The sequence below is a fragment of the Mustela nigripes genome, chromosome 5 (genome assembly GCF_022355385.1).
Source record: "Mustela nigripes isolate SB6536 chromosome 5, MUSNIG.SB6536, whole genome shotgun sequence".
NCBI classification, from domain to species: domain Eukaryota; kingdom Metazoa; phylum Chordata; class Mammalia; order Carnivora; family Mustelidae; genus Mustela; species Mustela nigripes.
The window spans coordinates 123,655,532-123,727,620 of record NC_081561.1 but is presented as its reverse complement, the minus strand read 5'-3'; the positions used below and the strand labels follow the sequence as shown (position 1 = coordinate 123,727,620).

General features: G+C 41.7%; 2 protein-coding genes across 2 annotated transcripts in view; both read left to right on the top strand.

Annotated features, from left to right (window-relative positions):
* POPDC3 (popeye domain containing 3) overlaps positions 1–18,042 on the top strand; it is an 18,620-nt gene extending 578 nt beyond the window's left edge. Inside the window, exons 2-4 of the mRNA XM_059399263.1 lie at positions 14,365–15,104; positions 16,053–16,161; positions 17,164–18,042. Of these exons, the coding sequence (XP_059255246.1) occupies positions 14,620–15,104; positions 16,053–16,161; positions 17,164–17,445 (876 nt within the window). The 5' untranslated portion in view covers positions 14,365–14,619 and the 3' untranslated portion in view covers positions 17,446–18,042. The remainder of the gene's footprint in view (positions 1–14,364; positions 15,105–16,052; positions 16,162–17,163) is intronic.
* A 16,896-nt stretch (positions 18,043–34,938) lies between these two features.
* On the top strand, positions 34,939–69,212 carry BVES (blood vessel epicardial substance). The gene is made up of 8 exons (XM_059399262.1): positions 34,939–35,097; positions 38,898–39,134; positions 42,731–42,855; positions 45,667–45,854; positions 46,591–46,699; positions 52,890–53,057; positions 53,979–54,120; positions 68,817–69,212. Exons 2-8 carry the CDS (start codon positions 38,909–38,911, stop codon positions 68,939–68,941), a joined length of 1,083 nt encoding a protein of 360 aa, XP_059255245.1. The 5' UTR covers positions 34,939–35,097; positions 38,898–38,908; the 3' UTR covers positions 68,942–69,212.
* Positions 69,213–72,089: the final 2,877 nt, after the last annotated feature.

Here is a 72,089-nt window from a genome sequence, read left to right as displayed (position 1 = left end):
GGCTGGGAGTTCCTTTCCCTGTCTGCTAAGGGCCTGACTAGGGTCAGTGTTTTCACACTGAGTTGGGGACACGGGAAAGCTGCCTCATCAAAGGTCAAGCTGACCTGTTTTCTCTACTTGGGGATCCACCTTGGGAAAAAAAGGAAGGAAGGAAGGAAACAAAACCACCAAATTACCTAATCACCAAGGTCAGTTACAGAGGTATAATACATTGTGAGGGTCTGTATTTTAGGAAAAGATTAAAGGCACAGAATCAAAATACAGTAATAGGGCTATCCCCCCCCCCCCAAAAATGTTTTAGCCAGGAAACATTTTTAAAATATGAAAAAGTTCTACATGTGACTTATAAATGGAAAAGCACAATTAGAAGCCCACTTTTGAACGTAATTTAACTTGATTTAGTAAACATTTAGAATGGGACAATCTTCCTTCCTGACTTTTTATTCTAATTCTTGTACTTGGGTTTGAATTTGCAAGCTTGGACATAAAAATTGAATTTTATGGAGCCTTAAAAAATTATTGGTCCCTGTTCATAGTAAGGTTTGGTGGTGGCTATTTTCTGTTCTTTTTAATATTAGGGAGTATTGCGTGGTCATATTCCTTGCATGACAGGACAGTAACCTGGCATTGTTCTTTGAGCCAAAAGTAAACTAAACAAGAACTACATGAAACTAAATACAAACAAAACAAAAATTAGATCTCCTTCCACATTACAGAATGAAGAGGTCTAGCTGATCTCAGATGATTTTAAGGCTCTTTTCCTTCCCCGAAGACCAGAGAGTTTAGGATAGAAATACAAACTGAAATGTAGAGTAAGATATTTTCTGTTCCAAAATTTTATACTCATAAACTGGGAGACACTGGAGAAATGAGTTTCTTTCATCTCAATAGTGTCTCAAAATAGCTGAATCATCGTGCATCCTGTGCTTCTAAATGGTGACATTCTTTGCTTATTAAATCAAAACATGTGCTGGAAAACCAAACTCCCAGGCTTCTTAACCACAAGACTGACTAAGCATTGACACATTGGAGCATTCACGTCTGCTTATTTTCAAACAGTCAAGATCAAGAATGGTTATGAAGTATTGGCTGTAGTATATGAGTGTAAGAACACATCAGCAACATGGCAGGCAAGAAGTTTCAAAACTGCTTTGGAAAATATCCAAATGATGGATCGATCTGCAAGCCTGCAAATTGCAGTTGAAATTGGTTTTTATAATTATGGTTGTTGGCCAACTGAGATTGGGAACTATAGAGAGTAAGTCAGAATTGACAAGAGTATATTGAATCATTAATTAGATTTTTTTTTTTTTGAGGAAAAGGGAAAATGTTTCTGTTACCCAAGTAGTTACAAGAGAATGTCTTAAAGTGCAAGTTATAACAAGCATTTTTATTTAAGATTTTATTTATTTATTGGTTAGAGAGAGAGAGAGAGACAAAGAGCACAAGCAGGGGGAGGGGCAGACAGAGAGAGAAGCAGGCTCTCTGTTAAGCAAGGAGCCAGATTCGGAACTCGATTCCAGGACCTGGGAATCATGGCCAGAGCAGAAGGCAGACACTTAAACGGACTGAGCCACCTAGGCATCCTATTATAGGCATTTTCTAAAAAATTAAATAAATTACCGAAAGTTGTTGACCTAGAGCAATGCTGGATCACCCTCTGACCCAAAGAATACAAAGACTGATTCACACAGACCCAACATGAGACCTTCTCATTTTGTTCTTCTTCACTTGTATTCTTCAACAGAATAATAAACTCTGGTGACTCTTACACACACTATGAAATTGGTTCTAGAAAGATAATCAACTGGCTGAGCCTAGACTAGAATCTTCATTGCTCTGGGCCTCATTTTTCACTCCAGACCATGCTGATAAAACCACTGAGGTTGCGGAGGTGTTGTGACTCCTGAACAGGTCAGTAAATGGAAGACCTGGTGACTGGCACGTTGTCAGAACACAACTAGTCATAATTTTCCCTGTCTCCCTAAGTAGGTGTTTGTTGATTGACTGAACAAACTATAGGATGAACAGTAGGTACAGTTTTTGCTTTTATTTATTTTTTTTAAAGATTTTATTTATTTATTTGACAGAGATCACAAGCAGGCAGAGAGGCAGGCAGAGAGAGAGGAGGAAGCAGGCTCCCCGCTGAGCAGAGAGCCCGATGCGGGGCTCGATCCCAGGACCCTGAGATCATGACCCGAGCTGAAGGCAGCGGCTCAACCCACTGAGCCACCCAGGCGCCCCCAGTTTTTGCTTTTTAATTCAAAAACTCTGTGTAGCAAAATCTTGATAATAGTTGAGTCTGGATAATCAGTATATGGAGATTTACTATCTAGTATTTTATCTATCTTTGTATGTGTTTACTCATAAGAAAAAGAATTTAATCATGGACCTGGAAAAAATGCATAAGATACATTTCTAATCTTGCACTGCACTTTAAATTGCAATTTTAAAATTATTCTATATGGCTTGGAAGGATAGACACAATTATATATAAGGAGTGAGTGGGTGGAGAATGGTACTTGAGAATAATCCATGGGGATCTTCAATTTCTGAGGAATTTTTTTATTATAAAAAAGACTTTTGGGGCGCCTGGGTGGCTCAGTGGGTTAGGCCGCTGCCTTCGGCTCGGGTCGTGATCTCAGGGTCCTGGGATCCAGTCCCGCATTGGGCTTAGCGGGGAGCCTGCTTCCCTCTCTCTCTCTGCCTGCCTCTCCATCTACTTGTGATTTCTCTGTCAAATAAATACATAAAAAAAAAAAAAAATCTAAAAAAAAAAAAGACTTTCAAAATGACAATGATGTTTGTTATTGCTGGTCATTGGGTTCATGGATTTTAGTACTTTGAAATTTTTGTATTTAAAAATTTTCAAATTAATATAAAATCACCTTATTTTATAAAATTGTTATAAAGAATGCAAACAATACAGATATATACAAAGACAAAAGTAATGTATCCCCCATTCAGAAATCATCATCTTTAACATTAAGTGTAGATGGTTCCATGTCTTTCCTTGCATTTGTACAAATAGAAGGATATAGATCATGTATTTATTAATACATATGTATTAATATGTAACATATTACTCTGGGGACACAAATAATGTGTATAATCTAGGGTTGGTTTGTCTAATTGTTTGTGTTCAATCTTTGATGGACATTCTAGAAAACTAGCTTGTTTGAATTTTCATTTATGAGACTTTAGACTATCTCTTAAAATATAGTATTTATTTAAAAATTTAGTATGCAGGGACGCCTTGGTGGCTCAGTGGATTAAGCCTCTGCCTTCGGCTTGGTCATGATCTCAGGATCCTGGGATCAAGCCCCACATTGGGCTTTCTGCTCAGCAGGGAGTCTGTTTCCCTCTCTCTCTGCCTGCATCTCTGCCTATTTGTGATCTCTCTCTGTCAAATAAATAAATAAAATCTTTTTAAAAAAATTTAGTATGCAGTAACTAACTTTAAATGAGTCTTACATAACTTAGGTTTATTTGCATATAAGAGATATTTTTAGCTATTTAAAATAGATCTCATAATTTGAAAGTAAGCTTAAATTGTATCAACATTTGAATTTCACTAAAATGCAAGCTCCAGGAGGGCAGGGATTTATTGAATTATTGCATATTAATTAACAATATTTTTCTGGCCATTTGAAATTTCATGACACAGTCAATTATGTTATACTGTTTGTTTTGAAATTAAGCATCATGTCAATGCAAGGGAAATATTAGGGAACAATTTAAGCATAGCACAGATTTTTTGCTTGCTCGTGGATCATTTACTCAACCAGAATACCAGATGAATATATTAAGCTATAACCTGCTGACTTGAGCCATATAGGAATACACAACGCACAAATACCCGTACACCTGAAACATCTGCCAGCTACCTTGGTTCACCACAGGTCATCCTGCAAGAGTGGGTTCTGCTATTCTTCTGCAGTGGCACACTTTTCTGTATAAAAACACAACCTTCAGCATCCTGAGAATGTCTAAGCATCTTGATTCAACATGTCAAATAGTGCATACAAAAGGAAAGGTTCAATAATGAAGAGAAACTTGAAATAATCAAACATTTCAAAAGAATCAGGAGAATATGTATATTTCCAGAAATAAGGGATTGGCCTACATTGCTTATCCACAGGCAGTGCTGCCACAATAAAAGAAACATCTATGGTTGGAATAACTTCCAAGTGTTACAAGTCAAGAAAAACAAGACCGAAAGAAATAGAAGAAATGGAAAGATTGTAGAGCATGTGGATTGAGGACCAAACAAGAAACAGTCTCCTACAATCAAAGAGAAAGCTCCTATCTCTGTGCAAACACCTTGAAAGGAAATCTCCATACCCTGCAGAAGTGCTCCTTTTACCACTAGTGGTGGCTGGTTTGGTGGTTTCAAACATCACTGGCCCTGATGTGTGGTCCACCTGGTTTATCTGGCCAGAAAAAATGAAAAAGACTCTACCCAGTTAGCTAGATCACATGAGCTTTTAGGCATGTGAGAGAGAAACATGAGAACCTGAACTACATAAACATAGAAAGGTGAGTTCATTTGCTGCATATAGGTCACTTGGAGGAAAAGGAAGTGAAGGTGTCTACCTTTGATTCATATCAAGAGAAGACCATTTAATGGATCCATGGATCCGGCTTGTCTTGCATTTTTCATCATGAATGTCTGGTGAACTTACTGCTTGACATGATAGCAGCTGCTCGAAAGTGAATGGCCTGCTTGTGCCAGGATTACTGCTGTTTCGTCAGATTGAGAATTATAGGACACTGATTGGTCCAGCATGGGTCCACCATCCCATTCCTGTGTTGCTCAAAAAGTTGTAATTTCTTTTTTTTTTTTTAAGATTTAATTTTTTATTTCACAGAGAGAGAGAGAGAGAGCACAAGCAGGGGAAGAGGCAGAGGAGGAGGGAGAAGGCTCCTGCAGAGCAGGGGAAGCCTGATATGGGACTCCCATCCCAGGACTCTGGAATCATGACCTGAGCTGAAGGCAGTGGCTTAACCCACTGAGCCACCCAGGTGCCCCCAAAAAGTTGGGGGCAAAAAAGTTTTGGGGGCAAAAATGCCACCCAGGTGCCCCCAAAAAGTTGGGGGCAAAAAAGTAATTTCTTAAGAAGACATTTAAATTCACTGAATCTAGAACCGAAGGGAGAAAACAAGAATGTTATTGATTTGTTCCAGTAAGTCCAGATATTTAGATTCAAACTGTACATGAAGCAGTGTGTCATTATTTGCATGTCTGTCTGGGAGTGATTCTGAGCTCTATCATTTGTGTATCCTTAGGCAACCTCCTTCACGTCCCTGTACCTCAGTTTTCTCATCTGTAAAACAGGGACAACAGAACTGTATATTTCAAAAAGTTGTAAGGATTAAATGACACAATATTTTAGTATTCTTAGAAACATGCCTGGCACATAGTAAATGCTTAGTAAATGTCCAGTGCTGGTAGTAACGGTGGTAGTAGCAGTCATAGTAGTAAATGAGGTTCAAGAAGATGGCAATGAGATATTGCATTAATTCCCCATCGCTCAACTCATCTGAATGTCATGGAGTCACACAATGAGAAGAATTACAGAGCTATTTATTTGAGTTTCTGTAGTCTGTCTTTTGAGTGTTAATCTCTAGATGTGTCTGAGACATCAAGTATTTGCCCTATGCATATGGCTTGGTTTTGCAAAGAACTAAGCTGGAAGTCACCCAAGGAAACTTGGTATTCCAGGAATTTTGGAGATTGTATATGAATGACATAATTATTCTGGAAATTGCCCATGTGTCCAAATGCTTGACAGTGTTGGGTGTCTGACTCCACTAAGAAGAACCTGTAATGTATAGCTGGGAACCACTGTGAATTTACATGTAATTCCCAGGGCCGTTCTTGGTGTCTTGTTTTCCAGATACTATTCTTCAAAAGTATTACTGTTCTTACCTGATTTTCCTGATTTAAAGCTAGCAAAGATTTCATGTCTTCTTCCAACTCCATCATAAAATGCAGATTATTAGATTAATGAAAGTCTTGTATAGTAAGTACTCATAATTGGGTGTGTGTATTAGTTTCCTACTGCTTTATAACAGAGTACAACAAATAGTGGCTGAAAACACCACAGACTCATTATCGCATAGTTTTTGTGGGTCAGGAGTCCAGGCACAGCTGAACTGGCACACTGCACTCCTCGTTTGGAGTCCAAGGCCCTCTTCCAAGATTTTCAGGTGGTTGGCAGAATTCAGCTCCTTGTTGTAGGACTGATATTCCCGTTATCTTGGTCACTGTTAGTTGGGGACTACTTTCAGCTCACAGAGACAGTCCTTGGGTTGTGACCCCCATAAGCAGTTCACAGCATGGTATCTGCTTTCTTCCAGACCAGTAGGAAAATGACTCTCTAAGTTTCCCTCTCTAGTCCTACAATCTTATATAGATTAATAATCACAGGTGATTATTCTAGCACCATTTGCCATGTAATGTTAATCAAGAAAGCCTCTGTCCCATCTCATTCACAGATCTGCCACACTCAAGGAGAGAGGATTATAGCATGTGTAAACCAATGAGACAGGAATCTTGGGGGCCATCTTACAATTTTGCCTATGTGATAAAGTGAGAAATCAGACACAGCAGCAAGTAATCAAATGGACATTAGCAAAGATATGAGAATCAGAGAAGTCCGGTGCAGGCTGTAGGCACATTCTTTAATTTTCTCGAGTCTCAAGAGAAGCCAAGTTCTCATAGGTATGGAAGGTCAAAGGCATATTCCAGCCCAGAAGCCTAGTCATACATGAAGAAACTCGTATATTATATGAAAACAAAGGCTGGTATAGACCCTGTGGAATCCAGAAGACCACAATTCAATCTCCACTACAAAATTTATGAGATTATCTGTCTGGGATTTCCAATGTATTCCATGAGGTATCATCAGAAGATGAAATGAGAAAATGAAACAATGGGATATAGTTGCTTGGGAAAGTGTAATTCTCCCAAGGCAAAAGGAAAAAGTAGTGACTTCCTTGGTAGGATAAAGAGGCCAAGAGCTATAGTGAGTTTGGCCACCACCTATGTAGGCAGAAACCAGATGGCGACATCTATGCCATGGATAACATCTGATGATTGTAGCATGTGAATATTGTAGCCAATATCATTTACATTTATATCAACTCTCTGTTCTTAATCTTAGATAATTCTTCCATATTTATACACTTCTACATTATACATATGCACTGTTTGCCCAGTGTCATGCCAAGTCTTTTTCATTTCCTTTCTCTGTTAGTTGAGAGGCTCTAGACCAGCACTGTCCAAGAGAAAGATAATGCAAGTCACATACGTAATTTTAAATTTTCTAATAGCGACATTGAAAAATAAGACATGGGCAGAATTAACTTTAATGTTTTATTTAACCCAGTATTTCTAAAACATAATCATTTCAGCCTATAGTCAATATAAATGTTATAATGACATATTCTTTATCTTTATGCTAAGTCTTTGAAATCCATGTATATAACACATCTCAATTCAGGCCAGCCACATATGGCTAATGGCTACCATATTGGACAGCACAACTCTAGAGTTCTAGCTAAGGCCTCGGCTCATGGGCATTTAATTTCAACTCTCATTCTCTCTGTGCTCACTTTCTAGCTCCTCTTGCCAACCCCAGGCTTTCTTCAGTATTGCCTTGCGCAATAGGAACTATTAAATATCCCTCTGTCCTGCCTATTTTCTGCTGTGAACTCTGCAGGTATACCAAGAATATTCGGTTAATTGAGGATGAAACTGTGTTCCCCTTTCCTCTGATTTCTTCCCAAACTTTGGGGTCTCTTAAAATTCCAAAGGGTCTTCAATCCTTCTTTGATCCTCTGTCTCAAGACATTTCTTCCTTTTACTTCTCCCTCACAGTATAATATATGCTTTCCTGTCTTTCTGTGTCCAACATCTAAATCATTGATTCAGGTATTAGATCTCACTGGGGCTTCTTACTTTTTCCAAAATTATTCTGAATACTGCATTTACAGCTGGGCATTGTTATCCTTATCAGTCATTGAATGTTTATTGAAGACTCACTCTGTGCTAGACAGAGGGGAATTCCATAAGTATTTCCATACACACACACACGTAAAATAATCAACCAAGGGCACCTGGGTGGCTCAGTTGGTTAAGCAATTGCCTTCAGCTCAGGTCATGATCCTGGAGTACCAGGATCGAGTCCCACATCGGGCTCCCAGCTCCATGGGGAGTCTGCTTCTCCCTCTGACCTTCTCCCCTCTCGTGCTCTTTCTCTCTCAAATAAATAAATAAAATCTTTTTAAAAAATAAATAATCAACCAATAAAGCTGACATATGACCAGATATATATGACCAATGATCAATATATATATAAAATGGTCAGTATAACATAACATATGATGGAAGCCATGTTGACAGATAATAAAGGCCATAAAATTTCAGAGCTAGAAGGTGCAATTCAGGCCACCCTGTTAAGGAAAGCCTGCTGCAAAATATCCACAAGGCTTGCGCCCTCTTGGAATCATGAGTGGCAAGGAAGGAAAATGCTTCCCCACCTGAGCAAAGCATGGGAATGAGAACACACAAGGCAAAATGTGCCTTTCCAGCTCCTTCAAAATAGGAATTAAAATCAGATCCTTTACCGTACAGGCTGTTCTGGTGTCTCTCAACCTCACCATCCCCCAACAGTTCTTAACCCTGGTTGCTCATCAGAAAATGCCAGTGCCTGGGCCTCACCACAGTCAGTAAGTAATTAAGTGAGCAGTCTCTAGAGTGGGGCCCCAATCATAAACGCAGTGTTAAGACCTGCAGTCTGAATTCTGTTCCACTACTCGGCTCTATATTTGAAGCCATGCTAGGAAAAGTCTTCTATTCCTTACCACATAGAGTCATGTTATTTTAGAGCCAAAAGGGACCTCACATTATTTTGTCCACCTTCCATTTTACCAATGAGGAAACAGGTCTAGTAAGATTAAAATCACACAGCTCTTTAGGGGCACGGCTAAAACTAGAACTTTGCTTTTAAGTAACACTGTCAGCCGAACCGAGCAGACGCAGAATGGAGCACTAACACCAGCACTACTGGCCCCGGCAGACAGTGACGATCAAAAGCACAAGAATAACCAGTGCAGAAGGACAGCCAGTGGTCAGCCAGGAAGGAACAAAGCAAAGGTCCGGCAAACAAACAAGGATAATTCAGAAACCATGCAGGAACAACGTAAAACAATGACCTTCAAACTTGAATGTGCATCAGAATCAACTGGGAACTAATTGGAAGGGCATCTTCTTGGGTCCCTTCCAGGCTCAGCAATTCTAGGGTGGGGCCAGGGAAGGGACAGTCTAACAAGCCACCCGGGTGACACTTAACATCAGTGACTTGAGGATACCTGCTGGGAAGCACTAAATACTAATCTGAGGTACAAGAGTAACATTGTCCTCCAGGGATGGCTTCTTGGCCATTGGAAAGTAAAGACTCAAGGGTGGGTTGGTTATGAGGGTACCCCTACCAGCCGTAGGAGATCAGGACCTGGATAGGGAAGAACAACTGAGATCACCCCTGCAGGAATAAGTATATTTAGAATTTGAAATTTAAAGTTGGGTAGCCACCGACAGTAACATTTGTATTTGCGTATTGAACTGTAATCCTCTGGGTGAAAGAAAGCTTTTAAAAAACTGAATTCTCGGGTGCCTGGGTGGCTCAGTGGGTTAAGCCACTGCCTTCGGCTCAGGTCATGATCTCAGGGTCCTGGGATCGAGTCCCGCATCGGGCTCTCTGCTCGGCAGGGAGCCTGTTTCCTCCTCCTCTCTCTCTCTGACTGCCTCTCTACCTACTTGTGATCTCCCTCTGTCAAATAAATAAAAAAAAAAAAAAAAAAAAAAAAATTTAAAAAAAAAAACTGAATTCTCCAAAAGGCTCAGCTTTGTAAAAGACAAGCCACAAGTACGGCGACACCATCTCTCTATTATTTTTAAATTTGCCAAGAAGTTTTAATAGAGATTTCCTCATCTGAATCTTTGAGCCCCCTTTAGAGTGGACCGAATAAGTGATACTACCTCTGCTTGACTGATGCATAAACATGCCTGAATTTATCTAAGCAACAAGGAGGGAATGAATGCTTACATTCTCTAAACCCGGCTACTGTGGAAGCAGAATAATAAATGTGGTGTAGTCTGTGAGCTTCGGAATCAGGCAGGACTGTGTGGAATGTTAGTCCCCGTATGAGCAGGAGGCCTGAAACAATTTGCTTACCTTCTCTGGGTTTCGATTTTTCTCATCTGTAAGATGGAGATGTAGTACCTTCCCCAGAGGGTTGTTGTGAAGGTTAGGTGAGGTAATTTCTAAATACTTCTGGCAAGTAGGTCCTGAGTAAGTATACCTCCTTGAGAATAAGTAGAGAAAACCAGCTTTAAGCAAATGATTATTTTTGCATATGGAACACATACCAAAGTTGGGATCTATTCCAATTAATGAGTAGAATATTGATGGCATTTTTATCTTCTGGGTTGCCTAGCAACCAAAACTAACGCAATACCACAAGCTACGAGAGTTGTTGTTTTTAATCAGATTAAAATTCCACTGCTCTTAAGGAACTCAATTTCTATGAAGACAAAAGGATTCCCCTATGAGTTTGGAGCTGTGCCAGACGTTTAAATAAGCAGTGTCCCACCTCCTCAGTGATTTTGTACCAAACTTCCTTGGATGTTGGAATAGTCCCTACTTCTTTTCCCCTGGGTGACAGAAGATTTTAGATCATCCATTAAATCGGAGAGAAAATAGGCATGGAGAAGGCAGCCTGCTTGCCCCTGGATAGCAGGGTACTCAATCAACGCTCCCCGAGGGCCAGAAATACAAAAACATTTGTCTTTGCCCCTTAAGCGTTTCAGAAGCTAGGAGAGGAAGTCCGCCAGTGTTGAATAATAATACAGCAAATTATTTCACGAGTGCCTTTGTAGGTCTATCTCCCTGGCTCCGCGGTGAGCATTACGGATGGAGCCGTACATGTGGATATGGGAGGTCTTAAATATTTGGTGTTAGGATTATTATTTTCCTGGCAAACCAATCCGGACAGAATATCCCACTGTGTCCCAACACGTTCATATCCGATTCCCAGCCTTGAAAGGTGACCCTGCGTGCTGGTGAGGGCATGGCATTGAGCGGACTGGGACTCCTACCTCGCCACTGGGACTTCCTGCCTCTCTTACCTCAAGCCCGTGACTTGGCCAATCTTGTGCCCTGCTTTTCTCATTTGCAAGCAGGGCAACGAGCCTCCCTCACGGCAACGAGTCTAACGCAATGAGATATTAAACGTACAAGTTTTAAATAGATAAACCCAATTTCAGAGCTAGTCTTAATCCGTTGGTCCCAATTCTCCATCATATTTCATGGATCATGCTCATACCTGCCTTTAAGGTTCCTCTCTAACTTATTCCTCTATAACTCAGGGTCTTACAATCTAAGGAGTAGAAAGGGGGGAGCTGGGAATTATTGTGTTTATTTGCACTTAATTTGTGTCTCCATCATTTGTCCATGTGCTCATTTCTCTTGCGGGGAAGGTGGGCTTTGTTGCTGGAGAATCTATTGTGCTACTTCAGCATCTCAACGTTTATTTACCCAAAAACAGGACTTAAGGCCTCCAGACCTTCTAAGCAGGCAGCTGGCTGATGAATCACGTACAGTCAGAGAGTGCTGCTGGCACACATCAGAGGAACACTCACGCCCGTCACCTGCCCCTGTCAGTTCATTCTCTTCTAATAAAATACATCTGTTTTGGTGACTGAATAAAAACACACCAAGTGGAGAAAGGCTGGGTGTGGAGTAATTTAATCAGGGCAAGTCAGCACTCCGTGTTGCTGTGTGGAGTGATACAGGATCAAGGATAGGAAGATGATTTGGTAGCAGCTTCTTGAAACAGAAGCCGCTGGAAAGGACCGGAAGCACAGTTCCTCTGATGAGCACAATGGGTCACCCTCCTGGAATGCAGGTGGCCCAGTCTGTCCCCCAAGTCCCGATCGTCAGGGGACAAGATTCCCAGAAGCTCCCTTCTGCATTGCCGCATAGGTTTTACATGGCCCTTCTCTGTTAGCATCATTTTAACATTTTGTTGAGGATTATAAATTTTTAAGGAAGTTCAAACCGAAGTTCAGAGCTCTGCCAGCAGTGCTTTTTAATATTGGCTTTCGCGGCTGTGTTAGGTATCCTGAGGAACTGATTAATTTAAAATACCCTAGTTTTAAAAGTGAAACAGCAGGGAGACTGACATTTGCAGTCTGGTATTCTGCAGTTCTCACTACTCATTGTGTTTTTTAAAAAATTTTCTTTGTTGTGAATATCCAGTAGTGTATAATTCTGTGTTGCGCTTAAAGAGGAGAAAGTAAACACTTTGAGGGTGCTGTTCTGCCCCGACTCCCATCATCTCACAGAGTGAGGGGGGAGGCACGAACTAGGGGGCATGGGGGGGGTTAAAGTACATTTGAAAGTAGCTTTAGTACAAATAACAATGCAAGTTCTAGGTCTGTGTTATTTACTTTTTCTTTTTTTTAATGATTCAACTGGTGATGCTGTTAAAGGCATAGTTACTTGCTGAGGAAAGGATCCGCTATCCAGGATGAAGAGCCAGAACTCCAACAGCGGCTCCTTTACTTCCATTTCTAGTTCTGTTGGTGATTATACTGTTCCCTTTTTTACTTCAGCCAAGTCATTTTCACCTCTCCATGTGTATTTTTTTTTTCTATGAGACAAGATCTGTGATATTTGATATTTTATTAACAGGTGCTCTGGAAATGATCTATCTCAAAAATAAAGGCACTAAATATAGCACTTAAGTTCAAGGCTTCTGAATGTTGTTATGGTTTAAAAATCCAGTCTACTGAAATCTTCACAGTGAAACTACTTATTGTTAAGAAATCTGGGGTAAATGATACATATCCTACAGCTCTATCATCCCGGGTGAATCTCTCCTGACTCAGATCACACATTAGCATTTTTACCATATGGCTCAAAGGGTAGAGAATATATGTGCAGAGGAACAAGTCAGTAACATTTTTTGACCATCTGGTAAATAAATGTGTAAGCAGCAGGAATTTTAATATTATTTATTTAGTTATATGGGTGCAGACTTTAACTTGAAATAACCTCTAATACAGTAAGGTAGATCTGAATTTATATGTCTCAAATAATTTTGATCTAATTCATGAAACAGAATCCTGGTCTACTCGGTGTTCTTAAAATCAGACTCCTGACAAGGATAGAACTAGAAGGTACTATGCTGAGCGAAATAAGTCAATCAGAGAAAGACAATTATATGATCTCTCTGATATGAAGAATTTGAGAGGCAGGGCGGGGGATTGTGGTGGGGGTTAGGGAAGGAATGAAACAAAATGAAACAAGATGGGATCGGGAGGGAGACAAACCATAAGAGACTCTTAACTTCAGGAAACAAACTGAGGGTTGCTGGTGGTGGGGGGTATGGATAGGGTGGTTGGGTTTTGGACATTGGGGAGGGTATGTGCTATGGTGAGTGTTGTGAAATGGGTAAGCCTGATGGTTCACAGACCTGAACCCCTGAGGCAAATAATACATTATATGTTAATTTAAAAAATCAGACTCCTAATTACGTGTTTCTCGTGTTTTTTGTTTTAGTAGGGCCCCTTACAGTGCCTCATTTAAAGTCTTTTTCATGAGAGGCCCCATGATTGGATCCAGCCTCCAGGCTTACGGGCAAAAGTTCTGCTCTATCCTGACCCCTGGGTGACCTGAGATAAATTATTTGGCTCTCGAAGCCTTGAATTTTTCATCTGTAGAGAGTGAATACCATTGTCCAACAGTTCTTTCTCGGAGGGTGGGCCACGAAAGGCCATGGATTGGTGCATCAGAATCATGTGTGGGGGGGGTGCTGTCAAGATACTAACACAGGCCCTACCTGTAGCATAGGCCTTACCCTCAGACAGTCTGACTCAGTATGCCTGCACAGCCTATGAATCTGCATTTTTAGTCATTGTCCCAAGAGATTCTGAGGTACACTGAGCTATTATTATGAAGACGAGTTGATGAAAACACCTAGCTTTCTAGCAAAATATGTAGTTAGCTAGGTCTAACAAATATTAAAATTTTGGGAAATAATTTTTTATTATTACTAAACATAACCCTAAAACTATACATGTTCTATCCTAGAAACTTAACAGCCTTTGTGCTCTCTCTGTATTATTCTTTTTAACTAGAGCAAATATATAATTATGTCAAAATAAAATGTTAAAATACATTCTAACTTCATAGAAAATAGGATACCAACTTGAATAGTAATGCTGGGGATTCAGTTAAATATACCCCTCAATTTTCCTTGTCTAATTAGATCCTTCTTTTTTTTCTTGTCCAGGAAACTGTAAAATATCTGTGGACTAGATCTTATGAACTTAAAGTCTAGTCTGTGGACTAGACCAGATGAACTTAAAGAAGCTAGCCTGGGAGTTTTAGTGTTTCAAGATCTAATCACTCCAACCCCAGGGTCCAGGCTGTCTCCGGTTTTATAAGGACGTAGGGAAACTCTGATGATGGAAGAACAAAGGACTTAACTACTCGCTTCCGTATCATCTAATGTCAGCTGAAGAGTGAACCAGACAGAAGGACAGCCATGGAGAGAAACTCAAGTCTGTGGACGAACCTGATAGATGAGCACCCAGTCTGCATCACCTGGAAACAGGAGGCCGAAGGAGCCATTTATCATCTTGCCAGTATTTTATTCGTCGTAGGTTTCATGGGCGGCAGTGGATTCTTCGGGCTCCTTTACGTCTTCAGTTTGCTGGGCTTGGGTTTTCTCTGCTCTGCCATCTGGGCTTGGGTCGATGTCTGCGCGGCCGACATATATTCCTGGAATTTCGTGCTGTTCGTCGTCTGTTTCATGCAGTTCGTTCACATTGCGTATCAAGTGCGCAGCATAACTTTTTCCCGAGAATTCCAGCTGTTGTACAGCTCCCTTTTCCAGCCCCTGGGGACCTCGTTGCCCGTCTTCAGAACAATCGCTCTGAGCTCTGAAGTGGTGACTTTGGAAAAGGAACACTGTTACGCCATGCAGGGGAAGACCTCCATTGATAAACTCTCCCTGCTAGTTTCGGGGAGGTTCGTACTCTTGGTCCTTCCTCTATAGTAGTGATTTCCGCTGTACAAGCTACTAGCTGGTGTTTCTTTTTGCTACGCTTTTCTATCTTAACGTAACACAGTCCTGGGTGGTTTTTAGCACTGTGAGGCATGAGAAACCCCTCGAAACGTACGTGAGTCACGGACATAGGCATTTAGAGTATGTGCTGTTATTTACTCGAAGCAGGATATAATCTAGAGCCTTAATATTTCTTCTTATAAATTTGTCTGGATGTGCTATTTGTTTCCAAGCTAGTCATTGAGCATCAAGAACAGGATGGTGCCAGCTTCAATTAACAGTATACTCAATGTGGGCATCCAAAGTACTTTAAGTAAAAGACTCTGATGGGGTGTTCTTTCAAGTAATAGAGAACATTTAAGTTCTATAATGATCAATTTTTTCAGTATATTCTAGAATTGCCCACTTGCTAGAAGCGGGGGCATATATTTGTAGGTAGATAAATTTTGAAAACACAAGGTTTGGGGGAAGAAACAATAATGTTTAAATGTCTTTAAAAGCTTAAATATTTAGTCAACAGAGGTATCTACAGTGATATTCCTTTATATTCTGCAGTGTTTCCCTACTTAATTTAAAATCTGACTGAGTGCATTGAAACTTTGTCTTGAAGTATCTTGAAATATAATAAATCCACACAAAAGGGCACATACCATCCATGTACACTTTGATGCGCTATCTGATAAATTTTACCTAATATTCTAGAATCCCAACTGTGAGGAACATCTGTACATGTTCAATCTTACAGGAGATTTTGTCACTTACTGTAATGTATGAATTTAATATTTTAGCCTACAAAATTTTAAAAGCATAACGGCCACCAGAGATCTAAGATACTGCTCCCTCCCCTTTGCCTCCAGTTATGGGCTTGCTTTCTCTTTCTCTCAAAAATGATGTTCTTTGTGTTTGGGTAGGATCAGAGTGACCGTTGATGGCGAATTTCTGCATTACATTTTCCCCTTCCAGTTCCTGGATTCGCCTGAATGGGACTCACTGAGACCCACAGAGGAAGGCATCTTTCAGGTAAGGGATAACTGGACTGCAGAGTGAGCACTGTCTCTTCCAAACAGATGTTTGGTTTAAAAACAGGCAAACAAGTAAAGCAGAACAATGATTTATATTCAACTTTGGAATGTACTTTGCAGCATGCATTGACTTCCCAGTTCTCTTGCTGATTACCGTGTCTGTGGAGGGCCAGTGACAAGAAAAAGAACGGGTTTTGTATATGGCAGAAAGAGTCCACAAAAGATGCTCTTCAATTTTCCATTGCTTAGCTGCATATATGGAGATTAAAATATAATTAATTGAGATTTGACTATAAACAAAACACTGCCACTGACACAGTGTAGAGAAACACCAAGAATTTAAAAGTTTGCCCTTATTGCAAAAATGAGTGATTCTCAAGATTTAAAATGCTAATAGATTTCAGTTGTTTTCTAGAAAAAAAAGTAAAAGTGCTAAACTTAACCATCACTACTCTGCTGCTGTGTCTGCTAATTTCAAAAGATACTTACTTCAGTGGATTCTACTATGGTATATTGTTTTCCTACAATGAATACATGTAACATACGTGTGTGTATGCAACTATAAATTCATATACATACGCAGAATAGGTAAATAAGTTCCATTTTGTGCTACAGAAATGATTAGAATTAAATATTTGTCTGCAGTCTTTGGGACTGACTTGGAAATACTTCTCTAACATTCGCCAACTTCATTATTTTTTAGTATCAAGTAGCTCTCGCTTCAGTAAAAGACAAAAATACATCTACCCAGATTTTGAAAAGAGATGGATTGGGAATGGGCACAACGTTGTGATTGTTCATGTTATAAATTATGTATGTGCCAAGACATTTTGTAGTTTCTCCCCATTTTTACCCTATATTGTGAGTCAGTTTTTTTAACCCAAGAAATCAGCAAGTGAAAGTCATTTAAAATAAGGGCAAAAAAAAGGGGGAGGGGGAGGCAGAACTTTAGTGGCTTCCTAATCTTTGTTTTTTATGTGGCCTTACACTTTTTTTTTAGGTAACCCTCACAGCAGAAACTGATTGTCGATATGTGTCTTGGAGGAGAAAGAAATTGTATTTGCTCTTCGCTCAGCATCGTTACATCTCCCGCCTGTTTTCAGTTTTAATTGGCAGTGACATTGCAGATAAACTCTATGCCTTGAATGACAGGGTATATACAGGAAAAACATACCACTACGATATTCGGTTACCCAACTTCTATCAAATGTCAAGTCCAAAAATACGCAAATCACCCCTGACAGAACATTTCCGGAATTCCAAACGGGGTTGTGATAAGTGATATCAGAGTCGGAAGTTTTATAATCATAGAAAAGACCCTCTTTGTCATTCCCCAAATGAAATACAGAAAATTGCACTCACTATTATTTTTATAAATCAAACTCCGAGGCAAGATGCCACTGCCAGCTGTTTGACTCATCTCAGTTTCTGCATTGTGAATCAAGTTTACAAATTTCTCTGTATTTCTTATTGGAATAAATGGGGAGGGGGAAATGAATAACTGTGCGCAGTTTCTCCTTTTCTGTGTCAGAACTGGAAGAATGGAATATTGTGTTCTCAAATACTTCCTCAGATCTATTCAAATCTGATGTCCTGCCCTATTGAGTTGGACACTGCTTCTCAAGCAGCAGCCAGAAAGTGCTCTCAGCATGAGAGTGGGCTGTGACTGTCCACATCAGTGTTTCCAGAACTGACTTTTGGCCACAACCTCTGACAAAAGCAAGGTGGATTACTGTGGTAGGCAGCAATTATTTATTTTAAATGTGAAGTTGTTTACTATGACTAGAAAGTAGAATAAATGCAAGAGATGATCTGTCCATCTTGAAGGCTATTTTATTGCAACAAATACTTTATCAGCTCAATCTTTAACATTTTAAAAGAGGCATTTCATGGAAGACAAAGATGTATATTAATTACGTATATTAATTATGGAGTAAAAAGAATATTAATTACGGAGTAAAAATACCCTGGAACAAATAGTAAAAACGTTGCACAGTGTTTCAGTCTCACACGGTTATAGCTGAAAGAGCAAGTGTGAATGGTCTGACTGGACAGCAAGGGACCCGTAGCGAAAGCTCTACCCACCACACAAAGACAGGAGACCCTTTGACATCGTAAAGAAGAGCTGCCAGACAGATGAGCAATCTGATCCGTATCTTCAGAAAACTGGTTCTCTAGAGATCGTGAGCAGGCCACGTTCTTTGGTAGAAAGATAAATCATCAGACATTTAACCAATATGTATTGAGCACCTGCTTTGGCTCCTCGTGCTGTCCTGAGTACTAGTAATACCTCAGGTAACAGATCCCATGCCTCAAAGAACTTACATCCCGGGGAGAGAGAGACCAATAATAAAATCAAATAGAAAAACCTGGGGTTATAAAGAGTGTCACCAAGGAGGGAGAGAGATTAATTAGGGACGGTGGGTAGAATGGGGCATTGTCATTTTAATAGGATGGTCAAAGAAGGCCTGAATGAGAGGGTAACCTTTGAATAGAGACCTGAGGGAAGTCAAGGAGCAATCCATGCAGACACCTGGGGAATGGGCAATCTGGGCGAGCAGAGAGAAAGCAAATGGGTGGGCCTTTAGATCTGAGCAGGACCAGCCAGAAGACAGCATGGCTACAACGGAATGAGCACTAGGGAGAGATGACAAAGAGAATTTGGGGCAGATTGGGTGGGGCCCAATAACTCACTGTAAGGACTTTGGCTTTTATTCGGAGAGTGACCAGAAACCACTGGGGAGTTTTAAATAGAAGGTGGTATGATTGACCCTATTCAATAAATTCAACTATCACATTGGTCAGCCTAGTGAGAACACACTAGGGGGGAAGGGGAACAAGAAGAGTGGACTTGGAAGGGGAGATGAGGGTTAAGTGTGAGATGCCTGTTGGGTCGGAGGCTCCGGGAATGCAAGAGGAACAACAGAAATGACCACTGGGCCACCATCGTCCAGGACCTCCCCCTCCTTAACCCTTGACTCTCCCACCAAAAGGATGTATGCCCAGGACACCTCTCTAGAAGTAACCGGATACCTATGCAGGAAACAGGAGCATCAGGACTCCCCCATACCTTCCAATCACCAAATACCCTGCCTTATATGGCTGTAAACCTATGCCCTGTCTTAACCCAGATAAAAGACTCCCCCAACCCACTCCCGGCGCCACTTCCCCGACTCCTCTCGCCCAAGGGCACCTTTAATAAATCTTGCCTGGTGTTGTGTTTATCTCACCTGTAAAACCTTACAAGACACTACTAGACACTGAAATAGAATAAACAGTTGGATAAGTCGAGAGTTCAAGAGAAAAGTCTGGGCTAGAGATAAAAATCTGAGCGCATGTCACCTACAAATGATACTTTAAAGCCATAAGACTAGATGAGATGGCCAAGGCAGTAAGTGTAGTTTCAGAAGAAAACCTATTGGGAGGACTTTCCCTTGGAGCCCTCCATTGTTAAGAGGACAGGGAGATGCGGAAGAGTCAGCAAAGGACAAGAGAAGGGGCAGCTAGTGAGGTAGGAAGAAAACCAGAAGCGTCAGGTCCTGGAAGTCAAGTGAAGAAAGTGCTCAAGGAGAAGGGAGCGATGAACCGTCTCAAACAGGGCTGACAGGTCAGGTGCTGTAATGTCTGAGAAGAAACCACGGGGTTAAGCAGCATGGAGGTCCGCAGTGAACTTGACAGGAACAGTTTTAGTGCACTGATTGGGAACGAACACTTGACTAAAGCAGGTTGAGGGGAAAGGAAAGGCAAGAAATTAGAAAAGCAAGTGCAAGTAAGGTTTTCGAGGCATGTTGATATGAAGTTTAATAGAAAGGAACGGTAGCCTGAGCAGGAAGTGGGGTCAAGAGAGAAGAGGCTTTTCTTGGTTGGTTGTAAGATAAGGGAAATAATGGTGTATTTGTATGCTGATGGGAATGATCCAGGAGAGAGCAGGTGAATTGCTTGAGGGATGACCTTGAGCAGGTGAGTGATGATGGGATCCAGTGAACTTAAACAGGGACAGGGACAATCAATCATTAGGAAGAAGAGTAGGCAGAAAGTATGGGGGAGCGCAGTTGCTGGCAAATGAGAGATATACTAGCTTGTGGAAGTTTCCTCATGATTCTCTTTTCTCAGTGACCCAGGAAGCAAAGTCAGCAAGAAGGGTGGGGGAAGAAGTATTGGGGTTATGTAACATACATTATCGTTCTGTACATTAGCATCTGCTGCAAGTGGGACAGTGTGACAAGGTCTGAATCCTTAGTCTGGATGAGCTCCTGAACTCAGCCAGTTCAGCACGAACTAAAGGAGTAGTTGGAGGGGTTGGCTCCCAGCCCCACATGGCCATCATGGGCAGCTATTACGCAAGCAGACACAATGGCAGCTCTCTGCTGGGTACAACAGAAGGCCTTCAGCTCTTAAAGTACAGAGAATCCTAAGGAGAAGCCACACCTTAAGTTAGTACCAGCTAATAATTTCACAGGTGTTCCTGACAGGAGAGCTTTCTAACCAGGAAAAACAACTGAGAACAAACCACAGAGAATATGGGATGTAGACTTTTGGTTCAAATCATGTTGGCAGAGGGAGCAGAAGAATTTTCCAGAAATTTTCCAGAAATCTAACCATTTTTAGGATGACGACGAAAGAGTACCAACAGAACAGGCTAAAGGGATGTTGAAAGAGGAGGTACGGACATGAACCTGACCTTCCTCCCACTTGTGCGTAGGGCCAGCAGCAGCCCTCCTCTGTAGAACGGACACACGACCATCCAACACCTGGTTTGCACCCAGGTGTTCTCACTTCCACAACAATACCAAAGTATCAAATCCCTCTACTAACCTCCATGTACACACACTGTATGTGTGGTTTGAAATGTCTAGCAAACCACAGTTTGCTCTCTCAAAATACTCTGATCACTTGAGACAGAAAGAAAAAAAAAACCACAGACACCAAAAAAAAGTACCCCTGAAGCACAATATCACAGTGCCCTTAAAATTTAATTTCTATTAGAAATTGGGCTCATTTCCATCTCAGCCTAATTGTCTTCAGCCCTAAATCCCTTTGATTTCTTTATCACTGGCGAAAGTACAGTAAGGTGAGGAACGGGTTGTTTCCTTGTGTTAAAACGGCTTTCTGGCTTTGTACACAAGCTCTGTACACGCATAAATAAATAAAGCACCTTGTTCAAAAGTATGAAGAATTTTAAACGGGGAAAGTAGAGCACTGAACCGAATGCAGAGCTTTTTGTAAGCCTGAGGCCCTTTGCATGCCCACGAAGCTGATCCTGGTCAAGAGTTGTCCTTATGACTTAAAGAACTGGGGTGACTGTAATTTTCTGTCCTAAATTTTGTGGTCGGAAATAACCCTAAGAAGGAGCCTGGGGCGGGGGGTGGTGGGAAGGAAGAAGTGGCTTAAAGTGAGCCCATGAACACTCCCCCCAGTTACCTAGGCAAGTTGCCAGAGGCTGCAGGCCCCGGTTGCTTAACCTTCACTGCAGTTGGATATTTGAAGGCTTCTCGTTCCCCTCAAGAGCTTGTCCTTTGAACTTGACTTCACCTCCACACAAAGCACCAGGAAGATTTGCCCTGGACTCTGCACCTCAAGGAACTCATGGTGCTAAAATTAATCCACCATAAAGAATACCGTGAGGCTCTCTCAGCACTTACGGGCTGAGGAATTTTCTCTCCCCTTCAACAAAGGAGCAGAAGGCAATTCAGTTGCTCTCAGCTCATCTGGATAAGCTTTGGATGTCATTTTGTTACACTGCACAGAAGCAGAAGGACAGAATTGATTTGACAGAGCAGTTACTAAGTGAAATCCCCCAACCTAGCTGGCAAGAGCCAGAAGAAAAACATACTAAGCAGACAATACAAATTATAACAGCGATACATTATACACCATGTACTTGAGACTGCTGGTTTAACCAAGGACATAAATACACATGTGGCATTGGATTGCACTGACTGGGTTCCACATCGTGATAGGACACATGGTTATAGAAGAAATTAGCCTTCAAAAATGCTGCTCCCAAATTAATATTATTTTTTAGCAAATGACAGCTTACTGAAACGTGGCCATCAGTGAGCCCAGTTCCCTTATTTTTCTTCCTTCTACTAAAATTTAATACCTATGTATCAATAAAAAATAAAATGAATATTAGTATCGATAGACTTATAATAAAATACAAGTTCAAGTTGATAGAACTGTGTGTGATTTCAAGTTCAAAATCTTACAATAATGAAAAGATGTTGCAAGTCTGAAATATTACTTTAGCTCTTAGTCATCTGTGAGTGTTACCATCATTTTAATGCGGGATTGTACATTTGCATGTAACATCAGCACAGTTTCAATTTAATCTGAGGTTTTATTAATATGCTAAATTCGACTAGTTTTAAAACCTGCTAGCTATTAAAGATTGACAGGGAACTTTTTTTCCCCCCCGAAGAACTGATTATTTGTGTCTTGAACTATAGTTTTTCCCTTTACTCTATTTCAATTCATGCTTTAGTGATCCTAATAAATATAATTTTATTTTATTTATAGGATTCCAAAGCTATTTGTTTTTACATACTTTTACAGTAGGATTGTAGCCCCACTTGATATAACGTGAGATGCTTAGCATGATCTAACCTGTGATTATCACTCTTACTAAATATAAAATTATCTCCCAAATTATAGAATCACAAAGCAAAATCCTACATCGATTTAATACTTTATAGTTTACAAAGCATGTCCACATATTATTTCCTCTACTTGTTTCTTGAAAGAATCCCACTTTATGGGTAAAGATTAGAGAGGCTGGATTACAGTAAATGGTGACACTCAACTCCACTGTGTTCTTCCAAATCAGTGTGCTTGCATTTTGCACGCTACATGGACCATGGTGCTGAGTGACTTGAAGGGAACTAAGATGCCCCCAATCTGAACCAAAAGAAAAGTCAAAGCCAAAAGGCTAGTTATACATCTGCTGAATTTGTTGGTGACAGCGCAGGGACCTAAACATGAACCTTTCTTCTTCAGAACCATCAGCAACTCACTTGAGTTCAAATGAGGCTTATAAGTAACATGTGCAATTAAATGTAACCTTATTAAAATGGCTATATGAAAGAGCATGGCCCAGCTTCTCTGAAGAGTTTCTTTGTTTGTTTAATTCGAGAGGGAGAGAGAGAGCATGAGTAGGGGAAAGGGCAGAGAAAGAAGCAGGCTCTTGGCTGAGCGGCTGAGCAGACAGCCTGATGTGGGGGATCGATCCCAGGACTCTGCGATCTTGACCTGAGCCAAAGGCAGATGTTTAACTGACTGAGCCACCCAAGCACCTTCTTTGAGGTTATTTAAATAAATTCTTTAAATCTGGGATTTGTCCCCTATCATTTCAAATATTCCCATGTCTTATTTGTGATCTCTCCAGAAATTTTACTGAGAAGCCTTCCTTATCTCAGGCCACCAGGCTTTATGTGCCATCACCCCCCAACATACAAGTAAATTAATTTAGTGTCCCCCCTGTAGTGCTGTTTCTCTCTCTTTTCAAAGATGGAATAAAATTATATGCACGGTGAAACTTTGTAAACAGAAACATCTTCAAATAGTAGCCAGTGAGGTCTCCAAGATACAAAAGATATTTTTCAGTGCAGTATAAGAGGACATTTGTGAAGAACAGGGTATTACTATGGGTAGGAATCGGGTCATCTGAGATCAAAGTTTAGTAAATGTATGAGCATAATATCTATTTTTCTGAGGAAAGGAATTTTTTTTTTTTCAAACTCTCCCTCTAGTCTATATCTGTTTGGGAACAGTGCCTAGTACATGGTAGCTGCTTTGTAAATATTTATTGAGTCGAAGGAAAGTAATTGCATCTGTTCTTGAATCCATATCTGAATTTTAATACTGATTCCCCCTCCCAGTTGGACTTTGACTATGCAGTGCCACTGGCAGTTTTCTCATGAAAGAAAATTAAAGACCTGTAATAATATTTTTTCTACATATCATTTTTTCTGCATGATACAGAACTATCCTATCTTTAACGTGACTTCAAAGCCACATTCTTCTTGCTGATGTTGAACTGAGTTTCAGCAATATTTGTTCAGAATGCACAGTTATTAGTTTTCAGGTTCCAAGATCATTCTCTGGGTTGAAAATTTGCAAGCTGATTTAGCTTAGAGTCTCTTTGTATTGGACACATGTGATGGAGTATTGTGTCCCCTGAGAGTAATTCTATTTTAAATGATAAATAATATAACAGTTTTTGTATTTCATGTTTCTCAGAAATGTAGTTTGTAGAGTTTGATCTCCTCTGAGGTCAAGTACTCATTAAATTATTTTTGAAAAAAAAAATGAATAAAATGTGTAGGACATATGAAATGGGGAAACACCACTCCGATGTGTGCAAAACACACCTTTTTAAAACCTGTTAGTGATCTCATCCTGTTCTCATACCCTCTCGCCTGTGATGGCAGAAATACTTGATCCTGACACTCAAGAACAGTTTCTTCCCCTTTTAAACAATCATTTAAAATAATTCTGTCAGTCTTTCTGCTTCTCTCCTTGCTCTGGGGGCAGGGGCAAGTTTACAAGGCCTCATGGATGAGGAGAAGAGGTGTTTTGGCCTCTCTCTGTCTTCTGAGTCTTCCCTGGATGGACAGCAATGTTGCTTGGCCCCTTGGTCTCTGGGGTTCTGGGCTGATGGCCCCAAGAGTGTGGCTGTGACACTGAGGTCTCTGCATTCTTCCTCCACTGCACCCTGACCCCAGGCATTTCTCACCATCAGACCACTCCGTGTTTCTAAATGAATGAAGAATGAATGAATGAATGAATGAATGAATACATCTTAGGCTTAGATCCTCATCTCCTCCCCTTCTTCCAAACCTATCTCTTCCAGCGTGTTCCTGTTTATCACAAGTCAGCTAGATGGGAGGAGGGAAGAGAGGTCGACGGGAGGGATGAGGGTGGGCAGGGGAGTGAGGTGTCACTATTATGAAAGAGAAGCCACCATAATTCTGATAATGTGATCTAGAACATCACGTGTCATTTTGTTGTTATTTATTCCTTTTATCAGAAAAATGATGTGATCATATTATAAGTAAGCTGGACTAAAGTGAATAATAAAGGCAATAATTCCACCATTCCAACCTGACTTCTGTTAACATGTCGGTGTATATTTCTTGTTACTTTCCCCATTCATAATAACTTAAGTTGTAAAACAAATTCAAAAATATTTCGTGTTTCTTCTATTGGAGAATAACAGTACTTGAAACAAAAACACTCGATTATTCCATCCACTAATATTTACTGAGTTCCAAATATATGCAAATCATATGCTAAGTACCATGGAGATATGAAAGGTAAACCAAACACACTTCCTACCCCCAGAAACTAACCACTTAAAAGGAGAAATAGACCTGTACATAAATGTGCAAAACAGCAAGTGAAAAAAGCCATAACAGCGTTAGAGACTAACTGCTCGGGAGAATCCCATTTCTGTAATTTCACTTTGAAACGTGTGGGAATCACACACCAATACATTAACCACTGATAATATAAGTACCAAATGCCAAGGCATTTTTAATGACTTCATCTTATGATGGTCATTAATAGCAATATTTTTAAAAATATTTTATTTATTTATTTGACAGAGATCACAAGTAGGCAGAGAGGCAGGCAGAGAGAGAGGAGGAAACAGGCTCCCCGCTAAGCAGAGAACCCGATGCGGGGCTCGATCCCAGGACCCTGGGATCATGACCTGAGCCGAAGGCAGAGGCTTTAATCCACTGAGCCACCCAGGCACCCCTAATAGCAATATTTTTTACCAGATTTTTTTTTGCTATTCAACATACATCTTTTAGGTACTGAAGTATTATTTATTCATTAAAACAGTCACCTGAAGTCATCTGCAAGATTTCCCAACTCACTTTGGAATACTTTGTTGCTTTTAGATGCCATTTTCTGAGCTTATAATATATTCATTGCACTTCTCTTCAGATAACTTGAAGTATGTAGTTGATGTTACCAACAAATTCCTAAGTTGTGGCAGGCAGAGAACTGTGTACGAAGAGTTTTATACAGGGTGTTAAAGCCAAATTTGTGTTCTATCCAAACATGTGCTTCCCCAAGGTATTTCTAATTCTTCCCAGACTTTGGAGACTCAATGACTCTAAAACCCTTACCTTGTCAAAGCATGACCTTGTTCTCCCAGGAAGGTGTGTAGCACTTTTGGTGGTTTTCAAGCCGAATACCATTGTAACCATTTTGGGTTCTAGATTATACCAAATAGGTTTGGTCTTGGGCTAAAAAAATATTTCATCTTGTTTACCATTTTTTAGGCCATATGATAAAAATGCTGGAAGCAGGCTCATAAATATTTTATTCAGTTTTATATATGCATTAAGCTCAGGAGGTGTCTTATTTTCATGAATTTATTACAACAATTTAAGTAGTAGTAGTAGTAGTAGTAATAATTTGCATTTAAATAATTCTTTTCTCCCGAGAACTCTGAGTGCTTTTGCACATCAATTAATGCCGGATGGCAGTGTCATTATTCCCAACTTTATTTTATTATTCCATCTTTATAATGTGTTGCTCTGGGTTTTTGTTTCAAGCTGATGTCAATTACTGGGCTGGCTATTATCGGACCTCGCATTTACCTCCAAGACCAGCCCTTTTTGAAAATTAATTACACAAGAGAATGGCACTGCTCTGTAGAAACTCTATGAAGTTCTGCTTTCACCAGATGGAGATTCCAAGTCACCCCACAGCTTCACTATCCATCAGAATTTTATCTATACCCTAGACGACGCGTTACCAAGAATTGCCAGAAGTTATTTCTCTATCATTCACAATTTTTCCTTTATCACCACCAAATGCCTCATATAAAGAAGTTATTGACACACTAAAAAAATAAAAAATTGTACCTTTGAAATTGTCTTCCTTAGGGTTGTTGCATTTTCTCTTCTCTACAAGTAGAATTGATTAACTGGGGATTCGTAGATGGGGTTCGAGGGTCTGTGAATTTCTAGAAAGTCCCAAAAGGGAAAGAATAAAACACAAGAGAGGTCATCACAGTGATTGGAGCTAGACTTTGGAACCTGTCTTCTGGGGGTGCCTGCCTGGGGCCTAGCACGCAGTTTTGTTTTGAGGACCCAACTGGGACCCCAGTTTGAGAGGTCTGCGAGAATTGATTGTGAATTCAGTTATTTCTCTGATCATCTTTTCCCATTTTTTTCATCTTTTCCCATTTTTTAAAAAACCATAATTCTGTCATGCTTAACTCCTTATAATAGCTTCATTCTTTTTGAAACAACTTCCTAAAAGATTAAGAAAACTGATTACTCACTTTATCTAGGTCATTCGTTTGTTGTTGTCAATATTTAAAACACATAATTCACAAATGCAACTCTTCTGCTTTAGAGTGAAAGCTACATGAGGAAGAATAGACAGAAGGACTATCAGGCCTCTAAGTATTTGGTTTTTTTTAAAAGATTTTATTTATGTATTTGGCAGAGATCACAAGTAGGCAGAGATGCAGGCAGAGAGAGAAAGAGGGAAGCAGGCTCCCTGCTGAGCAGAGAGCCTGATGTGGGACTCGATCCCAGGACCCTGAGATCATGACCTCAGCTGAAGGCAGTGGCCTAACCCACTGAGCCACCCAGGCACCCCGAGGCCTCTAGTTTTTGACATAATAGTCACCGTGTACATGTTTCTGCCAACCCCAGAATGGTAAATTACCGTACCTTAGCTTTGCCAAGTACCCGGTTTCTAGAATCTATACTACTGCATATTTCATGAGTTTGCTTTTGAAGCCAATATCTCATTTCTGACTACTCCAGGGAAACCCCAAACCACTGGAAATTTTAGCATATGCCAAAGTCCTGTAATTTACAAATTTTGTTTGAAACATCAGTCTTGGGTCTGCTGGAGTCCAGTTGTTTACAAGAGGCAAATACATAAAAAATAAAACTACCTCTTAGCTATTTCATGTGTTCATAAGATATTTCAATTATTTCACCAGACTAGGGAATTTTGATGACTGAAATTCTAATAATTTTTATTCATTCTGTACCATGTGCAAAGCACTGTAAGGGGGATAGAAAAAATGTCCAATTAATGTAACAAAGACCTGATGCCAGACATTTTTTAAAAAACATGGTCTCTAAAGTCAAGATAATCCTGTCAAATATGAATTCTTATCCTGATTTTATAGACAAGTGATTGAAGCCCAGAAGAGTTTAATAAATGATTTGAATTCACCTAGCTTTTTAAATATAGAACCATGGTTCAAATCCAGCCTCTAATTCCAATCCCTCCACCCTGCTTTTGACTGCCTTCATAATTCATTGTCCTCTTAAAATCCTGAGTCACTTTTCATTTAGGAGTTTTACCCTTTGGGTAAAAACTCATTTTTATTTTTATTTTTTTAAGATTTTATTTATTTGACAGAGAGAGACACAGCGGGAGAGGGAACACAAGTAGGGGGAGTGGGAGAGGGAGAAGCAAGCTTCCTGCGGAGCAGGGAGCCCAATGAGAGGCTCAATTCCAGGACCCTGGGACAAGACCTGAGCTGAAGGCAGAGGCTTAATGACTGAGCCACCCAGGCACCCCTAAAAACTCATTTTTAAACGAATCGGTGGTAATGCAAAGTTTTTTTTGGAGCTTCTCCATGAATTTAGAAATATTTAGATAGATGCTGTTTTAATTACTTTTCTACAGACTGTGGGCTTCATATCCCTTTGCTTTGAGACAGTTCTCATTTTTTATTTAGCCAAGATACAAACACCTGTTCAATGTATAACCTGTTTCGTTATTTTAAACAAAATAACCAACTGTGTCAGTTTGAATGTCATTAAAAATTTAGTCATTAAAATGACTAAATTGAAAAAAAATTCATAATACCAAATACTAGCAAGAATGTGAAATAACAGGAACTCTCTCTCATTGGTGGTGGGAATGGAAAATGGCACAGCCACTTTGGAAGGCCGTGTGGCAGTTTCTTACCAAGCTAGCATAGTCCTACTACACAATCTAACAATTGCTGTCCATGGTATTTACCGAAATGGGTTGGAAACTTGTCCACTCAAAAACCTACACACCAATGTTTATAGCAGATTTATTCATAATCACCATAATCACCACACACTGGAAGAAACCAAGATGTTCATAAAATGGTGAATGTGTAAACGAACTGTGTATATCCATCCTACGGAATATTATTCAGTGACTTTAAAAATGAGCTATCAAGACTCAAAAAAAAAAAAAAAAAATGGAGGAAACTTCAATGTATATATCTTAGGGAAAGAAGCCAGTCTGAAAACTCAATATTCTATATGATACCAACTATGTGACATTTTGGAAAAGGCAAAGCTATGGAGACAGTAAAAAATATCCGTGATTGCCAGGGGTTAGGGAGGGCAGGAAAGAGAGGGATGAATAGATGGCGGACAGGGGATGTTTAGGGCAGTGAAACTCCTTGCGATGATACTATAATGGTGGGTACTTGACATCACTAAAAGAAAACTCTATTTCCTCTCCTCATAACACTAGGCACCAAATGGGGTGGGGGTAGGGTAGTTCCCACACTAACCAATTCTCCAACTCTCCAGACTCCAAGCGGGTGTCTTACAATGCAATTCTGACTGAGTTAGGTGCACACCCTCAGGTTGGGTCTCAGTTCCACACGAGTACCTCCTTACTGCAGAGGCCAACCACAAGTAGTGGGCCCCCAGGGTCATACTTCTGTCTGACTTGGCTATAAATTGGGGTTCCCTTGACCTTGTCCTCAGGTTTGATAATTTTCTATAACAACTCACAGAACACAGGGAAACACATCTGCTGGTATGTAAAGGATATAATAAAGGATACAAATGAACAGCCAGATAAGAAAGTACACGGGGTAAGGTCCAGAAGGCTCCTAAGTGCAGGAAATTCTGTCCCTGTGGAATTGGGTTGTGCCACCTTCCCAGTAGGTGGATGCACTCTCCCAAGCTGAATAAAACTCCTTCGTTTAGGGATTTTTGTGATACTTCATCATGTAGGCAGCATCAATTATTCATTCAGTCCCCAGCCCCTCTCCCCTCACCAGTAGATGAAAGGTGTGGCTGGAAGTTCCGTTTCCAATCATGGCTTTGGTCTTTCTGGTGATCAGGCCCCATCCAGAAACTAACCAGGAGCTCACCCAGAGTCATCTCATTAGAACAAAAAATGTTCTTCTCACCCAGGAAATTCCAAGGGAGTCTAGGAACTCTGTGTAAGATGCTCCTATCATCCCCATCACTCGGGAAATCCCAAAGGCTTCGGAGTGCCATGTCAGGAATTGAAGGTCAAACACTGAATATTAGGAAAAAAAATGTGCCCCAGCATCCCATCACTCAAGAAATTATAGAGGTTTTAGAAGCTCTGTGAGCGGAACTAGGAAAAAACACCAAATGCATAGATTTCTTACTATGTCACAGGTGGATACCCAACATGATACATTTGGCAAAACCCATAGGGCTATACAATGCTGAACCCTAATGTAAGTTTTTTCATAATAATGTATCAACAGTGGTTCTCCATTGTGACAAACGTATCACATTAATGTAAGATCTTAATAACAGGAGAAACTCTGAGCCAGGGAGAAGGGGGTATATAGAAACTTCCTAGACCACCTGCTCAATCATGTATGAACCCAAACCTGTTCTAACAAAACAAAGTCTATTAATTTTTAATTTTTTTATTAATTTTTTATTTTTTAGATTTTTAATAGATTTTATTTCTTTATTTGAGAGAGAGAGAGCATGCACGTGCCAGTGGGGAGAAGAGCAGAAGGTGAGGAAGAAGGAGGGGGAAAGAATCTTCAAGCAGACTCCATGCTTAGCGCGGAGCCCCACCCGGGGCTGGATGGCACCACCCTGAGATCAGGAGCTGAGCCAAAACCAAGTTGGATGCTTAACCAACCGAGCTACCCAGGTTCCCCTTTAATTAATTTTTTTAAAAAAAGGAGAGGTAAAGAAATTTCAAAAGTCAACAATATTGGTTGTCAAAATGGTCAATGAAAAATTTGATGAAACATTTAATGCAAGGAACTAAGGTATACAAACAATCTAATTAAATTAAATTTAATAAAACTTAAATTTAATTAAATTTAATAGTCCATGTTTGATCAGAACTGTCTACCTAGAGACCATACCAGAAGAAGCTATGGTCTCCATAAAATGAGAAAGACTGCACTGATGTCAACCATGGGCAGATATGGATATGAAAGATAACGCTACATACTTTTAAAAACAGGGACTCCCTGAGGTCTTGTTTTATTTTCCCAAAACTTACTCCATCTGAACTTTGAAATTTCATCAAGGCTTTGTCTAGATAGCAAAAGCAGTCTAGGATGCCCATGAAGAAATAAAGGTAGTTGTAATTACTTCAATTTAAGCTACATTAGCCAGAGGTTTTGCAGAGGAGACAGGCTGGCCTTTATTTTGTCATTTATCCCTTGTATGTATGTTTTTAATTTTATACTTCTGTGAAAGTTACTTCCTTGCATGATATCAGTTTCCAAATAGTGTTCAGAATCTTTCAGTCTGACTTCTCCGTGACAAGCAGGAGGACACCAGGGAGCAGAGGTCATTCCCAAAACCAAGTTTTGTGTCTAAAATTCTTATCTTAAATTTTATAGAGCTATTATTATTCATACATCTGTGATAAGAAACTTACATATTAAATTATATTTTAATCCTTAGGTGCAGAATAGTGTGATACTTTTATATTTAGTTCAGCTTCTTCTTTCTATGAAACACATACTCAGAGAAAACACAGACTCTATCAAATGCCAGTTCTCAAGTCTTGGGATTTTGAATCCACTACTCTTTTATAAAAATATACAATCTTTATATGATGTATAGGCCTTAGAGGCATCTTATTCTGCCAGGTAAGGAATGAATGTGCTCTATACCAGCTGACTGTAACCATACCTCTGGAGTCTGGCCTTCCCATCTGCAAAAGCCAGAACCTGGGATATACTATTTTAATAAACGTGTTTTTAAATTACTATAAAAGTAACATACAATCATTGTAGAAAGTTTAGCAGAAGGAGAAGCAGGAGGAGGAGTGGGAGGAGTTGGAAGAAGGGTAGAGAGGGAGGAAGGAAGGAAAGAAAGGAGAGAAAAGAAAAATCATTTACAGCCTCAGCACTTTGAGGTAAGGAAGGTACGCATTTTAGAGCTTATCATGGATGATTTCTAATATTCCACACACCCCTGTCACTTGCCTTTTTCTACTTAGCATCTCTCCATGGGAAGCAATATAGCTAGAAATAGAAGGTAGCAGAAACATGTACCTAGTGGACAAAGGCGCAAGCTCTGGAACTAGACAGCCTGGTTCGCATCCTGGACCAGCTCTTTAGCTGGGCTACCTGGAGCAGACCACTCTGCCTCTCTGTTTCCTCAGCTTCCCATTTATGAAATGGTGATAATACAGTTATCACCATTTCTTCATAGAGTTCATTGTGAGGATTCAATGGCTTAATATTTCTAAACCACTTATAACTATACCCAGGACAAAAGTATACTCTATTATCAAAGGACAATAGTAAAGAACTAGAAAGTAACTATTTTAGGCTTTACTGGGGCATATGGTTTCTTTTGGAACTCCTCCATGCTGCCTTTGGAGCACTAAAGCAGCCATAAATGAGTGAGTATAGCTGGGTTCCAATTAAACTCAATGAACAAATGGGGCACCTGGGTGGCTCAGTGGGTTGGGCTCTGCCTTAGGCTCCGGTCCTGATCTTGAGATCCTGGGATCAAGCCCCGCATTGGGCTCCCTGCTCCCAGGGGAGCCTCTCCCCCTGCTTGTCCCTCTCTTAAATAAATAAGATCTTTAAAATAAATAAATAAACTCAGTGGAAATTGAGTTTGAATTTCATATAATACTCACACATCATGACATATTATTCTTTTGATTTTTTTGACCAATAAAAAATGTAAAAGTTGTATTAGCTATGCAAAAATGGATAGTGGGCAGGACCTTTCCACCATAGATCACCAGCCTCTGCTCTATATAATTAGCTGACAGTATTAGATTTCTAATAGTTCTCCAAAATTTTTTAAGTAGACTCCAATCCCAACATAGGGCTCTAACTCTTGACTGTAAGGTCAAGAATGGCAGGTTCTACTGATTGAGCCAATCAGCTGCCTCTCTACAGCATTTTTTTTTTCTTTGCCTGCTTAGAACAAGATTGTTTGAATGTTCTATAACTTACTTAGTCGCCTAAGGTTAGAATTTAGGTTATTTCCAGTGTTCTTTATTATAAGCCATTCTCCAATGCATATCCATGAAGAATCTTTGGGCACATACACTATTGTATCTACATCTTTAAATGTACTTAGCAGTAGCTACCAAATGGCTGGCAGAGTATCTAGAAAGAAACAGACTCTGAAGAAGTAGCCTTGAAAATGAACCTTGAGTAGTTATAACAAATTTCAAACACGTTAGAGAAGGAGGTTTATCAGTATAATATATATTCATATACATAGAACTCACTACATACAACATCCCATTCTAAGCCTCTTGCATAGATTAAATCATCTAGTCCTCAAAGCACTCTAATGAGGCACAGGTGCAATCATCATAGTCGTCATCACCATCCTTAAGGTACAAAAGAGGAAACAGAAGCACAGAAAAGCTAAGTAACTTTCCAAGGTCACACAGCTAGCTGGTGCCTGAGGCCGGTTTCAAACGCAGCCTGTCCGGCCTTAGGCCCCATGTTCTTGAACACGGTGTCGTCCTGCCTCTTTCTTGGAGAGACTTGGCAAGTGTGTACTTCCGGGTACCCACCTTGTAATGCACCTGTCGTCTTTTTCACGTTGAGATCATGTTTGGCACGCACCATCAACCTCATACTCTAATAAGCGGCACAAATTGTACCCCACGATGGGACATTTCGAGTGGAAACGGAATGTCCATCTAACCTTCTTCCTCTTTTGTCCTCCAGCCCCTCCCCCCAGAGCCAACTCCTCATTAATTCGCCCTGCATTTCTTACCCCAAATAGGTGTCCTCTGTGAAAAGTAAAGATTGACTGGAGCACACTTTCATATCTCGGTTTCCAACTTAGGGTCCCAAATCTACCAAATTCACTTGGCAATTTCGGGTGGAGCTTCGCTTACAGGGAAGGGCCCTGAACGGCCACGCGAATGCAAATTTCGAATAAGTGCCCTCCTTGTTTGAAAACGAACAGGGCTTGGGTCAAAGGTCCGTCCGGCGCGGCCCCGCGGCCCCAGGGCGGGCTTCCTCCGACCCCTAGCCGGTTCCCGAGGGTGGTGTCCTGCGTCGGTGCGAGCCAGCCAGCCTCCGCGGCACGGGCTCCGAAGCGGAGCTGCGCGCTCTCCCGGCCCTTCCTGCTGGTGCTGAGAGGCGAGCGAGTGTCCCAAAGAGGAGTTACGCGAGTGGGTCCTTCGACTTCGAGGGGAATGAAATTCTAGTTCTCATTTTTATCCTGCTTTCTCTCCCTGCCGGGGTCCTACCTCTGGAGTTAGCCCCTTGGAGAGGAGCCACCAACGCCGCGGGTCCTAGAATGCTGCCCGCCCCCCCACCGATGCCCAAACAAGGACAGAATCGAGAAGTAGAGAGGAAACGGGGAAAGAAAAAAGCGGGTGTTTCAAACTGATCACCGCGGTGCAGACGCGGCGGTCGCGCCGGAGCAGCGGGGCCGCGAGGCGCGCCGAGGCCCGGGGCTCCGCCCGCCGGGGGGCGCCGGGGCGGCGGGCGCCTGCGCGGTGCGGCCCCAGCCGGGGCAGCCACCGTCGCGATGCCTATTTTAGTCAAAGCCGCTGCCGGCGCGGGGACCCGGCACGGGCCAAGGAGGCTCCGGACCCGCGATCCGGGGAGGCTTTCGCCTGGGGCGCCCGTCGAGCCGCCGCGTCGCTGTCCCCGCGCCCTGCCACTGTCGCCCCAAACTTTGGCCAGCGCCTCCCGGGTTCGGTGCCAGGGACAAGCCAGGTAAGGAGCGGGAGGCGTAGCTGCCGGCGGCTCCCCCCGCGCGCCCGGCTATTTGCAGCCTCGGGCTCCCGGGGCTAAATCGGGAAGCGAAAGTTGGATCGCCGCTCCGCTGGGAGCAACTTTGTCAGCCCCGCGGCGGCTGCGGGTTCTTCGCGCCCGGGCCGCCGGAGTCCTGCCCTCTCCTCCCTCGCCGAGCCGTCGCCCTCGCGGGCTTCCCTGTTCTTGGAAGCCGCCTTCCTCCCATGTCTGGGGTCCACGGCCACAGACCCTCAGGCGTCGGCAGCTGCAGCACCGGGTCTGGCAGCGCCAGCGTCCCCGGGCGCCCCAGCCCCACTCGGGGGCTGGTTCCCGCGCTCTGCCTGGGACAAGCCCTTGGTGGGCTCGGCATCTCTTCGTCTGGCTGGACGCCCGGGTCTCCTGGCCCCTAAACCCCTAAGGCTCCACCTTGCCCTCTGTAGGGCCGCCCGGGGCTCCTGCGGAGGCTGCGCGCAGCGCGGCGAACTGTGTGGCCTGCCCTGGGCCGGCGCTGGGATTGCCAGGAGCTGCACGGGGCTCACCGCAGACCCCTCTTGGCCCGAGTCTTCTGGTCAAGGGCAACAATAGTAGACACTGATCATCTTTTAAGGAGCGAGGTGAGCGGGCTCCCTGGGGAGAACGGATGGCTGGGGACCCCGTGAACCTCGCCGCCCGCCCGCGCCCTGGTTTCTGAGGCTTTGGGAAACGTGTTGTTGGCCAGACACGTCCCAGAAATTGCTTGCTTTGAAACAAGAATAAGTGCGAAAAGACTCTTGGCAACGTCATGCCCTTTGCCATTCCGCGGAGGAGCGAAGCTTTGGGCCGATTTACAGAATGAATCAAGTCTGCCAGCACGACTTTTGCTCATTGCTGCCTTTTGGTTTTTGTAGTTTGGTAAAGGGTTAATGTTAGTTTCACCGTGTAGCTATTTAATCCTTCAGACACCTATTTGGAAATAAATAGATAAACAGCACTTTACGAGACCAGGTAATTAAAAAAATTAGACTCTGAAGAAATAATAGAACGAAAATTTCTCTTGATTCAGTCAAAATGAACCTGAGCGTTAACCAGTTTTTTAGTCTAGCCTGCCTCCTTAGACTCACTGTCTGTATAAGGATAGTTCAGTGTAGGGGCACCTGGGTGGCTCAGTGGGTTAAGCCTCTGCCTTCGGCTCAGGTCATGATCTCAGGGTCCTGGGATCGAGCCCCGAATCGGGCTCTCTGCTCAGCGGGGAGCCTGCTTCCCCCTCTCTCTCTGCCTGCCTCTCTGCCTGCTTGTGATCTCTGTCTGTCAAATAAATAAATAAAATCTTTAAAAAAAAAAAAAAAGGATAGTTCAGTGTAAACGACTTAAATCCATTGAAAGTGATCAAAGGGAGCTGAAACTGGTAAAATCCAGTCAGGATTATTGGCGATAGGTAACTGGCATTTCAAAATTGGCATGGAGATAATACACATAGATAAATAATAGAGATACAAATAAATAATAAATTATATAATAAATGTATTATACAGTGTTAGCTATTCTACAAGCTAAATGCATATAGAAAATAAAATAGATACGTATTTAAATACTTATACCCTTAATAAGGTGTGGCTCATCAAAATATGTTGTAGGATGATCCCGCCTCTTAAAGATTCCTATTGCTATTTCCTTGGTTCTTGTGTCAGTAGATTGTGGTTTTCCCTCTCATTTCTCTTAGAGCAGATGTTGGTACCTTTAGTGCCACTTGAAGAACGTTTAATAAAAAGCCTGATATTGAGCTAGAGTGGATTAGTTGGCAATACAGGTGCCATTGGGTGGAATATATATGAACTTATTATATAAATATGTATTAGAGCCTCAAGCTATTAAAACTTGAAGGAGGTTCAAAGACCACTTAGTCCCACCACCTCTATTCCCAGGAAGAAGCAGACACAAGGAGTGGAAGTCACTTTCCTTGACTTGCCAGGCTTACCCCTGGGCTTTTGGTCTAGAAACTGACTTTCTTAGTCCCAGGAATGCTGGGCACTTTCCTGCCTTTACTACTAAGGTTTGGGGAGACTGAAAGTGACTTCTAAAAATGTTTGTCGTGTCTGTGTCCCTTCCATATGGCTTTCAACTCTAGCATTCTCTGCAGAGGCCTTGGGTATACATAGATGGCTGTGACACTGCCTGTGCCTCATAGAGAACATAGGTTAGTTAGAAAAGCAAATAGGACACATTCTAAAACGCCATAGAAATGTAGTTAGTTTAGGTAATGTTAATGAATAAGCTGACACTGACACTAGTTTATGAGTGAGAGAGGTCCTTGAACATCATTCTCCTGCAGAAATTACAGGATTAATTCTCATTTGGTCCCTGAGAGCAAACTTTGTATAAATGGAGCTATTCAAATAATGATACCTCTCACCCCAATAGGGTTATAGTTTTATTGATTTAAAAATTTGGAAAGTAGCTGAATTTATGTAGTTTTTTTCCTTGTTGTGGAAAATCAGTATCTATGTCAACTATTTATCTTATATTATGAAGTATTTCAGAATTATATGAAGAGAGCTTTAATTGCCTTGATCATTTCACTCATAGTTTGTAATGCAAGGATGTTTTATCATCTTAAGAGATGTAGAATTCTTTTGGATTTGTCTAATAATATCCTTTCAAAATGCCCAATCTGTACCAATTATTCTACCACCTAAAGCCTTTACTTTGATATGGTGGGGGGGGCAAATATAAAAGTAAGTTAATTGTGTGATCTTATTATGGAAAGACATTATTAGATTAAATTTAAAGATATTTTTCCTCCCCGTTTGGAATTCTTTTTCTGAAACAGAATAATTCATATAATCTGAAAACCTATGTGGTTTTTGTCAGGGACCAATTTGTATAATTAATAATAGAAAGAGTTTTTTAAGTACCAGAGATGGAGGACAAGTAATTTAGTTAGGAAATGGTGCCACTTTGTGTTAAGGTTTAGGTAAGCATGTGCAAAATGTGTACTCTTTGAACTGTAGTTGCTACAGATTTTAATATGAAATAGTTGAACATATATTCATTACCTCTCCTACATATAAGTAAACCACAAGTTTACTACTTTGTAATTTGTAACATTGCTACCTAGTGGAGTTTTTATGGGAACGAAAGTATAGATTTAAATTAGACAATGAAAGGAAGAGTTAATTTTATATCGTATGTATAAATGATTAGTAGTGTATTTATTATGTGTATATATGATAATATAGAATGTATATGTGTATGATGCAATGATCTAATGACAGTATATAACTAGAGCCTTCTAAATATACTAAACCTTCAAGTAGTAAACATGAGAAGGTTAATTTTTTTGACATACTTAAATAATCAGTTTTTCCTGTTATTTTTTTCTGTGTTTGGATTCAGTGTCATAGTGGGAATGTGACGAAGACTTTGTAATTGCTGTGGCTTATGAACATTGGTGGTTATCTTTTAGAGTCATTAATTTCTCATTTCTCTCTCCCCCAACATGTATGTCTATATAGATATATATATATTAGTGAATGGTTGTGTACTATGCTAAATATTTTATATATTTTACTTCATTTCATTTCATTAGAAAGTCAAATGAGGTATTACTATCATCATTTAACAGATAAAGTAGTAACACTTAATATGTGACTAGTTGGAGTCAAACGTGGTTCTAATTCTTAAGCACCAGAAAAGTCTATCTAACCAACAATTAGTTCACAGAAATCATTTTGATACAATACATATGGGTAGAAAGAGACAGCTGCCATTTTTATAATTGTCCTTTTGTGTCTTTGTTTTTACAGGGATTTTCAAGATGAATTATACCAAGTCCAGCCCATTGACAGAATCGACTGCAATAGGTTTTACACCTGAGTTAGAAAGGATCATACCCGTGCCTTCCAATGAGACCACATGCGAAAACTGGAGAGAGATACATCACCTCGTTTTTCATGTAGCAAATATTTTTTTCACGATTGGGTTGGTTATTCCAACCACCCTTCACCTTCATATGATACTCCTTAGGGGAATGTTATCTATAGGTAAGTTTCCTAATCGAGACCTTTGTAACTTCTCTGGAACTGGCAATGGATGGGCTTTCTGTTGGGGGCTTCAGGGCATCTCTTGTCAGGTCTGTCGCATACCAAAAATACAGGTCTCTGTCAGCAAATTGGCAGCACGTTAATCAAGTAACTTGTAACGTAGGCCTTTACATGCCCTTATTTATTTTAGGCAAGACCGTGTGTGTTTTGTATATTGTTTAGATTTTCTAGATATCAAAAAATCCATTTGTATGTCTGAGTGTGTGATCCAAATCCTGGTTCTGCCACTTGCCAACTGTGTAACTGGGGCAGATGATTGAAACTTTCTGCTCCTCAGTTTTCCCATGTGTCAAAGGAGCGCAAAAACAATACCCCCTCTTAGGGTTGTTGTAAGAATTAAATGAGTGTGTGTGTGTGTGTGTGTGTGTGTGTGTGTGTGTTTGTGCACATGCATGCACGTGTGTGCATGTGTACACACACATATGTGTGATATTTGACTTCTTATAGCTCCTGGCACATAGTAAGCCCTATCCAGTCTTAACCATTGTTGTTTTAATAGGTTTCTTATGGCCTATAATGTGACACTGGGAACAAAAGCAATTTCCCAGACACAGTAGTTCAAGGAAAACTTTTTGGAGGGCTCCAGTAATCCTGATGAAGCATGTCAAATTGATTCACATCAAAATGCCAGAACAATTGAATGAATTATTTTAGCCAGTGATTCTTGACCAATGACTCTCTATGTGATTGTTTCTTTGGTGATTTATGTATTCAGGTATATTTTTGAGCACCTATAAGTTCTCAGGCAAAGACTGAAGAAGGAAGGGGAGCCTGGATGACTCAGTCTGTTAAGCGTCTGCCTTCAGCTCAGGTCATGATCCCAGGGTTCAGGGATCGAGCCCTGCATTGGGCTCCTTGCTCAGCGGGGAGCCAGATTCTCCCCTGCCGGCTGTTCTCCCTCCTTGTGCTCTCTGCCCCTCCCTCCCGCTGGTTCTCTGTGTCGAATAAATAAATAAAATCTTTAAAAAAAAAAAAAAGGACTGAAGAAGGCAGGGTCCATCTTTGAAAAGGATACTTTTTTTTGGGGGGGGGGCTGGAGACAAACAGATGGGCAGTCACGTGTGAGGTACTAGATGCTATGTTGTCGGTGTACACCCAGGGCCAGGGAGAAATGGAGAGGGTGACAGGCCCAGCAGGAAGGAGGAACAAGGTCACGCTGAGGAGATGACCCTGGAGCTGGCTTTTGGAAGCTGAACAGGATTTCTCCAAGTGTGAGTGTGTACAGTATCCAGGTAAAAGGCACAGAGGAGAGGGGAATTCAGCATAATAAGGGAAGATGAAGAGTAGCTCATTATGCCTGGGATACATGAAGAATTACAAGGAATGGTCAAAGTCAAGCCTGGAAGTGAGAGACAGGCTTCCAGTTATGGAATGAATAAATTATGGGAATAAAAGGCACAGCATAGGGAATCTAGTCAGTGATAACTATAATAGCGTTGTGTGGTGACAGATGGGAGCTGCACTTGTGGGGAGCTTAGCATAATGCAGAGAGAAGTTGAATCCGTGGGTTATACACCTGAAACTAAAGTAACATTATGTTTCAATTATACTCAAAATGAATAAATAAGTAGATATAGATGGATAGATAGATAAAATAAGAAAGGGCTGGAAGGGAAGCGAGATGGTAGCTTATGGATTTCTGCGTTACCTCTGAGTAAGGCAGGGATTGCAGCAAGCATTACACAGTGTTGAATGAAAAACTAAGCAAAACCAAGCCACACCCTATGAAAAGGCAAAGGCTAATTATGAATTTTTTAAAGATTTTATTTATTTGAGAGAAAGAGAGAGAGCACACACACGTGCACAGGAGCAGGAGCAGGGGAGGGGCATTGGCAGAGGGAGAAGCAGACTCCCCATTGAGCAGGGAGCTCAAGGAGGACCCGATCCCAGGATCCCAAGATCATGACCTGAGCCGAAGGCAGACACTTCACTGACTGAGCCACCCAGGCACTCCGCTAATTATAAATTTTAAGACACAGTTTTAGAGGTAGGATAGACCAAGGAGATCATCTAATCTGACCAAGAAGAAACCTGGAGAATTTCAATGACTCATCCAAAATTAAGAATGTGAGAATGTGGCCAAACCAGGACTATAATTCAGGTCCTTGTCTTCCCAGTCCGTCAAAGCATTATTTTTCCCTATCCTCTTTAATAATTTTTAAAATTCCACAAAATTTGCTATGAAATGTTATTTTAAGAACTTAAAAAGTTTTACATTTTGGTCTACTCAGATGCCCCAGATCATTCTGATGAAATAAAAATTGCAAATGGATAAGTTTTTAATGTGGGAGGTTAGCTTTTATGTGCATATATAGTTGATATATTTGTATCATATTGATCATTTTATTATAAGTTAAAAATATATATGGACTCTCCCACCACAAATGGATCAAAGGAAACTGGGACTTTTCCTAAAGTGAGAGAATTGATTAAAGGAAAAAAAAAGGCAAGAAGTTTTCCAGAGGTGAATGGAAAATCATCAAATAAAAAATTCAAATGGGTAGAAAATCTTGGTAAAATATGCAGGCTCACCAATGATCATGGAAATGCAAAACAAAATAAAACCTCAGTATCAAATTAAGAGCTTTCAAATTTTGTAATATTAAGAACTTGATAGTGGCATTCCCAACTAGTAGGATTACAAATATCTATATACCTTTGGGAAAAAATTCTTCAGTCTCATCAAAAGCTATAAAGTTCATTTCCTTGACTTACTGTCAGGTAATCCACCCTAAAGAAATAGTCAGAAAAACATTAATTCTTAATGTATAAAGGTGTTTTGGTGATGTATCAAAACTTATACGCAAAAAATCTCATCTGTTTACCAGTTGGGAAATGGTTAGATAAATTAGGGTTTAATCAGTTACAGTCATTAAAAACTATGTATATGAAGAGTTTTAACAAAATAGGGAGATTACCACAATAAGTAAAAAAAGTAAGAAAGTGGGTTTTAAAATTTTGTATACTGTAGGTTTGCCATCAGGTAAAAATGCATCAAGACTGTAAGGAAGTATTAGGTATCAACAGTAGTAGAATTGTGGGGGGTTTTTCTCCTATAAAATATATTTTCTACATAAATTTTCTGCAACAAAACATGTTTTTCTTTTGTAGTAATAAGACAAAAAACCAAAATGGAACTTAAAGTAATGCTTGGCTTAGGTTTTTCTTTTTTTTTTTTTTTTTAAGAGCGAGAAAGAGAATGCAGACGTGTGTGTATGCACAAGCAGGATGAGGGGCAGAGGGAGAGGGAGAGAGAGAAAGATGGGCTTCCAAGCAAGGCCTGGCCCAGTGTGGATGGGAGGTGGGGGGAAGTGCAGAGGTGGGAGGGTACGGGGGTGGCTTTATCTCAGGACGGTGAGTTCATGACCTGAGCCAAAATCATACTTAACTGACTGAGCCACCCAGGTGCCCGTGGCTTAAGTATTTCTAAAATGTGTTGTTTTTTTTTTTTTAAATATGCAGAGGATATCAAATGTATTAAGCTTCATCCTGATGCTATTGAAGACATCTAACACATTGACTTTGTTACTCAACAGGATGTACCCTTTATATTGTCTGGGCCACTCTCTACCGATGTGCCTTGGATATCATGATCTGGAACTCCGTATTCCTGGGTGTCAACATTTTGCATCTGTCATATCTTTTGTACAAGAAAAGACCGGTAATTACTAAAATTAATGTGGAGGAGATTTTAAAAGAAGAGATTTTTAAAGCCAAAAAGCTTTTAAAGTGCTTTGTTAGACTTGAAAATGAACATGAACATTTAACATCTTTAATCCCCTTAGTATCATTTCTTCGATTTGTTTGTATATGTCTGAAAGGGAAATATTTGAATCCCATGAACTTTGTTCTACAAATGAGTCTTTTTAAAAAGATGCATGTATTTATTTTAGAGAGAGAGAGCAGGCGGGAGGGGCAGAGGGAGAGGGAGAAAGTCTCATGCAGACTCCGCACTCAGCAGAGGTCCCACACAGGGCTTCACCCCACAACCCCAAGGTCATGACCTGAGCCAAATCCAAGGGTTCGGGTACTCAACCAACTCTGCTACCCAGACACCCCTACAAAAGAGTTCTTTAAAATTTTTTACATCATTAAGGCAATTTACACATGAGAGAACATTTTTTGTCATATAACTCATTATTTCTTTTGTCTATTGATTTTTAAATGTCACTTAGAAATATCTTTGCCCAGCTGTAAAATTAATTACTCATGGGCAACTTCCTTGAACATACTAATGATTTACAAATAGTTCCTGCTATTTTGTAAATGTAATGACTTTATTTTTTTCATTACATTATGCCCAAAATATTCATTTAAGAAAATCATCATTTTGGGAGGGTATTGCCAAAACACTAATATTTAACCTTTTTCTCAACATCCTGTTGTGTTTCCTTGGTCATTCCAAGAACCAAAAGATGTAAATAGGATACGAAAGCAGTGTGGCTTCTAGAAATCACTCCCTGTTTACTAATGTTCAAAGTACACACTAATGGTTCAAAATACACACAATTATTAAGTAAGGTAAAAGATACAGGTCTTGTCCTCATGTTCAGTGCCAGACATGTGCACAGAAAACAAGACATTTCACAGGAAATGATCGCTTGAATGATATAGATGATACAAGTAATGGGCGTTCTACTAAAGTGTAACCTCAAACATTGCAACCCAGCCCATTTTGCTTACTATATGAGTTCTCTCTAGGTTCCCCTGTGTCATAAACAACTTGAAAGTCTCAGTGACAGGTCCTTTCTCTCACCCACCTTATACGTGGACTCTAGCAATTGTGTGTCAGCTGTGATTCTGGGCTGTGTCTTCATTCCAGGGTCTCTGCTGAAGCAGCAGCTTCTGTTGAGACATGTGTTCTCATGGCAGAGAAAAAAGTACAAGAGAACAACAGAGAAAGACCTGGCGTCTCTTAAAACTTCTCCACAGAAGGAACATAACATCAGTTTTATTCACACTCCATTGGCTAAAGCAAACAAAATGGGCAAGAGTGATAGTGTGGGAATGGGCTGGGGTCAGGGAATGAATAATCCTTTCACCAGGGATGGGAGAAGCAATTACTTGGAAATAACAGTATCATCTACCACCTTAAGGTTGTTTTTCAAATTCCTGTCAGCCATGATTGTCACATAACAAGTGCTCAGAAAAACACGTGATGAGTGATAGCTTTCACAAGAAGAATTAAGAAGGCTTCATGAAGGAATTGGGACTTGAGCTAAGACTTGCAGAATGAGCAGATTATGAATTTGAGTTTTAGATTCAGTTCCTGTGTTTATTACTAGGTCACATAGGCTAGTGTGTATCTCGAAAGTAGGACATATTTGTGAGTAAACTATCTTAAATCCTCATTACTAGAACTCTGAGGTAGAGGAGGTAGATGGTAGTGATAATGAGGATTATAATTTCTATCAGAACTTGCTGGAGCCCCAAGCTCTGATCATAGGTTTAGAAGTTGCTGATGTGGTGATGGCAGTAGCATCAGGTAAAAACACTCACACAGTATCTGTGTTTTTGTTTCTTCTTGTATTATAAGCCTACTTTCTTGAAAAGTATCAGTGCCGGTTCTTTGTTAAAATGAACATGGCAAGAGCATCGCAAAGGCTGTAGAGACATCTGAGTGGCCATCATGATGTGGATCTATAAACTTTAGAGTGTGGCTGTCGTGGATTTCATTGGGACAGATGATCTTTTGAGTCCCAAAGTTCATTCACATCTTTCCAGTTTTCCCAGACTAATGCTGGGCCCCAGTATGGCGTGTGACCTGGGTCTTATCTAACAGCAGAGGTGATTCAGCGATTTTGCTTTTCCCTCCCTCCAACAGCCAGACTTAATTCGGCGGGCTCTTGTTCTACAGAGTATTTTACTTTAAGAAGAAATTGCTACACCAAAACCTTTTACTCTCTTTGCTTGGCTTCAGAATAAATAAATCAGAAGCAATGATCGCAGCTGTGGATGTTTGTTTTCCTACTGTGATGCATTAAACAATACTTAGAATAGGCAAAATGCTTAATGCATGTATTTTCATAGATCTCTCCCAAGTTGATCCCTATTTTATGTGCTAATGTTTTGCGATAACATTGAAAAGTTCACGAAATTTCTTTCTGTGAAACAAAATTGTTATAAAGACAAAATGGTTCTGTGTTATTTTAAGGAAATGCTAAGATTGGAAAGGTCTATGTTGTGGTTAACATTCAAAACCTCCACAGCTGCTCTGCAGTGCATGGGAAGAGATGTGATCAATAGTGCAAATCTTTTCCATATGCTCTTGGAGTTAACTGCAAAAGTGCCCTTTGAGCATCTAAGCTTATGCCATTGCTTCCTGTCTGTGTATGAGTCCATTGAATGAAATGCAGAAGGGCCATGGTGCGCGTTGCAGATCTGTTTCTTCTCAAGCCTGTATCGAGACGGCAGAAGCCAGTGCTCCGCTGTGGCTGTGTTATGGCAGCATCTGGTCATTGCTGCATTTCAGGTAAAGATTGAGAAGGAACTCAGTGGCATCTACCGCCGACTGTTTGAACCACTCCGTGTGCCTCCAGATCTGTTCAGAAGATTAACCGGCCAGTTTTGTATGATCCAAACCTTAAAAAAGGGCCAGACGTATGCTGCAGAGGATAAAACCTCAGTTGATGACCGTCTGAGTATCCTTCTGAAGGGGAAGTAAGTGTGCTCTGGAAATTGAAATTCCCAGATCGCCTGGAGTCTTCTCATGTCCCCCAGAGGAGGGAATGACTAGAAGGGAACCATGCAGATCTTCAGGTCACAGAGTTTGTTGGTGGTAAAATCCCATTTTATGACTGCATTTTAGAATAGTACAGAGCAACAGGTTAGAGTTACATAGAATTGACCGCGTGGAATCTTGTGGATGTTAGGATTTCCACCTGTGAACATTTTGAATCTTTACTGACCATTTTTTCTTTTTTCCCTTTAAGTTAATGAGTCAACATTGAAGTAGGTTTAAGTTAGGCATTAAACTTCCAAGCATGTGCTTGTTTCCCAAGTGATTTGTTTATTTTTTGAATATCACAAAAATACAACTTCTAGGAACATCAGCCTTGTGAGGAGAGAGTCACTATATACTGTTTCGGCATAATTATTAATATCAACCCTTTCCTTCTCAAAAGTATCTGATTTTGAGTAATAAATTTATGGTTACTCTAGCTATATGGGTAATGACATCCATGGGAAGGCACATGTCTTCTCAGTAGTGGAACCTGTCTTTTATTTTTTTCTTGTTGATGAAATTTATATTGAAGTAAATATTTATGCTTAGAATTATTTTTTGTCTCTATGGAGTCTTTAAAACTTCAGTACAAAATGTCAACACGTAATATTAAAGACCAGAATGTTATTTGTGAAATATTATGTGTTTATTAATATTAATTTCTGTTATCAGAATGAAGGTTTCCTATCGAGGACATTTTCTGCATAACATTTACCCCTGTGCCTTTATAGATTCTCCTGAATTTAGATCAACTCAGATGCACAAAGGTGAAAAATTCCAGGTATGTTTTGTCATGATTTTCAGAAGATTGGAACTAGTTCTTGTCTCATTTGAAATCCAAAAGATACTGATAGAAAAGTGATCTATTGAAAAAAGAGATTACCATATGGTACATATACATATAGCATGACCCCATTTTCATAAAACTTAAAAAAATAGTATCGCTACGTGCATAAAAAGAGGTCTAGGAAGATATAAACTACTTTGACTGTAGTGTTCACACTGTTATTTCTGGGTTGTGAGTTTGGCTACTTTTTTATTTTCTTCCTTTTGGTCTATTGGAATTTTTATAATTTTTTTGTAGAAAACATCTAGTGCTTTGATTATGGGAAGAAAGGAAAATGCCAGTTGTAGATATTCAGTTGTTCCTAAAACATGTGATTGGTTACTTTTACTGGGAAAAAAAAAATAGAAGCCGGCTTTGCCCTAGAGATCATCTTTAATTAATCCTTCTGAAAAAACTAATGACTTTGCTCTTTTATATTTAATGACTACCTTAAGGACAAAAGATGAAGTTCTTTATGGCTAAAAATTACTCCATCATGTGGCATTTTGGTTTTATTCTGTAAGCATCCAGCCCTCCTATTTTGTTCCCCACTTACCTGATAGGAGAGTAACCAAGAAACTGGGGGAGAGTTCCCTTCAGTCTCAGCCTCCAGGGAAACAGCAATAAGGAAATATCCTGAGAAGATCCTGAGCAGGAGTATAAATGTGTGTAAGTAGGAAACGGAATAGAAGGGAGGTTATCACCGCAGGGAGGGAATGTCAGGGTTTCTTGATGACACATCATATTTCTTACCTCAATTTGGGTGACATACACTTTGGGAGGCCACATGGAGATAAAAGGGAAAACTGACAGACATACGGTTGAGTTTCATCGAGCTTATATGGTTGAGGCCCTGCCCCACTCCTCTGCCACCTGAGTAACAGGTCTGAATAATTGCACGACCTGCGCAAGTTACATGTATTTACTACAAGGTCTCATGCAAGTTCATTGACGGGGTGTAGCACTGTTCCCAAGCTGGCTGAACTTGAGATACAGAAGTGGAAAGTTCGTGCTATATCATGGCTTCTCGAAGTTACACTCTCACCTTGTGTTTGAGAGGGTCATCCGTGCACTGAGACCTATGTTCTTACTGTGTCTTTCATCACCACCATCTACAAACGAGTACAAGGCTCCTCTTCCTCTTTCCTTTCACCTGCCTTCCTTACAATTTCTTCTTCCAAAGCCCATTTATCTTTTGCATCCATTTCTCTGTGTAGAATAACAAGGAACATTACACAATAACTCAGTCTCTGGATAACCCTGAAGAGACTGGAATTTGGAGGGGGGAGTGAAAACAGACCCCTCTTTGTTTCTAGAAGCAGTGCTACCTGAGAGGTCAGGCATATGAACACGTGCTGTCTTCTCCATTGGACATCAAATTATAGTTTCATTAAGTTAACAAAAAGGAAAGCCTACCACGAGCTGGTTTCTTCTTGGGGACTAGGGATTAGGATTTGGTAGTTGAGAAATGTTCTTGATAATTGCTGTGGAGATCCCAAAATCATGACCAAGATCGAGGTATTGTAGCTAGGAAAGGATATTTATTCAGCCTTTCCAACACCAGCCATCTTTTGTTTGCACAGAGGTGGTGTGGCATCTTCTGATTGGCCAGTGGATAAATACCACTTTAGCATCACGGAACCTGTGTCCTGCACAGTTGAAACAGGCTCCCTCCAAGCAAACCCTTGGGAGAGCTTGTGTTTTGATTGTTCACAAAATGTTCCCATTGGCAGATACTCAGGAGTAAAAATAGCTGTTGCACATCTGGGTAGAAGTATGCAGTGCCTCTTTCTGAAGCAAGCTCCCCAGTGAAACACGGAGCCTGCTCTGACGTCACCACCTGTGCCCGTAGCAGGGGACATTTGACAGTGTCAGTGCCCACTCTCCTCCACGTACATGCTTGTACCTGCTACTTCGCTTTTCTTTAATTCTGAACAACTCAAAATATTCTGAAAAGGAGCTCCTACCTTTGAATTTTTATTTCTTTAAATTCCTCTTTGGTAAGGGTACTAATGAATTAAGAAATAGGGTGGAAAGAGAAAAGAAAGGCAAGTGGGCTCAGTGACTGCCTCTCAAGCTTGCGCAGCACATGTTGTCTGGGTGCACGTATGACCGTTATGAGAGGCACAGGGACAGAGCTGAGAAACAGATTCAGAGCCGGAACTCACAGGTGCCGTTTTGGTCCTTACCCACCAAAGTTGCTGCTTAGAACTCTTGAGAGCCTCTTGGGTATCTTTATTACAAAAGGCAGAAGTAGTCTCTTGTGTTTGGTTTCTTCTTCATGCAGCTGTTTTATGTCAAGTGAGCTTTGCCCTTTTCACATTTATCTTTTATATTCTGTCTCCCACTGTTGCTTTCCCCTGGTCAGTTGCATATGCTGTGCTAAGAAGCCTGAAAACCAAAGCTTTATTGGTTTTAGGGGAAGAAGAACGTCTTAGAGACCCCAGCCCTCACGAAATCAATGAACACTAAATTTTCACCTGTATTTATAAGATTTCATTTATTTATTTGACAGAGAGAAAGATCACAAGTAGGCAGAGAGGCAGGCAGAGAGAGAGAGGAAGGGAAGCAGGCTCCCTGCTGAGCAGAGAGCCCGATGCGGGGCTCGATCCCAGGACCCTGAGATCATGACCTGAGCCGAAAGCAGAGGCTTTAACCCACTGAGCCACCCAGGCACCCAAATTTTCACCTGTATTTAAGCCGGACTTTATCTTAGTGTTAAGTAAATCTTTTGGCTAAGCTGTGAAGCCTGTTGATCTACCAGCTTTGACCCTGCTATATTCTAGTGCTTAGGAGAACTCTAAGCATTGGTTGAACAGATGAGTCCTAGGACCTTTTCAAGTTCCTGATGTGCGAAATGTTATAAAATACGTGAAGAAAAATAAAAAATTCTCCCCTGAAGACTGTGAAGCAGTCATACTCTTGAACAGCTGTTTCCAATCCTGACACATGTGGCAATTCCCCGAGACACCCTTGTTCCTGTGTAATGTCTTCCCGTTCTGTGAGGGTGTAGAATCTAAAGGGAGGGACAGGCCTAATGCCTTGATGTAATCAAGGCAAACCTGAGGCAAACACTTCGTCCCCTCCTCTCCCTGAAAGAAATCCTTTTGTATCTCCCATTGCCATGCTTGCATTTATGTCCTCAATAAAACCCTTCCCCAGAACTGAAGCATGGTACTCCTGAGGTACCCAAATGACTTGACGAGTGAATTTATTTTACAGAAGCTTTAAAAATTCTTATATTGCTTTATAGAAATTCCTCATTAAAATATGTTTTACTTGGCTGTTGTGATAGGAAGTCATTAAACACAAATATCTACTTGGCAGAAATGAAGCATTAGCCATCGTGTAAAATGACCTCCATCAATATGCTAATAGCCACGTACTTCCAATCAAATGCCTGCACTAAGGGACTTACAAGATACTCACACAAACTGTAGGTATAGCTTATTATTTGAATCCTATTGCTAAATCTAAATTTAATAATAATTTGCACAGGTTTAAAGTATTTTTCAACCATCAACAAGATATGTATTTGCTAAGCAAACAATAGTATCAGAAGTATCTTTGCCTCTGAGGAAACTTGAGGTTGTTGGAATGGTTGAAAAGAAGTCAAATGCACTGTATGTCACCTAGGTACGATTCCTTTTTCTTTTCCTGGATGACTTCCAGCTCCTCTAACTTCTGACTGCATCACACCTTTCTTGTCCACGGATGACCTCTTTGGCAAACGAGGAACCTCCAACTCCTAACCCTTTCTTCAGTGCTTGGGTACAGGGCTGTGCTATAGTGAGTCCCAGTGCTCACCTTTCTTGAATTACTCCTGTGGAATATTATTCAGTGGCCTCATGTTTATTTACCCATCTCTTAGTGTTTCTGGGAACTCCTCAGTACTGGCTCGAGCTTATACTTCTCTTCTTAAGAAAATTTTTTACGGGGGTGAGGGAGTCAGATGTCTTTACTTACTACCATCTTCCTCCACTAGAATGTAGGCTTCATGACATTGTGTTCAGCTGTTCTTTGTATGAAGAACTCTTAATGGAATCTGAGCCGACCTGGTGGTCACTTAGTCAAATTACTTTCAGTGTGATCCTGTTGCTGAATATTGGACACATTAGGTAGGGTTTGGCCTAGTGGGAAAAGATGTCTGGGCGCGAAGTCAGAAGTACTCAATTCCACCACTAGTCAACATGTGTTCATGAATACGTTTTTTGGTTCTTGTCATTTGGCATCTGAAATATGAGGAAGACTACTACTTGCCTTATCTGAAAGGCAATTTGGAGGCACTTACTACAGATGTTAAAAAACCTAAATGTTTAAAAGTGCAATAAATGTATAAACTCAGTGGCAGTATGTGTGTCATTCCCTGAAGTTTCTCTACCCTTGCTCCTGTTCTATATTTGCCGAAACAATTATTGTGTTTTGACATAATTGTCAATTACGACACCACCGAGGGGGGGTATCAGCTTCCTTCACTAGAGTGTGAGCTTCCCAGGGCAAGGCTCTTGTCCTTGTTCACACTGTAATGTCAGTGCCTTTAACAGCGTCTAGTATAAAGTAAGTGCATGACGTGTGTTGAAAGAATGAGTAGAATTTAGTTTTTTATGGAGTCACAGAGCTGATGATGCGTTTCTTGAATCCAAATGTGCCTGGTTTTGGAGATTCCTGCCCTTAATATAATCAATAAGTACAAATTTTTCCCCCGGGAGTATTGACCCACTTTTTAAAGTAGCCAAACCCTGTAAGTTGCTAAAGGTCAATTTTCAGCTATTGATGTTAGTTGCAAAGCTGGGTTTTCCATTTTCTCTTTTCGTAGACATAAATACCCCTTCATCCTCAAAACTATGTTTAATTTTGTGACAAACCAAGGGGAAATGGTGCCTTTGGAAACATTTGCTCTGAGGCTCAGATAACAATTTCACGTGAATTAAAAAAACCCTTTATGAATTTACCTGGACTGAGATTGGGTTTAACTCTGAGGATATAAACATGGATTTTTGCCTTCAACAGTACTTGTGTTCAGTTGTTACTTCCTTCGTATAACAAATGTACACTGAGAACCACTCTGTGTTGGGAGCTGGGCATTCAGACATGAACTTGCACAGCCCCTGCTCTCAAGAGTGCCTGGTGGAGACAGATGTGTCCCCAGATGAGTGTGGGTTCTGTGATTTCGGTGCCACATGGAGTTCAGCGGAAGAGTACTCCTTGATGACAGGGTACCCGTGTGCGAGGAAGGACTTCCTGACGTGGAGCTGTGAGGGCATAACCCCTCACTCTGGAGAAAGAAGTTATTTGAAAAATCTCGAGCTCTGTGCGGTACAATTACAGGATTTTCCACTTTGCTGTGGAACAATGTTCTAGGAAAAGATATAGTCTCCCAATCCTGAGCTCCCAATATAGTCTCCCAATCCTGGGGGATCTCTGTGTGAGTCCCCAGTACCCTGGGGCTAGCCCTGAAAGGTCACACTCAAGAAATACCTGTGACTAAAGGACCCAGAGGAGGACCCTCACTAGCCACATTCCTCAGCTAACAGCCTGGATTCTAAAACCAGTTCACAGGAGTTAGTTTTCTGCTTCACCAGGGTGTGTTTGCAAGGTTGGCAAGGCAGAAGGTCTTTCATCTATAACTTGCCTCAGGGATCTTACCTTAGTACTGTTGCCTGAAGTCATATTCTTAAACCTCTGTTGTAATCATCTGGATGTAAGGAAATATTTAACCATAAATTCTATGTCTAACTGGAACATTGGTCTAGTACAGACTATTAGTTTTTTATGGAGTCATAGAGCTGATGATATGTTTCTTGAATCTAAACGTGTCTGGTTTTGGAGATTCCTGTCCTTAATATAATAAATAAGTACAAACTTTACTCCAGACCTCACACCAGACCTCACGAAACAGAACAACAACAAAACTTGGAGAATTTGCTTTTGGTTTGTAGATTTCTTGATTTTAACCTGAATTTAAATATGATTTTATAATAGCTATAGAAGTTTGCGTGTCTAGATCTTGCTTTAACTTAACTAATATGAAAAATAATTGCTTTAATAATATTCACTAAATTACTCTATTCTTCCTTTCTCCAAAATTATTGTACTCATCATTCATAAACATACTTTTTCCTTCCTATGTCTGTTTCTCGGACAGGTCACCATCATTGCAGATGATAACTGCAGATTTTTATGCTGGTCAAGAGAAAGATTAACTTATTTTCTGGAATCAGAACCATTTCTATATGAAATATTTAGGTATCTTATAGGAAAAGACATTACAAATAAGCTCTATTCATTGAACGATCCCACCTTAAATGATAAAGTAAGTGGGTTTTTTTTAATGAGTGTGTTTATTTTGTTAAACAATGATGTATAGTGAAACGTACCTCACTTTATGCAATACCTATTTTTCTGAATTTTCATGTATTCATCATGTTTTAAGTAAAGCGGGGATGCTTATAATATAGAGACCTTTTGAGGGAGTTGTTTCTCAAGAGGATGGACATATTTTGTAATTATTATATTTGCCATCACCTGGTGAGGTGTCGCTAAATGTCAGGGACCTCCGTTTGTGGTGATGTGGTGCTGGTCTCTCACGAAGAGTCTTTTAATCAGTCTAAGGAAGACAGTACGTGAGTTGGAGGTAGGGACGGGGTGGGGGGGTAGAGGCGACCAGGAGGGCAGCGTAGCTGGGAGGCTGCTGACTGGTCACTGCAGTGAGCAGGAACTTGGCATTTTAACACTGGTGTCCTCCAATTTGGGACATCCTCATGGTCAAGCCCCCTCCCAGAAAGCCCATAAGTGACTAGTCAGGGAGGGGAAGGAGCCTGTGGCAGTGCAGTTAGGAATTTCAGAGCTGTAGGCATCTTCTCCAGGTTGCAATGTGATCTTCATTTCCCCACGTCTGCTTAGAAGGAAATTATAATGATGACAGAAGAGAAATTGCAGAACATGGTTTCTGTGCACATGAGCGTGTGCTCTCTTTAAGTTCTCTTGCCTAGGACCTTTATCAAATCAAGGTGGTGCTTATTACTTTTAGATTAATAAATAAGCCACTGAGTATATTACATTTTTGTAACGTATGTGTCGTTACAGCTTATAATAAAAGTTATAGCTAACATTTATTGGCCACTTACTATGTACCTGGTAGTTCTTTATTTCAAGGAAAAAATAAATGCTGTTTACAGGGTATACATGACCTAAGTCCCAAAGATCTCAGAAATCTTAAACCTTTGCTTTGTAGAAGGCCAAAAAGCTGGAACACCAGCTCAGCCTGTGCACGCAGATCTCCATGCTGGAAATGAGGAACAGCATCGCCAGCTCCAGTGACAGCGATGATGGCTTACACCAGTTTCTTCGGGGCACTACCAGCATGTCCTCTCTCCGTAAGTTATCCCGAACAGAGAATCTTCCAGGATTCCGCTGGATGTCATTGGAAATAAACAAATGACAACCGTGATTGGAAAAATAGCTTTGCAAGTAACAGTTGGGTGACCTGAAGGTATCAACAATAATAATAATTTTGTTGTTGCTTTTCCTTTTCCATGTTGCACCTCAGCTTAAATCTAACACGAGAGCTCTTATTGCTTAGTCCAAATTTCAGAACTTGGTGGTTTGTTTTGCCATGGACTCTCCTTCAATACTGGTTCCCTGGGATAACGTGAGAGAGTCCGTAGTGTTTGCTGGATACTCGGGTTTGTTGTTTCCATGATTTTTGTTCAAGTGAAAAGCTAGACCCTGCAATGTGTATAAATAAATAAATAAGTAACACAAAATAACCCCTTTTATTGGTGAAGATTTTGTTGGCAAAATCAAATGGATTGATAGCATACTGTGGTAGTAAAGCAGCCAAGAAGCAGGAATTCTTGACTGTCGCTGTCTGGAGAGGATAGGGGTACAACCTCTATGGAAATAGGACATGTCTATTAAAATTTAATGTGCACAGATTTTGACACAAAATTTCACCACTAGAGTGTTACCCTATGAATATGCACAATGGCAAATAATACCACATTAAGTGCTATTCATTCCAGCATTTTTCTACAATCGCAAAATTCTGGAGCAAACCAAAATATCCATCAGAAATAAAATTGATAAATGTTTGATAAAAAAGAAAATGATAGGAAACAAAGGCTGAGTGTTTTACTGCTGACTGGTTATCTCAATGTGAGCCCCAAGAGTTAACAGGGGATTGGGTGCTGGGATGTTCCTGAAGATGAAGGAGACCACCCAACACCCAACACCCCATGAGTTACTTCCTTCACACACAGCCACTGACAGGCAGGTTTTCCAAGATTGTGCTGTAGGTTAGATCATTTTAAAACATCTTAAGTAAGGAACACTTTAAGAAACAGATGTTGAAGATTAGTAAATAATATGAGAGAAACTAAATTATTTTAAGAATTATTCCAAGAATGGAAGTCTAAGCAGAACTTTGAACAAATTCATTTGAAATAACAAAAAGATGAATTCTTCCATTGTATAAAACAAAAAACTATTAATGTTTCTAATTGTGCGTTAGTCCAAAGTAACTTTTAAGGAAATCCAGATACACATTCAACAATACTAAATGCTTATGTAAATGATCTTGTATCTTTGGATGCTGTAGACAAATTGGATTATGGATGTTAAGAATCACATAGCGTCGAGGGGTTGGAATTGGCAAAGCCATCGAATCGGCATAAACTTCCAAAGCAAAGTCTAGGCAGAGCAATGTGTTGTGGACCCAAAGGAGAGTCACATCATTTCACATTTCACAAATGAGAAATGGGAGATGGTTGTATCTTATTCTAATGTAACTTTTGAAAGTACTGACTGAGGCTGACCAAACTCTCCAGTCTGATAGCATATCAAATGCATTATCTGCTCTGTTGAAACAGTTTGGTGGTTAATAATCATTTTCAGGTGGATAATTGCATGTATCTTAATTGCATATATAGTGATTACTATACTAAGAAAGGTCAGCAGAAAGGGAATTTTTTTTTTAAGATTATTGTTTATTTATTTGACAGAGAGAGAGAGAGAGATTGTGCACAAGCAGGGTAAACAGCAGAGGGAGAGAGAGACGCAGGCCCTCCGCTCAGGAGGAACACCACTGTGTGGCTTGATCCCAGAATCCTGGGATCACAACCCAAGCAGAAGGCTGACACTTAACCAACTTAGCCATCCAGGCGCCCCAAGTTGTTATTTTTGTTGTTGTTGTTGTTGTTGTTGTTATTGTATTTTATTGTATAAGCTAAATCTTTTGGGAATAAGATAACATGTCAGAAAAAATTTATCTAGAGTATGTTGTTTAAACAGAATAAAAACACGTGTTCACGATTCACACTTGTACTGTTTGTGGCACCAGAAACCTATATTACCAGGTGGCTTGATCACCCGTGTGGTGTTCAAATCTTGCACTAATGATTATTAGTTGTGGAACTGGTACGTGTGGGTTTGAGTGTGGTGTGTGTGAATCACGCAACAAAGTCCTGCTCATCCCTACTTCCCTTTGACTAATCCCTGTTCTGAGTTTCTTGCCTTCACTTCCTGCAGTTTAATGGAAGACATCGGTCCTTGAGCACCGCACTGACACTAACTATGAATTCTTTCATTCATCCTCGCCTCTGATTTGTCAAAAACCAGTTAGTTCTGGTTTCTCTTTCTTAGGTTTTAGCTCAGAACTCCTGAAGTCTGGGTTTCTTGTTTGTGTTTTGTCTGCCAGACCCATCAATATGCTATCGACTTTCCCATATTACAGATGACATTTTTTTTTAAGATTTTATTTATTTATTTGACAGACAGAGATCACAAGTAGGCAGAGAGGGCAGGCAGAAAGAGAGGGGGAAGCAGGCTCCCTGCTGAGCAGAGAGCCCGATGCAGGGGCTCCATCCCAGGACCTTGAGATCATGAGCTGAGCCGAAGGCAGAGGCTTTAACCCACTGAGCCACCCAGGGGCCCCACAGATGACATTTCTTATAAAACAGAGAATACAGAACCAATCTCATATGACTTCGGCTTACCACTTTTGGAGCACGTGGGAAGTCTTAGTAAATGTGAGTTTCCTCAAACAAGTGAGCTTTATTCCGAGAATCTGATGGGCACAGGGGGCAACTACGGCCGCTCCTCTCAGCAGCAGAGGCAGCTTCACGAATGCTAAGGAGAGACGGGAACAAACATTTGTGGTGGCGGTAGCTATTGTTTTTTTAGCATCTCTGGACATAATCACATGCAGTCCTCTAACCCCGCACGGCAAGGTATAGTGGGTTTTTGCTAGATGACACAGCACTAACAGCCTCCCAGACCTCTGGCTGGGAGGAAGGGGCTGCTTTCTGACGCAAGTGCACCCGGGTGCTACTCCAGGCCCATGTCCTCCTGAGACTCGGATGCAAAGAGTAGCCGCTGTTTGGATGACCGCCCTCCAGGCAGGGGAAGGCAGTGACGGCGGAATCATGTGATGGCTCTGAACGCTCCCACTTAGAAGTAGCACATGCAGGGCGCCTGGGTGGCTCAGTCGGTTAAGCGACTTCCTTGGGCTCAAGTTATGATCTCCGGGTCCTGGGATCGAGCCCCACATCGGGCTCTCTGCTCAGCGGGGACTATGCTTCTCCCTCTCCCTCTGCCCTTTGCCCGCCCCCACGCTCGTGCTCTCTCACTCTGTCAAATAAATGCATAAATAAAACCTTTTAAAAAAGAAGAAGTAGTGCGAGCAATCCTGCGGGGGCTGAGCAGGAAGGCCCCTGAGGCGGGAGGGAAAGCAAGCGTTTTGACAGTAGCTTGGGTCTAAGTATTACTTCATTTTATACCCGAGGGAATTAGGAATCTGGACGCTTACTCACTTGTTCCATTTGCACAGGGAGAAGCTCTGAGATACAGAGCTAGGTGTCCTGTCCAAGCCATACTGCTTGAACACATTGCCTCTCTGTTTTAAAAGGAAAAGACCAAAATATGTGTGTAACACTTGACTGGCGCGTTATAGTTTACCCGTCACTTCCGCTCCCATTCCTTCATCTACACCTGACGACTCTGCAGCAAGACACAGTCACTATTAGTATACCTACGCCTTTCCTGAAGGGGCCACCTGTCCTCAGTGAGAAGGCTGTGCTTACCCCCAAATCACTTCTTTCTCCTGCAACCTACCTCACTGGAGAAACCTACCACCCCCGCACCCCACCAAATTCCTCCATTATGACCAAGTAGTGCTGCAGATCGGTTTTCACAGACCCGTTGATTCCCATTTTGATGAAAATTTTTGCTTTCTTCATTGTATGCGGGGTTCACCATAGGAACATTTAAATTATCCAGTAATGTCCTCCAGTTGTTTATTGTTGGGTTAGCTTTCACTTGGCCTCATATGTCTTTCAGAATTACAAGCAGTGCTGCTCTATAAAAATTACATGTATTTTGTATATTTATTGTATATGGTATATTGTAATATTATATGTATATTTGATCAGCATGTACCCATTCCATTTGGTTGAAAGTCTCTGAATCTCTGGGCTTCCCCTCCATCTCTCTCTCTCTCTGTTTTTGCATTTTTGTTTTGTCTTGTCTTGTTTGTCCAACAGAATCTTGATTCTTAAATATAATTGTGAATATGAATCACTTAGAGACTTTATTATAGATTCTGATGCAGAAGACTAGAAAAGGGCCTGGCGTCCCCCTGTTTAACCAGTGCCCCAGGGGTGCTGACGTGGCTGTCCCCTGAACCACTCTCTGAGCAGTGAGGAGTAAGTGTCCTCCCTATAGTCTGGAATTTTGCTGAGTGCAGCCCCATGATGGTTTCTTGTATTTTCCATTCACTGGTAGGTAGATCTCTGGGCCTGTGTAGATTCTGGTGAAAGCATGAAAAAAAATGGGTGCTGATCCCACTTTTTTACATTGCACTCTATTTTTACGATATCAGATAACCCTAAATCCAGAGCAAGATCTCTACTCTTTGCCATGCAGACTGTGTATTCCACATCAAATTATCATTTAAAGACAAGAAAGTAATGAGAAAGTCTGAGAAAAATTGCTTCCTTCCCATTTACTCAGTGGCCCATAATCCACTCAGCTCCCTTTGAGTTTCCCGTGGTTTCACTTACTCGTTTTGTGTTTGGGAAGCGTGCTGGTGAGGCAGAAGGACCAGAACGGACGAGCAGGGCAGGGCATGTGGGAAGGAGTGTGTGTCCTCACGTGGCTACAAGCTCTCTTCTCTCCGCTCCTGCCCCGAGGGCCTCACCAGGCTGCCTTGCCATTTTCTCCTGCTTATGAGGTTTAGCTCCTACGTGTGATGCAGAACACACAGATTGATTGGAATTGGCAGGTGCATCACTGACGAGCGGTGCTGGGCACAGACGTCGTCATGACAACGGGAGACCGTATTCTGTTCCCTTAAAAGTTGTAGAACTTTATTTTGGTTAATTAGGGTTAAATAACCTATTGTGTGGTTTGTTCGTTTGTTTGTTTCTTAAGTCCGGAGGCATTATAGAAAATGCATTCCATTGGAACTTGTCTTGGATAGCTTTTATTTTAAACCATGTTTTTTTTTTCAGAAATTATAATTAAAATGTATGAATTTTAAAGACACTGTGAAAGGGGCTCCTGGGTGGCTCGGTGGGTTAAAGCCTCTGCCTTCGGCTCAGGTCATGGTCTCCGGGTCCTGGGTTCGAGCCCTGCATCGGGCTCTCTGCTCAGCAGGGAGCGTGCTTCCCTCTCTCTCTGCCTGCCTCTCTGCCTACTTGTGATCTCTTTCTGTGTCAAATAAATAAATAAAATCTTTAAAAAAAAAAAAAAAGACACACTGTAAAATACTTAGAGCAAGGTTTAAGATGTTTTTTGTTATTATTGTCAAGATGGTGTTCTGGACACTCTCTTAATTTCAGGTGACCTGGTCACACAAATATGCCTTAAGTGAGCTTGCCTCTGGTTGGTGGTCTTACCTGCAAAGAAGAGCAGCATATCTGACATAAAGAGTTTCTGTCCTCTATCTTATCCATTTATTTACCTGGAAGGATACAAAAACCCAATATAGCATTCTCAGTTTCAAGGCTGGTTTCATGAAATAACCTGTTCAACTCGATTTATATTCCATTCACCCCACAACCGCTGTAGACCAATAAACAACACCCTTGACATGAATCGTGTGGAGAAGTCGAGAGGAGATGGGATCAGGCAGCAGAACTACTGAGGGAACACTTCTCAGACCCACCCAGATGGCAAGAGAAAAGCCGTGTCCCCACTTTGTACGTTAGTAAGGAGCAGCTTAGGGAGGCTAAGTAACGGGGTCAGGGCCCCTGGGCTAGCTCTGAAACAAAGAAGTGTTGAATTTGTTTTAAGTTCTTGTTTTACATTTGACCCTATGCATATCCGTATCCACTGGGGAGTGTACCTTTGTTTAGGGATGTTCAGCCCCTGCCATCACAGCTGATGCACCTTTACCACGTTCATACACGTTCTTATCTCATCGTCAACCCACCCAGGAAGGTTGGTGTGTTTTTCCCATTTAGGGTTGAGAAGTATGACATTTATGTCCTCTGAGTCCTTGGTCCCCCAGCCAGCAGGGACTGTGCTCTCTGTCTCCAAAGACACCAATCCATTCACTGTCCTCTATCCTCACAGTGTTTTCTCTGTAAAATGATAGTATAGGGATTTTATACAGATACACATTTTTTTTTAAGATTTTACTTGTTTACTTGAGAGCAAGAGCCCACAAGTCAGGGTAGGGGGACAGAGGGAGAAACAGACACCCCACTGAGCAGAGAGCCCTATACAGGGCTTGATCCCAGGATCCTGGGATCGTGACTGAGCCGAGAGCAGCTGCTTACCTGACTGAGCCACCCAGGCGCCCCTCTAGTTACACATTTAAACTTTTAATAACAAATTTAAAAATTAACAAGTTAAGGGTAGCCTAGGTGGCTCAGTCTGTTAAGTGAGTCTGCCTTCAACTCAGGTCATGATCCCAGAGTCCTGGGATCTAGTCCTGAAGCAGGCTCCCTGTGGAACAGTGAGCCCAGTGCAGGGCTTGATCCCAGAACTCTGGGATCATGACCTGAGCCGAAGGCAGAGGCTTAACACACTGAGCCACCCGGGTGCCCCTACCCTTTCTTATTCTTTCCTCTTCTACCTTTACATTGTTGTAGGTCTCTTCCTTAACTTTTAAACAATCACAATTGATAACAAGTATATTCTGTTATTTCTTTTTTTATTTTTTATAAACATATATTTTTATTGTTATTTCTTTTTTTTCCAAAATACTTTTGTTGTCATAAAATACTCATAACATCAAATTTACCATCTTAACCATATCTAAGTGTACAACCATATCTAAGTGTAGAGTGGTATTACGCACTCTACTCTCTTTTGCAACAACAATTAAGTCTTCTTGCTTTCTCTATGATTTGTTTTGCAAAGTTTAAGCAAATAAACAATGTTGACATTATTATGCTTTATTCAGAACCAAATAATGGACTGAGACTACATTTCTTTCTTTTTGGTTATAACGTCATGATTCCTACCTATTCTGTTCAAAGGAGACTATTTCTAATATCAAGTTCAAATAGATTCTCTTTTCATATAAAACAGAAAATCATGGGGCGCCTGGGTGGCTCAGTGGGTTAAGCTGCTGCCTTCGGCTCGGGTCATGGTCTCAGGGTCCTGGGATCGAGTCCCGCATCGGGCTCTCTGCTCAGCAGGGAGCCTGCTTCCTCCTCTCTCTCTCTCTCTGCCTGCCTCTCTGCCTACTTGTGATCTCTCTCTGTCAAATAAATAAATAAAAATCTTAAAAAAAAAAAAAAACAGAAAATCATGCCACAGTTTACTTCATACTTTTTACTTGCTCTCCCTGGAGGGTTTTTATTGTCTTGCTTTGGGATCCATTTTATTCACCATGTCCCTAGTATCTTCTAGCTTCTTATTCATTCTGTCTTTTAACTGAAATCCAGTTTGTTTCTTCTTAAAGTCTTTAAGCACTTTTTCATATTTGAACCGTGCCTTATCATACTGCTTTTTGTCTTTATCGGTATTTCTAGTTGCCTTTCTTTCTCCCCATCCTTGCATTTTCTTCTGTCTGTACTCTCTCAGTACATCAATGGTGTATCCCCCTTTCTCAGAAAACTTCCTCACAGAACCTTCCATTCTATCTCATCCTAGACGAGTTGTTGTCTGCATTCTGTGCACAGCTGCCCCCAAGAACTGCCTTCCCCATCCCCTTGAGTTTATTCACCACCCAATGATGTTACGGCTTTCTCCTTGTGGGCAGGAAGGGGCTGCAGGATGCCACGGTTCCTCGGCTGTTCACCCCTGTTGCCGGGCAGCTCAACACCCTGACCACCCATGTGGTCATTAGCCACTGATCTGCAAATGACCTGTTGGGCTGAGAAAACCTCCTCATGGGAACCACTAACTCTCTCCAACCTATTTCCCATAACTTGTACATTTCTTTGGTTGGGTCCCTCAATGCTGGTGCCTTCGTTTCTCTAAGGGAATTAAGGACAAAAGCTATACCTACCCTTCTTCATTATTTTTCAGAAAGTTTCAATCCAAACTCAGTCTCTTCAATTTAAAAAAATCTTATGATATACATAAGGAAGGCAGGAAAAGAGATGATAATCCTCTCTAGCCATGAAGCCATTAAATCCTTTCCTATCCCCATTCATCAAAAATTGTATAACCTAATTAAAATTCTAAACCCTTTGTAAGGTTTTTAATTACTTGCTAAAACATTTGGCCAGATGGTTAAACATAATAAAAATAAGAGCAATTTGAAAGGAGTGAGGAAAATGTCATCAAAGTTAATGGAATAAAGGGGGAAAAATCATATAACATTGTATTAGATAGTTGACAAAAGTGTTCCCTCTTTATAAAAATTGAGCATCTTAATTGAGTATCTTAATCTTCTTGAGAGAAAAGTCACTTGACAAATTTCATATTGGGTTTTTATATTTATTTGGAGATCCAACCTGAGGTTGCCTGTTCATTCTCTCGAACAGGTGTGACCTTCACTCTGGATTTAAGCCCCAAAAATATGTCTGTTTACTTTGACTTGCTAAGAGACGCCCTTGGGCCCTCAAGTAATTAGAAGCACACTGAAACAGAAGAAGCTTAATAAGGACAGAATTCTGTCAAAGGGAATTTCTCTTACCTAATTTCTCACTACTTTGGATACTAGAATTTTGACTGTTAGGTAAGATCTCCGTGGTCTGCCTGTATAAAGGCTTCCCGCAGTTCTTTGACTCAGTCCCTGAGGAAGGCAGGAAAGGGTCTGGTGGGGCAGGCTAAGCTTGTCCTCACAGAGGCCCATGACTGCCTTCCCCTGGCAGGGAACAGCCTGCAGGAGCCACACTGACTCCTCCTCAGGGGGGATCCTGCACAAGCCGCTGAATGGGTCAGCTGAGGAGAGCCTCAACTTTCCAGATCCAAATCCTCTGGTGGGCATCCACAGTGCTGTCCCGCCCTGTGATCTGACAGGAGTGGAAGGGTCCACTGTTTGGTTCAGGGGCTCTTACTGCTAAGCCTCTGTCTTCTACACACGCTCAAAGCTCATATTCTTGAGTTTGAGTTTTTCTTTCTTCCCCTCAGGATTGCTGTTCTCTCTCTCAGCTGCACACACCGAACGTGGTGTACAGCTCAGAGGAAATGCCACTCCGCTGGCTGTGCCTTCTGGGTGCCTGGGATCCATGGGAGGGATGGAGAAGTCTTTCTGACAGAAGATTTTTTTTGCCACTTGGTGTGATATGAAACATCCCCCAGCAACAGTAACTCTTGACATAACTGTTTAACAATTTCACACCTGATAAATCTGGATTGCGGTTCAGCCTGCGACTATTTGTTTTACATACTTTTATAATAAACTGTAAATTGGCACCCAGAGCCAAGTAGAAGATGATTATAGCTAACAGCAAAAAATAATGTTAATTATCTCTTTTTCATTATAATAAATACCAAAGGATATAGTTAACCACTTCTGTTTCCCAACTGTAAAAGCGGTTTTACTAAAGAAAGGGTAGAAACCAGATTTCTGGAAAATTTATGGATATGGAATTATTAGTCTGCCTAGAATTTGAGTAAATGAAAAGTAAAGCATCCTACGGAGGTCACGTACCTCATAGTAATGACCTTGAGGGACAAAAGTAATTTGAAAATGCACTTAACTAAAGATAAGCTCAATATCTTCCTCTCTCCTGTCCTCGTGCTCGTCTATCTAGGTAGGTTTAGCCCCTCCTGGGCAAATTTCTGATGATGTGTTGGTGCATAAAATTAATGAAAAACCAGGCAAACTTGTAGAAAGAATTTATTCATGTTCAACTTGGGAAATGTAAGATAGTATCCTTGAAGCAGAACGTTCTCTCTTCTTTTTTTATAGTTTTTGGAGTTTTTGTTGTTGTTCACACTCCAAATTGGGCTTAGCTGTATTAGTGGACCAAGCGCTTACCTCTAACAGCACAGTGACAGTGACTGGGTCTTCCCGCCGAACCGGTGGGTCCCCCACGGAGGCTGGAGAGCAGGAGGTGTGGGCAAGTGAGCTCCTGCTCCCCAGAGCCCGACTTCCTCCTGGCCACAGCAGTGCCAGATCTGCAGGTAGACCAGGTGACTGTCACCCTTGGCCTTCAGTGGCAGAGGAGACCCAGGCCAGCTGGGGTTGGGATAAAGTGTGAGCATTCTCTGCGACCCTGATTCCTGGGTCAGGCTGCCAGCTGGCTCCGGGTAGCTTCCCGTGGTTACGGACAGGCCCGGTGCCCGCTGCCCTCCGGCGCATCTGTGGCAGGGAGGAAGGGCTGTAGGGCGCGCTGCTCTGGGAACTGGGACTGGAGGGGCCTGTGCGCTCTAACCCAGCCCCGGAGCCTGAAATGGGAGTGAATCTAGGATCCTGTGAGAACGTTAGCGGGAACACGCAGTCTTGCGGGCCGGGCAGGGCCAGCCCTCCATCCTGCCAGAATGTGATCCTGCCGAGGCGGCCCACTTCCTGTGAGGAAGAAGTTCTAACACCACAGCCCCCCACCCCCCCGCCACGAGTCTTTCTTTCACAGGCTCTCCAGGCGGCCTTTGCTTTAGCTTCTGAGTACAAAGTAGAAAAATTGTGTGGATATGTGAGCACGAATGGCTCTAAAAAGTGCGTTGAGTTCCTGAGAAACGAAGTAAGATAGAGTTAGAGACTCTGCAAGTCATTTTTATTTCCCTGACATTTAACCCAGCTTCTAGCAGCTTGTCATCACTCAGGGGCACCTTTTGCTAACTGGGTGAAAACTTCTTGGCAGGTGATGATCTGGCCGAGCCTACTGACGTTTATGTGAGGGGAGAGCGCTCTTGCCCGTGCGCCATGTGCTGCTGTAAGCTGTGCTATAAGCCCATGCTATAAGCTCTGCTGAGTCGATTATAGAACAAGGATCCCCCAGGGAACATGACACAGAATATAGTGATAACAGTCCCTTCTCATCGCAAGGTTTACTATATCCTGAGACTTCCTGCACATGAGAAATACAGGTGGTTCCCCACCCCCATCCGAGACTAAAGGTGACGGCCATGTGTCTTTGCCTCATGTTCAGGCTCAGCCTTCTGAAGGCCTCATGTGGAGTTTCATGTACTAAGTAATAATCAAGGGACATGGCTATGTGGGGGCTGCTTCTGCCGGACAGAAGAAGGTATGGTTACAGCCCTCAAGGTGCTTGTTTTCCAGTAAGAAACAGAGGCACATACTTGTGATCACAGTGAACTACAGAATGTGGAAGGGCTGTTGGACTCTGGGGAATGGAATCTCCCCTCGTAAGGAATTAGGGAAGACTCCAGACGAAGAAGGTGGAGTTCGACCTTGACCTTGAGGAGTGGATAGGAATTTGATGAATAAGGATGGGGATGGAGAGGCCACTCCAGGTGGGAAGAAAAGCAAGAGAAGAGGGAAAGGATGAGTTGGATTTAGGGCGCAGTGAGGTTTGCCAGAGCTTGGACTGGAAGGGGAAGGAGGCCAAACTTGGAGGCCCTGGGGAGCACCCCAGGACTGTGGGTGACTCCCACACTACTGTTTTGTTTTTTTTAATACTATGTGGTAAGCACCACAGCTCTTCCTTGGCCCTGGCCAGTGTACTGGGGAATGAACAAATTCTTTCATGGAGAAGTTGAAAGTCCTTGCAAGGTTTTCACCAGGTCATTTCCAGTTGTCTTGGGTCCTCTCCTCATTCTGTCTCAGTGGGAAAACACACCAGTTGGTGACGGAGCTGAGAGGGCAGAGAACATTTTGGCCCCGATGTAGATGGCAGCCGCAGGGTCCCCTAGAATGTCTCCCCTGTTGATAGATGGGCTAAAATCCAGAGCACGAGTCCCACTTCCGCCATCAAAATTAACTGGGTGTGTTTCTGTTATGCGTGTTACACAATCACATCTGAATCCTTTGCCTTATTGATTTGGTTTAATGCTCTCAGACACGCCATCTTGTTTGTTCAGAGCGTTTTTATCCGATTGCAAATACTCAGTCTGAGTTACTGTTTCATGAGGCTCAGTCATACCTGGAGGCTAGACATACGACGGAAGCCATGGCTACTTTTTAAGACAAATTTTGCTGCGGGGCGCCTGGGTGGCTCAGTGATTCAAGCCTCTGCCTTCGGCTCAGGTCTTGATCTCAGGATGTGGGATCGAGCCCCACATCGGGTTCTCTGCTCAGCAGGGAGCCTGCTTCCCCCTTCTCTCTCTGCCTGCTGCTCTGCCTACTTGTGATCTGTCAAATAAATAAATAAAATCTTAAAAAAATTTTTTTTGCTGTATGTGGGACCGTTTCAACTGAGAAACACAAACCCCATTCAAGTACAAGTCCTGCATGTTTTTATCTGCCATTCGTACCGGCGATAATGAATTTTAACAAACGTTCTAATTACTTAGGCCATTGCCCTCCAAAGACCATATCAATAACTCATTTTATTAACTTGCACACTGACAAAATGACTATTGCATCCCAGGCACGGAGGTAAGAACTGTCAGCCACTTAGTCCTCTGAACAACCATATGAAGTAGATAAGAGCAGTGATTCCTATTTTACAGATAGGGACACTGAGGCAGGAGGACGTGAAGTAACTTGCCCAAGTTCACATGGATAGTATTCACTGCCATTTGAGTAGACCCGCAAATTGAAGGTTGTGGCTGGTGGTCATGCCATCACCTGCGAGAAAAAGGACCAAAAGACTTGCCTGGGTGGTTCCGCCGTGCGGTAGTTTGTGACAGAATTATGTCCCTGGATCATCTTTTTTTTTTTTTTTTTAAAGATTTTTATTTATTTATTTGACAGAGAGAGATCACAAGTAGGCAGAGAGGCAGGCAGAGAGAGAGAGAGAGAGGAGGAAACAGGCTCCCTGCTGAGCAGAGAGCCCGATGCGGGACTCGATCCCAGGACCCTGAGATCATGACCTGAGCCAAAGGCAGCGGCTTAACCCACTGAGCCACCCAGGCGCCCCCTGTCCCTGGATCATCTTATAGAGGCTCATCATCTACAGTTAACGTTAGTAGTTGTCTCTCAATAAACTCAGGGTTTTAATGGACCATAAATGCTTGAAAATAAACAGTAACAGAAAATAAAGTTTCCATGTAGGCACAGCACACACAACTATGCCAAACTATACCAAACTATACCAAAGCCCAGGCCAGTGTAATTCCTAACTTTTTTATGTTGGAAGCTGTGGCCGTTGGGAGTGGCATTCCACCAGTGCGTGACTGGGACCGTGCAGCTCGTCATAAACACGGAGTGGCATTTTCTACCTGCCCAGCCCCCTGCTGAGCCCATGACCCCATTCTTTTGTCTTATCCCCCAACAACGGCACTAGATGGGCCCTGGGAATATCTCCCTATAACAGGTATGGAAACCGAGGCCTAGAGAGGATTAGTGACGGAGCATAGATCACACAGCTAGGAAGCAGCACAGCGGGGTTCTGAACCTGGGAACTGTTTTTGAGGCTGGGGCCTTGACCATGTGCGTGCTGCACGCCACCTTCCCCCGTGCCGGGCCCATCCTTGCCCACAGCCTCTGCTGTCAGCTGCCCACGCTTGCCAGGGATTAACAGGTGATCTGGATAAAGCTCTTGTAGCAGCTCTGCTTCATGCCTTAGCCGGGGCCCACTATCCACCTCTGCTCTCTACCAGGTATTTGAAGTCAGGTTTCACCATCATTCTCCCACCATCAATCTTAAGTCCAGCCTGAGGTCAGCATTTGCTGATTGACTGACGGACGGAATACCACTCCGCCCCGTTGGAGGGCAGCACACGCACACACACACACACACACACACACACACACGGCTGTGCGCAGGGCAGACAGATGAATCCTGACACTCGGTGTGGGAACTTTGTGGAGGGGCGTTTGTGCTGTTCGGGGAGCCGCTCATCAAGCACCTTGAGACGTCTGTGCACCCATTTTTAGTAACTCTTCTTACTTTTAAACCACGTTTTTTTCCTCTCTCAATCATGGTGTCCCTTATGTGGTAGATACTCAGTAAGCCTCTGACAAACGCATAAACAAAGGAGGGACAGACCGAGTCATTATTACTTCACTTCTCGGATATAAAAGGCTTTAAGGATGTTCCTGCCCTCTCTGCTACTTGGGATTGTATTTTCTTCACCTGGCTTTTCCTTCCTGTTTGCCTGGACTACCCCCCACCTGCCCTGCCCCCCTCTCCCTCCTCCTCACCCCTCCCTCTCCCATAGCAGTCCTGGCAGTGGCTGGACAGGTGGTGGCAACAACTACTATTTTAGGTGGTGCCACAGGTGGTGTTAGCTTCCATAGCTTTGGGATGGAACTCTTCTTTAGGGAAATTAGGAGTTAAATTAGCTTTTGAGGAACTCAAGTCACCACATAGATTAATGTAGGAACATGCATTCTGAGTCCTAATCACACTTTAAGGCAACCCTCCTGAAACTGCATGTGCACAGGCACTGGAATCCATTCCATGTTTGTTCTCATGACTGAGAGTCATTTCTTGACTTCGTTGTTTTCTCGAAATGCTGAATTGAAAATACAATGTTTAGGGGAATTACATGCCTGGTCCTAGCGATCGATTCCCAGAGAGTTTTACTCATTGATACATCATCCCAGCATGGGCGCAGGCTGGACAGTAAGTGGTTTTCCTCTTTGTGTCTCTGACAGATGTGCCGTCCCCACACCAGCGGGGCTCTACCAAGATGAAGCCCATCGAAGAAGGGGTCGAAGATGACGACGAGGTCTTTGAGCCCGTGTCTCCAAACGCACTGAAAGTCCATCAGTTGCCCTGACCAGAGAGAAAGGACAAGGGACCTGGATGGAATCTGTCTTGAAAAATACCAGCCCTTCCTCATGGCTTCTTGATTAGTCTGCTGTAGCTCTGGTAGTCTGAGGGCAGGAAAGTGAGGAAGGGTCAAAGATGGGAAGGTTGTTTTAGCTCTCCTTTTTACTGATCAGCTTTTTAAGCAATTATTTTACTGAGCCTTCTGACTAAACCTAGTTCTAGATATATTATTGTTTTAACTTAGATCTATCAAGGCAAATACCTTTTCACTTTTTTTTTTTTTTTTCCTGAGTTGTGGTTCATTTTCCTCACAGTTTTTTTTTTCTCCACTGTGGCAATGGGGTTGTCCACTTGATAGGTTTAAGAAACAGTGTAAGTTTGAAATTGAGGTTGAGGTATCATTAAAAGGCAGGGAGTCTCGAGGGTTGTTCAACTGAATTTTTAGCTGGAAGATTGTAAAGAAAGATGTGATTTGGCTGGTGTTTATTTTTCCTCCCCGGCCAGACACATGACCCCAACTAGATCACCTTACTTATTTGTGTGGAGAGCAGGATAATGAGGAAAACTCATCAGCCTCGGCTCATGTTACCCTTCCAGTGTCCTGGGTGCAATCAGGTCTGAAACCAAAGCTGGAAAGAAAACAAATGGAAGCAGTTCTGAGCTCAGCTTGACCTTTAGCAAAAACCCAGCTCACCTGTGATTTGGAGCCACCTTGTCCCACACACCCTGGTCTGGGAAACACCTGACTTGTGGTAGGGTGTCCAGGGGCTAAGCAAGGGTCATAGAATGAGGCGATTGAAAGAGCATTTTCATTCTGTGGTCTGAAGTTTCAGACAGTTCCTCCAGAGTCACAGATGTTTCCTTAAAATGTGCCAAATAGCCAGAGCTGGGAATGCAAATGTCCACAGAGCTTTGGGGGCAGACCAAAGCCATGTCATGGGCACCCAACCTAGATGTTGCTGTGAGGGCCTTGACTGCAAATCTCCCTTTTCTCCTGGAATCGTGTTCCAGGAAACAGTGATGGGAAGTGGGAAGTTGGCTGAAATCAGCGGTCAGACGGGTCAGCGTGACGGAGGCACTCAGCTGGGAGAACCCCTTTGATCGACTACACTACGTCATACGCCATGACGATTTTATTTCATACACTAGAACCCAGTTGAGTTGGTCCTCTGTTGTATTAAACGGCTAAAACAAAGTTCCCAATGAAATTACTTTTAGGTAAGTTGAGCCCAAAGCAGCCTGTCTTGCCAAGAGGTGATTTCTCTCAGAGAAGGAAGATAAGCTACTCGAGGGTCACCTCCCTTTCCTAAATCTACTTTTTTAAGGCTAATGATTTTAGTAATTTCACTGGAGTTAAATTTTCGCACTCGGTCCCTCACTAAGAAAATTTCCACCAACGGAGGGTCCAGCTCCTAACATCTCTATCAAATGTTGCCTAATTAACGCCACATTGGAAAGGCTGATTTCACTTCACCTTAACACGGCCTCTTTAGTTTCCTGAATTATCAATGTATTGGGGGGAAATGAAGCACAGGTGAAGGATTTAGCCTTGGCTTTAAGATTGTAGAGATTCATTCGGTTGGAGGTCCCTTGCGGTGCCTGAGACCCCACGTGTGGTAACTGTAGCTAATGGCGCTGGTACTGCTTTCCTCTAACTGTCGGGGTAAGGTCATATGGACCACTTAGTTTCCACATGCATAAGACTAATTTGCAAAATCACTCTATAGAGTAATTAGACATGACACCGTTCCCTGAAGAGAAAGTAATTTTAGATTCTGCTGAGGCCACGTTTGTAATGTTCTGTGGATCCACAGAAGCTTGGGGTTTCTTAACCTGACCCATGTTCAGGGGTGTCCCATTTTGTCGAGCTGAGACCGTGGGAAGGATCCTCTCTAATGACCAAGCTGCGCGTGTTGGGAGGCTATTTTCTGCAGCACCAGGAACAAACATTTTTAAAGGCAAGCTGCTAAAACCAGACGATCGGAATTCACTGTTTATTAAAAACCCATGTGTGCGCATGCGTGCACATCAGCTCCATTCATAACAGAGATAATAATCTCGAGCTGAGGAATCTTAAAAGAACCACTTAGCCTGAATGGGAAACATGAACCTATTTTTAAATACACACTTCTGAGGAAGACAATGAGGCTTGGAGAAAAGGAGGTGCCGGCCACTGGCTAGCCCTCCCACATAGACTCGATAGCAAAGAAGCAGATAAGAAGACAGAAAAGAGTTTTAAGTTGTAAGATCTCATGTGGATGGCTTTGAATTCATTTATACCAGTGAACAAGTGTATCTTTGTGAAAGGCATAAACACATAGACCAAAAAAAAAAAAAAAAAAGCGTTTGCTGCCAAAGCCACTGATAAAATGCTTCTTGTGTTTTTTGGTGTTCACTTAGCTGTGTGACCGAGGCTTGGAAAATGATCTCCAAAAATTATTCTATATATAACCCCACATCTACTAGGTTTAAATGCAATACCGAGTATGTTGTATGATTCAGAAGTGTAACATTTACACATGGATGTATGTGTCATTTGTAATATTTTTAAAGCCCTCATATTTATATTTATGAGATAATAGCACAGATACTAGATAGAAACCCAATGATGTTTATATATCTTAAATTAGTAATAATGGGTGCTATATGATTGTCAGTTACTGCCCGTTGCTTTCTGGGGTCTTTTCTACTGCTCCCCATGGTTCAGTTGCCCTGTCACCATTGGACATCTTTGTGTTTCGCTGCCAATAGTGTGTGCCCCGGGAGACACCGCCTTCTTCATATCTGGTTCTTTTTCCATGTGTCTGAAACATTTCTGGTTTTATAACCTGGCACTGCCAATTCCTGGTTCCCGGGTCCTATCCTGGCCCCAAAGGCAGAGTTCCTTGGATGCTGGGAAAAAAATCTTTGGGAAAAGTTGATGTAACCTACACATGCTGCCCTGTCCTTGGTGCACCGGGGGAATGACTCCAGCCTTCCAGGAAAATCGTCCTGCCAGTATGTGGATGGCGCCCAGCGAGAGTTGGGGTGTGCAGGGCAGCCCGAGTACTGCTCGGTGCCCACCTCCCTGCGTACCCCAGAGACCAGCTCCGAGGCGTCACAGTTCTTTATTTCCTCTACCCATTTCTTTGGACATTTCTAAAGCCTCTTTGCAG

Coding starts and splice junctions, on each gene's coding strand:
- BVES (XM_059399262.1), top strand. CDS start 38,909: ATGAATTATACCAAGTCCAGCCCATTGACAGAATCGACTGCAATAGGT. Junction 42,856..45,666: donor TTTTGTACAAGAAAAGACCG/GTAATTACTAAA, acceptor GCTGCATTTCAG/GTAAAGATTGAGAAGGAACT. Junction 45,855..46,590: donor AGTATCCTTCTGAAGGGGAA/GTAAGTGTGCTC, acceptor TTCTGTTATCAG/AATGAAGGTTTCCTATCGAG.